General features: G+C 37.4%; 2 protein-coding genes across 9 annotated transcripts in view; both read right to left on the bottom strand.

Annotated features, from left to right (window-relative positions):
- Positions 1-3,259: 3,259 nt before the first annotated feature.
- On the bottom strand, positions 3,260-47,072 carry LOC127413329 (interferon regulatory factor 2-like). Of its 4 annotated transcripts, none has more exons than XM_051650381.1 (9): positions 46,850-47,072; positions 45,598-45,690; positions 45,257-45,356; positions 40,592-40,765; positions 39,981-40,018; positions 39,745-39,850; positions 34,477-34,629; positions 28,566-28,612; positions 3,260-7,333 (listed from the first exon to the last, which is right to left on the bottom strand). In XM_051650381.1, exons 2-9 carry the CDS (start codon positions 45,682-45,684, stop codon positions 7,028-7,030), a joined length of 1,011 nt encoding a protein of 336 aa, XP_051506341.1. In that variant the 5' UTR covers positions 45,685-45,690; positions 46,850-47,072; the 3' UTR covers positions 3,260-7,027. The 4 variants fall into 4 exon arrangements, with proteins under 4 accessions (XP_051506341.1, XP_051506339.1, XP_051506338.1 ...); XM_051650379.1 differs by lacking the exon at positions 46,850-47,072 and adding an exon at positions 46,591-46,836 and having other exon boundaries at positions 28,566-28,609; XM_051650378.1 differs by lacking the exon at positions 46,850-47,072 and adding an exon at positions 46,591-46,836.
- Positions 47,073-66,566: 19,494 nt separating this feature from the next.
- LOC127413339 (caspase-7-like) overlaps positions 66,567-72,089 on the bottom strand; it is an 18,165-nt gene continuing 12,642 nt past the window's right edge. For 2 of the 5 annotated variants that reach the window (XM_051650404.1, XM_051650405.1), the window contains exons 4-7: positions 70,738-70,866; positions 70,462-70,637; positions 69,294-69,411; positions 66,567-67,048 (exon numbers count right to left, since the gene is read on the bottom strand). In XM_051650404.1, coding sequence (XP_051506364.1) covers positions 66,843-67,048; positions 69,294-69,411; positions 70,462-70,637; positions 70,738-70,866 — 629 coding nt within the window. In that variant the 3' untranslated portion in view covers positions 66,567-66,842. Of the gene's footprint in view, positions 67,049-67,119; positions 67,563-69,293; positions 69,412-70,461; positions 70,638-70,737; positions 70,867-72,089 lie in introns of those variants that run through there. The other 3 variants (XR_007892569.1, XM_051650407.1, XM_051650406.1) reach the window with 3 other exon arrangements.

Consider the following 72,089-nt stretch of genomic DNA (forward strand, 5'->3'; position numbering starts at 1 on the left):
GGACCCCCTCTAGATTGCACAGGCTTGGTCTTAAAGACACATCCACCTGCTGGCGATGTCAATCAGAAGATGGAGACATAATCCATGTCTTTTGGGGATGTATTAAGATTCAAAAGTTTTGGTTGAGGATTCAGAGTTTTATGTGCAAGGTTTTGGCCTCTCAAATGTTATTTTGCCCCAGACTCTGTGTCTTCGGAGATGGGGCAGTCATTAATTTGGAGAATAAGCATGTGAAAAACTGGGTCCTAACTAGTATTATGATTGCCAGACAGATCATTTTAAGGAGTTAGAAGTCAGCTGGAGTGCCCCCATTTCAGGAGTGGTGTGGCAGCTCTTGAGGAGGGGGTATCCAGAAGACTGGGGAGGCTAGACCTGTTTGTGAAGAAGTGGGGAAGATATCTGTCTTTTTTGGAGGGCTCTCAGGGAGGGACAGTGGAGAGAGAGGTGTAGGGGATGTGTGTGATTAGTTTATTATTTATTTTATTTTTTAATTTAATTTATTTATATATTTTTGTTGTGTGTCTATAATTATGTGACCACTGGGGTGTTGTCAGCCCATCTGGCACCAACAATCATCCATGCAATTATCTAATCAGCCAATCATGTGGCAGCAGTGCATAAAATCATGCAGATACAGGTCAGGAGCTTCAGTTCAGGATGTTCACATCAACCATCAGAATGGGGAAAAAATATGATCTCAGTGATTTGGACCATGTTATGATTGTTGGTGCCAGACAGGCTAGTTTTTTTTATTTTTTCTCCCCAATTTGGAATGCCCAATGCCCACTACTTAGTAGGTCCTCGTGGTGGCACGGTTACTCACCTCAATCCGGGTGGCGGAGGACAAGTCTCAGTTGCTTCCGCTTCTGAGACAGTCAATCCGTGCATCTTATCACGTGGCTCATTGTGCATGACACCGCGGAGACTCCCAGCATGTGAAGACACATACTACTCTCTGTGATCCACGCACAACTTACCACGCACCCCATTGAGAGCGAGAACCATGAGGAGGTTACCCCATGTGACTCTACCCTCCCTAGCAAACGGGCCAATTGGGTTACTTAGGAGACCTGGCTAGAGTCACTTAGCACTTCCTGGATTCGAACTCGTGACTCCAGGGGTGTTAGTCAGCATCAATACTCGCTGAGCTACCACGGCCCCCCAAATGGGCAGGTTTGAGTATTTCTGTAACTGCTGATCTTCTGGGATTTTCACATACAACAGTAGAGACTGTTTTTTACTCCGAATGGTGCCAAAAACAAAAAAACATTCAGTGAGGGCCAGTTCTGTGGATGGAAATGCCTTGTTGATGAGAGAGGTCAACAAAGAATGGCCAGATTGGTTCGAACTGACAAAGTCTACGGGAACTCAGATAACCACACTGTACAATTGTAGTGAGAAGAATATCATGTCAGAATGCTATTCTGAGATGCGGCTTGGTGCTGTTTTGGCAGCACGAGGGGGACCTACACAATATTAGGAAGGTGGTTTTAATGTTGTGGCTGATCAGTGTATTTGTTGTAAATATCACTCCAAGTTGCGATAATTTGCTATCATTATAGGGCCTAATTGAATTTTTACATGGATCAAACATAGTGCTTTTGTGACTAAGGTTTTTTATTATTTTTTACAACACTACCATTAGAATGTTTTAAAAAAGAAACATGCATTGATTTTATTTATTCATTATTCTAAATTTTATTCTGTATGATGTGAGAATATTGATCTGATTTTCATTTTAAATAAAACATTACAGTTTTGTTTGTTTCTCTTTCTACCGTCAATGATGATTCTAGAAAGTGCAACCGCAGCCTATTGTTGCCATAGTAACGAACGCAACTTCCATGTGTGTCTGATTGACAGGTAAGACGCGCTTACTCATTAAAGTTAATTTTGTGGTTATTTTTAATTATTTCAGCAGACAGCATGTTTCATACATCAACAGTATTAAGATTAAGAGGGTAAACTTTATCATTCAACTGAACAAGGACAGATTACGACCTGAGAGGCCCATAGGCCGGTACACCGTGGAGGTCCCCCATGACGTGTCACATGTCTATGTTCACTTTTATGCACTACAGGATGCTTGAGTAGTATACTTTGGTTTGCTTTATATATATATATATATATATATATATATATATATATATATATATATATATATATATATATTTGGCCGCCATACACACACTGGCGGCCAAAAGTTTGGAATAATATACAGATTTTGCTCTTAAGGGAAGAAATTGGTACTTTTATTCACCAAAGTGGCATTCAGCTGATCACAATGTATAGTCAGGACATTAATAACATGAAAAATTACTATTACAATTTGAAAAAAAAAAAAAAAAAACTACTTCAGAGTTCTCATCAACAAATCCTCCACATGCAGCAATGAGTTTTGCAGATCTTTGGCATTCTAGCTGTCAGTTTGTCCAGATACTCAGGTGACATTTCACCCCACACTTCCTGTAGCACTTGCCATAGATGTGACTGTCTTGTCGGGCACTTCTCACACACCTTACAGTCTAGCTGATCCCACAAAAGCTCAATGAGGTTAAGATCCATAACACTCTTTCCCAGTTATCTGTTGTCCAATGTCTGTGTTTCTTTGCCTACTCTAACCTTTTCTTTTTCTTTTTCTGTTTCAAAAGTGTCTTTTTCTTTGCAATTCTTCTCATAAGGCCTGCACTCCTGAGTCTTCTCTTTACTGTTGTACATGAAACTGGTGTTGAGCGAGTAGAATTCAATGAAGCTGTCAGCTGAGGACATGTGAGGCGTCTATTTCTCAAACTAGAGACTCTGATGTACTATTCTCGTTTAGTAAAAAATTCTTATTGAGTGCTCTGCAGTTGGAATTCTTACTACTAGAAAATCGATTGTAGTGCTCTCTAATTCTAAATATTACTAGTAAAAAATGCAATTACAATGAGTAACGCTGGGATCATTAAAAGCTAAATCAGCTTGCCATAGCTAGATGAAATATAAATGCTTAGAGGGAGGTAGACAGGGAGAGAAGATGGAAGGGAGGATAATATGACAAATTCAAATGTTTTCAAACTTCTAAACGGACCATAAGCAAATGACTCCCCTGAAAATGTGTAAAACAGCCACAGAAAATGACTTACTTTGACCTAGAAGTTAAATCTGCTCTCTGATAAAAAAAAACAAAACAAAAAAAAAACAAAAAACAAACATCCAATATATAGGATTTATTCTCCAATTTTGAGAGGACTGATAACACAGTAATGACACAAATGTGACTTAAGCAGTTTGTGATTTATTCTTATGGTCACATGATTTTTATACACCACAATCTTGAGGAAATCTGTCTTAAACTGCCATGTTCAGTGATCCACAGGATTAAAAGAAGTCCTTGTATGTGTATAAAGATCATATCGACACACACACACATATATCTGGGATTTGCATATACAGTCATAGACACAGACAAGCAAAACATACATGTTCACATATACAGTAGAAAGAGACACATTTTCTAACCTATGTTTATATATATATTCATAAAAAGAAGTGCGTTGTTTTTTTGTAAAAACCACAAACTAACACAAATTCACACCAGATTTTGTACATCATAGGGCCAATAATGTAAAATAGCGGATATTTCATATATTATCCATTGCATAAAGATCCCTAAGGTATAAAAATATATCGGCTCGCGATAAAGGTCCTAAGATAAGTTAAGATGATGCCATTAAGTGCATTTTTTTCTGGTTTCGTTGGAGTCACGTATAGGCTCATATAACTATTCTCCTCGATCGTGAGCAACAAAAGTCACTGATTATCACAGCCAGTGCTTAACCATAAGGTGCTCGAGGGGCTAAAAGGCAATTGGGCAATAATCCCTTTATATACACATTTACAACAGCTTGCAATCTAGACACCCCTCACTATGGCAATTTATGGATATACAGTGGACCCATAAAGTATTTGGAAACTTAAGCCACACTTACACACCATATTTCAAATCAGTGGCATCTGCAAACAAATGATGCTACAGATTTTCTCAGAACTAACTTAAAGGAATGATACAGATTAAGTACAAGCTGAAGTGTGTAACAATTTCATTGTTAAAATACTTTCTGCTACCCCAGCTTAATATGCAGAGACAACAATAAGTAAGCCATTTTCTTGAAAACTGTGAACACTGTGTCTCATGGTGCTATAAAAATTCCTATGTTTGTTTTGAGTGGCCTGGCCAGCACGACACAACAACATTGACTTAACAAATGGCATGAGTTGGGGGTGGGACTATCTGTTTGTTCGATCAACAGAAGACGGGAGTGTATTCTGAACTAGAGGTAGACTGATATATTGGTTTTACAGTCACTAGCAAAAATCTATGCCGATATTTGCTTCTTTTTTTTATTCCTACATGTTTCTCTGTGTCGGCGCTACAGAGTTCTACACTAAGAACGACCTCTAGAGGTGAAATAAAAACAATCACTGACACCTCGTGGGGATTTGCTGTATCTAAATCTTTCATTATTGACAATATTCGTCCATATTTTTATCTGCACTTCAATGCATATTTTGTTATTTTGATAGATAAATCAGGTGTTTCTAAACTGAAGCATGGGCTTGCAAAGATAAATGCGACTCTACAGAAACGTGCCACCAGCACATACATCTTGTCTCCAACTTTCTTGTGAATAATAATAAAAAACCTCATCTGGTGATGTATAAAATCCCTATAAAATCTACATTTGGTAAATACTTAAATATAGAACACTGTAACTGAGCCAAGTCTCTGTGATTTCAAAATAAGAGTCACGAAATAAGTATCTGTATTTGGAGCTTGTTTATAGTTAAAAGTCCCACATTATGCAACATATATTTTATATCTTGTTATTATTGGGAATAGACTGCATTTAGAATTTTGTTCATCTTGTAGCCTCTATAGTCTTGTTAACACATACAGCTTTTTCCAGAAAATTACCTACAATTTCCTGCTTAGAGGTCATGTGTGAACACAACCCTTTTGAAAATACTGGTAAATTTTGCTCTGGCAGTTTTCCTTATGCGAAGTTGTATCATTACCTATAAATTTCCTTATTGATGGTATGTGTGAACAGAGCCAGAATACCGGTTTCGGTTTGTACAAGGTATGGTGCGCTGATGTAAGAACGTTGTGACGGAGATGACGCAATTATGCTGCGCTCTTTTCTTACCAGTGAAAAATATCAACAAACTGGTCAGATAGTGAAACTAGAGCGCTTCTCTTCATCCTAGCAGATGAATACATTTCCCGACAGCTGAAAGTTACTGGCTCAGTTACTGGAACAGTTAGCGATTTCCCATGTTTCTGATCAACCCACGTTCTTCACGCAGACCTCTGTGTAGCAAAATACGTACAGAGTACAGAGCTTTACAGCCTCAGAGAGCATCTCTGCATTCTGATGCTAGCGACAGCATTTTGCTCTCTGATGTTCAACACTCTCATTTGAAGTCATTGCATATGGTATCGTTGAGTCTCGAGCAAGTGCATAAATGAAAACATTTACCAAAAAACTAAAAAACTAAAATAAAATAAAAAAACACCAACTTTACCAATCGCATACATTCAGCTCCAAAATCAAAATCAAAATTAAAAGCCCACATTTCCGGCACAGCCGTGTTGAGGTCATTCCTGGCAAACAACGTCACATAGTTTAACGGCATTTGGTGCTGATGTGTGAATGTTATCAAAACGGAAAAAAGACAGAAAAAAGTTTCATGTGTGAACAGCACATTTGGTACATTTACCAGTAAAGGCAACCTAACGATTTTCCTGTAATTTACCTGATTGCATGTGTGAATAGGGCTTATGTCTTTGCCTGTCATAGTAAGCAAAGACTAAGATTTTTTTTTTTTTACATTCTATTAATCGTTTTGAAAAACTATCGGCCGATTAATCGGTTATCGGCCTATTCCACCACCTTAGTTATCTGTATTGGCAAAATCCACTATCGGTCGACCTCTATTCTGAACGCTGTTTGAAAACAATGTTTATTATTACAATTCCTTTGGTGATGCTAGTGGCACAGAAATTATGCCAGTTAAGATTAAAATAACAACACTTGTGGCATAATGTTGATTACCACAAAACAAAACAAAAACAAAAAAAATTCAAGTAGCCCATTGTTTATATATCTAAAAAAGGTTACAGTAAGGCACTTAAAAGAAGTTAATGGGGCTAGTCCACAAAGGCTAAAATACGCACTGTTTTAAAAGTATAGCCAGAAGATGTAAACATTATACATGTAAACATGATTTTATTGTGATAAAACTGCTTACTAACCTTATCTATGGAAAATTTAGTTTTAATGACAATTAAGTTGTAATATTGAATATAACTTTACACTGATAAAGTTAGTAAGCGATTTTATCACACTAAAATCATGTTAACACATAAAATGTCTTTGCTTCAATGCAATAATGTTTTTTTTGTTTTTTTTTTGTGGAAATTAACATAAAGCCACAAATGCTGTTAATTAATCTTATCTTGTATTGACCCCGGATCATTCCTTTAACTTTTCCAAACAAATTTTTTAAAGTCAGTTTCCCTCAAGCTCACACAGGTTTCCTAGCAGAGTAAGCACAGGTGTATTTCATCACATTCACTATGAACCGAATGCTATTTGTCTTCATTTTGAACAATGAATCTATTTTTTTGAATATAACAAGCACAAGTGAACATGTGCTATCATAAATGTTGCTTGATTTGTTAATTTGTTATCTAATTCAATGATATTTATACATTTCTAAGCGTGGCTTAAGTGTCCAAACACCTTTTGGGGCCTCTGCACGTCACTGTGCTCAAAATCTCCCTGAATTTAAGCTCCTGGATCACTTCCCATCTGGGACTATGTTTAACCTCCACTTTGGTAGGATGCTTTACTCGTCCAGAAAGCTGTCCTTTAAGGCAACGTTGTCCAGTGAGCTCTTAGGTCCTTTACCAAAGGCAACAATAGTGTTCTCCATGTCTTGGTCAAGTCCAGCTAGACATTGTGTCACAATGCAGATATCATCAGCAGCTCTTAACGGAGGATTTGGACACATCTGAGGTCTTCATGATCACACTGGCTCGTTTCTCATGGACGGGGGGCTGATCTGAAGGTCCTGGGGTGTGAGACGGGGGGAAAGATGAGTTTAGGATGTTCCATGGAGTCCCAACTGTGAAAGGGGAGTGTAAGGATGAAGGCACTTGGTCTTGGACAGTGGTTATCTTGAAGTTGGGTTTTTCAGAAGAGATGAAAGAAGACATGCTGGGCAGAGACATCCTCATAACTGGCGGCTTCATATCTTCATGTCCAAACAGTAAGGTCTGAACATGCTAAAAAAGACAGAACAGAGCCACATGTTAGTTCAGTGATCATCACAACAGAACACTGGTGGTGACAAGAAACTAATATAAGATGTCACCACATATTACGAAATCATAATTTAGATAAAACAATTTTATCTAAAGAGATTTTGTTTCAATCAAGAGTACAATGATGAACCTACAACTATTCAGTTTCTAACCTCGCTCATTAAAGTCAACGTAAATGTACTTTTGCAACTCATTTTACGTAAGTATTGTAATGCATTTGTGAGTGAAACAGGATTTTCAGTTAGAAAACACATCTGTGGCACATTATTTTATCCATCAAGAATTGATTGGATAGTGAAAATTGGCATACCAGTTACATACCAGAAAGGAGGCCGATCTGGATGTAAGCTAAAACAATGCTTAAAAATCTATTTGCCTATTGGTTAACATGGCCTAAAAGATGTCGTTATCCCTTTAAGCTTGGATGGGTCCGCCGACTCAAAAATTACAGTCTTCTTGACCAACACAAAATAGGCATCGTTTGAAACCTTAGAAGCTCTACTTTCCAATGCATTTAAGCATTTAAGACCAAAACTGAACAAGTGCTTTGAAATTTGCAGACAAATCAGAAGTGTTCCGTTTTGATAATTTATATAAAAAAAAACTGCAATGTACATATTATTGCAATCAGTAAAAACATCAAACTGATCAAATAGCCATGTGCCATATGTTGTTGGAAAGCTCTCAAAGAGTAGAATACAACAAGCATATTTATATTACTCACAGACAATAAAAATAGCTATGTATATGTCTTTGACAATTATGTTAGTATTGCGTTTTCACGTATAACTTCACGAAAAATAAACAGAACATAAAATATCACATACCATTACTCAAACAAGCCCATACACAAGGTAATTGGATGCATAGATCATTATATAATCCATACGAAGCACAATGTTACATATGACCACCAGGTGATGGCGCCAAGTTCATGACACAGACTCAATGATGACTCAAATGAAACTCATTCTGTGATATCTCATTACTAAAATCATGTCTACATGCTATGCAAAACTTTAGTCATTGTTGTGTTTGCATGTGTAATTAGTTCTTATGTACAATTGTGTTTTATTTGTTTGGAGAGGTTTTTGGACACTATGATAAATAATTTTTGTAATGCTATAACTCTGGATTGCTTTGTCGTATCAACACAACATTTTTCTCTGATACAGTTGACATGATTGGGAACAAAACAGAAGTTTATCGGAGCCACCTTATTTCCACCCAGAGATATATAATGTCAAATTAAGAAAGTAAAATTTTTTTGTGTGTGTGATTTTTCAGCAGTTTCTTAGGCTGAGAGTCTCAGAATGTATCATAATCTATATCATTAAAAATGTGAAAAGTTTTCTTTACAAACATACCAAACACGATTTTTTTTTGTCGAGTTATCAGTGGCGTCAATTCACCAAAAGCCAAGGTATGGCAAGTTCCGATGACGTCATCCAATCTTATGTGACAGCATCAAATCAAGTCCCAAATATTTGAATTAATTCCTGAAAATATCAATACGTGCTGCAGCAGCCATCCTCAAATATCACATTGAAGCACCTATTTACACACTAAACACTCATTGAAAAGCAGCTTCATATGACTTATTCAAATACATAGGCTATTTGTACTGGACATACTGAAGCCAAATAAAGCACAGGTAGAACGATAGTGGAGAGAAAAACAACAAAAATGTTAACAGCACCAGCCTTAAAATATGATGCACATGACGCATCTAAAGATAAATCACTTAGCTTTGTTCAAAACCCAGCCAATTAGAAAGAATGAGCAAAAATATAACAATAAAGCCAAGTTTTACCTTATGATGATCTTAACTTCTTTTAGTTTGAAAAGCAATCTATTAATCAATTTATTTAAATTTATTGGGTTCCTTTATTTAAAATATTTTAATATTGATGTAAATTTTCATGTGTTTCTCCAAAACATTGCTTCAAGTTTTTAAAGTAATTTTTCAAAAGCCAGTAATAAAGCAGAGTAATAAAATAAAGAACAGAGTAAACAGTGCTTTAAGTTGATCAGTAACAGCAGCAATTATATATTAAAAATGTCATCTAATCTTAAAATATTGACAATCTTTACTGTGTGATTATTAGATTTACATTAATATAGAACCATTGCATTAACAGTTTCACTGATTAGCAGACCTGTCATTAAAATGTATTAGGCTTAATACTATAAAGTTATCCAGCCAAGGACAGTGATTGATTTTCTCTTTTTCTTGTCTATATTGTTGCTTGATTAATTTTAACAATAGGCTTATAACAGCTGCAGCAGATCTATAAGGCACAGATACTGTATTTTGAAATATAAGATTTTTGCCCTGTCTGCATCACGTAATACATTAACGGCTGTATTTATATTAATATTGTGTCAAGACGGTGGAGATTTTTGTCCCGTCTGTTTACGCTCTCATAATACATTAACAGCTGCGTCTTTATATAATTTTGCGTCAAGTGGGGCATTTTAAATCACATTTAAATGTTCACACACGCAGCTCACCATGAGATAGGAGCGCTCTGTAGAGTACGCACACACTTACGCATTTATAACCACGGCTGTAGTCAAACAAACAGTCATTTAAGTCAGTCAGAATTTACTTGAGACACAAAATAATTGAAAACTATGTTAATCCTGTAATTAAAATATATTCCTTTGTATTGACTAGGCAGCCAATGTATGGCAGCTGCCATACCCTGCCATACGCAATTGACGCCCCTGCGAGTTATAAGCCTTTAAATTTGGTTATGCCACTGAAACAGTAAATCTTTAAAAATACCTTCAGAGGGGGGCCTGGGTAGCTCAGTGAGTATTGACTCTGACTACCACCCCTGGAGTCGTGAGCTCGAATCCAGGGCATGCTCAGTGACTCCAGCTAGGTCTCCTAAGCAACCAAATTGGCCCGGTTGCTAGGGAGGGTAGAGTCACATGTGGTAACCTCCTCGTGGTCGCTATAATGTGGTTCTTGCTCTCGGTGGGGTGTGTGGTGAGTTGTGCGTGGATGCCGCGGAGAATAGCGTGAGCCTCCACACGCGCTATGTCTCTGCGGTAACGCGCTCAACAAGCCACGTAAAAAGATGTGCAGATTGACGGTCTCAATGTAGAGGCAACTGAGATTCGTCCTCCGCCACCTGGATTGAGGTAAGTCACTACGCCACCACAAGGACTTAGAGCACATTGGGAATTGGGCATTCCAAAATTGGGGAGAAAAAAATAAATATCTTCAGAGCTTAAAGGGTTAATTGATTAATCAGGCAAAAAGACATTTTTTTTTTTTTTTTACAAAAATCAATTTATTGAAAAGATTTTTATAAAAAAAATATTGTATGCTATACATTGTGTACAAAAGGTTTAAAAGTAATGTTACAATATACAACCCCAATTCCGAAAAAGTTTGGACAGTATGAAAAATGCTAATAAAAACAAAAGGAGTGATTTGTAAAATATATTCACCCTTTGCTATATTGAATGCACCACAACTACATATAATATAATTTTTTCCTTGTGAATTTCATTGTTTTGTTTTTTTCAAATCAGATGATCGCAACACACTCCAAAAAAGTTGAGACGGGCAATTTAAAGACTAATAAAAATTTGACAAGTTAAAATAACAAGGCGAAGTGAAACAGGAGATGTTAAACATGAGGCACTTGTGTCATTGTATAGTCCTTCAAGAGCAAGGATCATTCAAGACTTGTGAATTTACCAACAAATGCTTCAGCAAATAATCCAGCACTTTGAGAACAATGTTCCCCAAAGACAAATTGGAAGGATTTTGGGCATTTCACCCTCTACAGTGCACAATATGGTAAAAAGATTAATATGGTCAAATCTCGGTGCGTAAAGGGCAAGATGAAAACCCCTTCTGAATGCGTGTGATCTGATCCCTCAGATGTCACTATCTTAAAAAACATAATTCATCTATAATGGATATCATGAACATGGGCTTGGGATAACTTTAGTATACCTTTGTTAGTCAACACCACTCGCTGCTGCATCCTCTGATGCAAGTTAAGACTTTACTATGTAGAGTTGGGGGTACTCGAGTTCGGACTCGGACTTGAGTCCGAGTCATGAGTCCAATTGTAATGGACTTGGACTTGTCACGGACTCGGATAAATTTTACTCAGACTTGACTCGGACTCAGCCTTTGGGACTCGGGATTGTTTTCCGACTCCAGCCGAGTTCATGGCATTTGATTTGTGATGCAATGAACAAAATAAATAACTAAATAAAAATAACGAAACAGAAATAAATGGACACTCTGTCTGCAAGCAGCTGTAGCACCCCCTGATGTCGTAGACGTAGACAGAGTTTGTTTCACCGTATTGAGCAAACACACCTGCAGAGCAGAACACTCAGTCAACCAATACGCACAAATGTTACTATGGAGACTGCTGTATAACATTCGATTACCGAGGTGGCTGGACATAAAGACAGGTATGTTGCCAATGTACTAGAAACTAAGCAAGGCAGTTTCGCACGGAACCTGACAACTGGTAAAATCACCAAGACGGCGCTCGCATCGCGGATTCATCGTGATTAAGAACTTCATTAAATCAAGTCATGCACATCATGTCTCTCACAGTTTACTAAAACAATATATACAAATATAAATTCAGAAAAATATGATTAATATTGGGCTATTAAGTCTTTTTAGGCGTAATGTATCCACACATGTAGGCATCTGTAGTCTCTTGTGGTCCATGCAGTGTTGTCAACTTAAACTGGTCCTTGATGAATTAACTGGAACTTTTTAAATAGTCGGGGAAACAAATAGCTATTGCTAAAGCAGGGACTCATAAACAGTCATTAATCATAGTGAAATCAACACACCATATTAAAGGGTTTGCTCTCGTGCCAGTAGCTCTAAAGTTTGCATGCAGTCTGTCTCATGAACACGTACAGGAGATCAACGGTCGGTGAAGAGTTTCACTTAATAATACATCAGATTTTAGTTTGTTTCTCACCAAACCTTATCGTATTCCTTCACAAGACACGAGTCACATACAATAATTTGTTAGACTTCTGAATTATTACTTTTGTGTTCTCTTGAAGAAGTGGTCACCATAAACTGCCATTGTGTGACAACACTTGAGCACTTTTTTTTTTTTTTTTCACAATTTCTCAAAAGAATGAAAATCATATGGAGTTATAAAAACATGGGTGAGTAAACAATGACTGAATTTTAACTAATCCTCTGAGAACCAAGGGAATGTAAACTTTAGAATTGGATCATTTGTTTAAATTCAGTTCCTATTTTTGTCTTGTGGAATATATGAGAGTATCTGTTTTTTAAATGATAACACACAGACACATCAGGGTTTTAGGTGCACAAGCAGTGTGTAGAACTGCCCCATGTTCTCCATGAATTAACAATCATGTCCGTGTTAATGGCACTAATATTAGCAGTGGGTTTTTCCAGTGTTTTCAGATGCAGCATTTGCAGTCAAGTCGTGAGATGTAACTTCTCAGCGAGTGCTAATTACTAGTGTTGACTCATTATTTTCCCAAACCAGACAAAAAATAAATCTCAGTATATATTATTTCTTTAGATTGAGATCATTTTAGATAAAAGTAAACTAAATTGAAAATGAAGTAGAAATAAAAAACAAAATTAAAATGGAAACAATAATGACTCTGGTTGTAATGACTAACGCAGCTTTCACTTTCTTTAGTCTATGTTTGAGTGGAGGGGAAAATGTCAACAGAACACAATAAGAATTGTGTTGAAGGACACTTTTGTCTTCATACACCTAAAACATATGCTTTCATTCTGAAAACACTTCAAAGTTTGTTCAGCAGGAAACTAATCATTAAATATAGAGGTGTTTTTGTTCAATTTATATTGACAATTGTGTTTTCTTAGTTGTGAAAGTTTAAAATAAGCTTAAAATATTGATGTTGAGTTTACGGTTACAATTTGAATTCAGATTCATGAACAGATTCATTCAGACTCGGCCTGTTATGACTCTGTCTTGAGTCCGACTTGGCCCCTTTTGGACTCGGACTCGATTGTTTAAAGACTCAGACTTGACTTGGACTCGACTAAGGTGGTCTCGAACCCAACACTATTACTATGCAAAGCAAAAGCCCTACATCAACACTGTCCAGAAGAGCTGTGACTTCTCTGGGCTCGGTCTCATCTTAGATGGAAAGTAGAACAGTGGAACTGTGTTTTTAGGTCCACATTTCAAAAAATCTTTTGAAAAATACAGCCATCGTGTTATCCAGGCCAAAAATGAAAAGCACCATCCAAGCTGTTATTAGTGTCAGGTCCAAAAGCCATTGTCTGTATGGGCCAAGAGTGTGTCAGTGCCCATGGCATGGGTAACTCGCACATCTGTGAGAACACCATGAATGCAGACAGATATGTAAACATTTTGGAGCAACATATACTGCCATCTAGCACCGTCTTTTCCAGGGACGTTCCTGTGTTTTCCAGCAGGACAACTTCAAACCACATACTGCCCGGATTACAAGTGCATGGCTGCGTAAGCAGCAGAGCATGTGAGCGAAGCAGAGCGGTGTGACACTCCTCTCAATAACCCGCTCCATGCATGTGCGCTCCGCTCAACCACTCACAGCCCAAGCGAACGTTCCGCTCAAGTACCGCTCACACTCACCGGTAAAAAAACATTCGCTCAAATCACGCATTACATTTCTCGGTAGTATACTTGGTTCCAAGCACGTACACAGGGGGGTGGCTACATTGGCCCGAGCAACTGCCCCTTTGCCCACATGGGCTGAGGAGCCCCTCTGGGTGAAATATAGACTATAGGCCGACATTTATCAAATTATCAAATGATTAGTAATGTACACATCTTAAATTATGTGATTGTATTGTTGTGTTTTTGTATATAAAATCTCGCTGTTTATTTTGGATTGGTTTACAACTGCTGTTAGATAATCGGGTCAACCAGACCTCCGTTATCATTTGTTATCAGTCAAATATTTCTCTGTTAGCACATATGTCATTAACATCTTAAAATAATGCCTTAACTTTTTTTTCAGTTCTAATTACCTTTATTTACTTGAAACAAATCATCAAACATATGTGCGTTGGCGCGGAAACCCGCATACGCGCAAATTTGCACTTTTCAGTTTAAACTGGACCCGAGTGATACAACCGACCCAGAAAAACACAATCTTTTCAAATTTAAAGTTTGTTTGAGTCATTTATGGCAATAATGAAATCATGGACTGGTAGCAGCAGGTAAAAGTGAAATTCATAATTGTTATTCAGTTGTCTCCACGGAATGATTATACTGTAGATTTGATACATTAATAGGTTTCTGATTTAATGCTATCCGACTTGAGGTCTGTAAATTAAAATGAGCAATTTCTCATCCTAATTTTGTGTTCAGTTTTAAAGGGTGTATTAATTTATCCAGAATGAATGAATGTTTTTCTCTTTTTCAGTGCTGTTGCTTTATTAATATTCCCTACAATTTTATATGTATGAATTGTATGCAATATAAAGGACTGTGGTTAATTATATAATAATTATTATATTAGTAGGTATCATGTGACCCCTTTGTTTTTTCTTGATATTTTTAAAGCAGCATGAAGTGAATCTGGACTTTATATGCATCAAACGATCATGTGTTGTGCATGCGCTCTTTATATGTACAGCAGGGTTTAACCATGGATTTAACAAATAAAAAAATATTTGTCCTGCATAAAGTGAGATTTTGACCATTATTTATACAGGTGCATCTCAATAAATTAGAATGTCGTGGAAAAGTTCATTTATTTCAGTAATTCAACTCAAATTGTGAAACTCGTGTATTAAATAAATTCAATGCACACAGACTGAAGTAGTTTAAGTCTTTGGTTCTTTTAATTGTGATGATTTTGGCTCACATTTAACAAAAACCCACCAATTCACTATCTCAACAAATTAGAATATGGTGACATGCCAATCAGCTAATCAACTCAAAACACCTGCAAAGGTTTCCTGAGCCTTCAAAATGGTCTCTCAGTTTGGTTCACTAGGCTACACAATCATGGGGAAGACTGCTGATCTGACAGTTGTCCAGAAGACAATCATTGACACCCTTCACAAGGAGGGTAAGCCACAAACATTCATTGCCAAAGAAGCTGGCTGTTCACAGAGTGCTGTATCCAAGCGTGTTAACAGAAAGTTGAGTGGAAGGAAAAAGTGTGGAAGAAAAAGATGCACAACCAACCGAGAGAACCGCAGCCTTACGATTGTCAAGCAAAATCGATTCAAGAATTTGGGTGAACTTCACAAGGAATGGACTGAGGCTGGGGTCAAGGCATCAAGAGCCACCACACACAGACGTGTCAAGGAATTTGGCTACAGTTGTCGTATTCCTCTTGTTAAGCCACTCCTGAACCACAGACAACGTCAGAGGCGTCTTACCTGGGCTAAGGAGAAGAAGAACTGGACTGTTGCCCAGTGGTCCAAAGTCCTCTTTTCAGATGAGAGCAAGTTTTGTATTTCATTTGGAAACCAAGGTCCTAGAGTCTGGAGGAAGGGTGGAGAAGCTCGTAGCCCAAGTTGCTTGAAGTCCAGTGTTAAGTTTCCACAGTCTGTGATGATCTGGGGTGCAATGTCATCTGCTGGTGTTGGTCCATTGTGTTTTTTGAAAACCAAAGTCACTGCACCCGTTTACCAAGAAATTTTGGAGCACTTCATGCTTCCTTCTGCTGACCAGCTTTTTAAAGATGCTGATTTCATTTTCCAGCAGGATTTGGCACCTGCCCACACTGCCAAAAGCACCAAAAGTTGGTTAAATGACCATGGTGTTGGTGTGCTTGACTGGCCAGTAAACTCACCAGACCTGAACCCCATAGAGAATCTATGGGGTATTGTCAAGAGGAAAATGAGAAACAAGAGACCAAAAAATGCAGATGAGCTGAAGGCCACTGTCAAAGAAACCTGGGCTTCCATACCACCTCAGCAGTGCCACAAACTGATCACCTCCATGCCACGCCGAATTGAGGCAGTAATTAAAGCAAAAGGAGCCCCTACCAAGTATTGAGTACATATACAGTAAATGAACATACTTTCCAGAAGGCCAACAATTCACTAAAAATGTTTTTTTTATTGGTCTTATGATGTATTCTAATTTGTTGAGATAGTGAATTGGTGGGTTTTTGTTAAATGTGAGCCAAAATCATCACAATTAAAAGAACCAAAGACTTAAACTACTTCAGTCTGTGTGCATTGAATTTATTTAATACACGAGTTTCACAATTTGAGTTGAATTACTGAAATAAATGAACTTTTCCACAACATTCTAATTTATTGAGATGCACCTGTATATATATATATATTCGATGAAATAATGTTTAATGATCCCAAAACAAATACAAATGATTTAATTCACAAATTACACTGCCTTCATTTAAGAAAAGTTTTTTTTCTTCTAATGTACAATCATTTAAAGCGTTTTTCTCTGCGTATGAATGCAGCAAGCGACATCGGGAGATGTTATCTGCAACCACTAACCTAGAGTCAGTTTTTTTACGTTCACTTCTCGTTAAGGTGTGGCTTTGGCTTTGCGAAACTGACCAGCAGTTGTGTGCCACTATCCAGAAATCAAAAGCAACAGGCCATCGATTAAGTGAGAGAATTCCGCTATGAAATTCTCTATGTGAGAGCGTAAATCTTTACCAATCAAATGTTCAATTGTACAATAGAGGCATGAAAGCAGAGTGCTCTGCCTGCAAATTAGGACACTGCAAGATCATACATGTTTATTGGTTCTGATGCAGGGATTTTTTGTTTGTGTTCACCGAGATTCAAGGAAAAATGCTTTGCCAATATACAGTATTATTAAGCTTACATATTCAATTGAGGATGCTCTTTCTCTTTCTGCAACCCTGCAGAACCGGGCCTGCATCTAGCTGGCAGCTGCACTGGCATGATGGCAAAACAACAAGATAACTTACTTATCTATTAATTTATTATCGAATAGTAGTGTAGTCTACTAGCTCACCTTCTGCTGCACTACCATGTTTGCATAGCACATATTCGTGCTCTCTGGCAATGTGACACATATGATTCCAAAAGTAATATTTGCTAATTCTCACGGTCTCCCCACACTCCCTTTCGATTTCCTCATTCTTAACTTTGCAACCACTAAAACAATGTTAGTGCTCCATAACATCAGGCCTATTGCATATTTCGCAGATTCCCAAACCAGCATATCACTTCTGGGTTGAGCGAGCGGCACTGAGCGGCCTGTGCAAGCGGAGTGGAATCTTCAAAAAGGCACTCTCCGCTCAGGTTAAATTAACACTGCTCCAATCAACGCTCCGCTCACATTCTCTGGTAAGCAGAGAGTGCAGGTGCTAGATTGGCCTGCCTGCAGTCCTGACCATCTCCAATTGAGAATGTGTGGTGCATTATGAAGCACATTAGATGGCAATGAAGACCCCATACAATTGTGCAGCTAAAGACCTACATAATGGATGAATGAGGGAAAATTCCACTTTCTAAACTTAACAAACTTGTGTCTTCAGTGCCCAAATACTTAATAAGTGTTATTAGAAGAAATGGTGATGTTTCACAGTGGTAAACACTCGACTGTCCCAACTTTTTTGGAGCGTGTTGCAATCATCTGATTTGAAAATATTGTACATTTAAAAAAACAAAACAATGAAATTCACAGGGTAAAACATCATATAATGTTTAGTTGTAGTGATTTCAATATAGCAAAAGGTGAATTTAATTTACAAATCATTTTTGTTTTTATTAGCATTTTTCATACTGTCCCAACTTTTTCGGAATTGGGGTTGTAAGTGGAATATAGTTATTTTTAAAAACTGTTTGGGAGGAGCAGGACAATGTAAATTATAAATGATAATAAAGAAAAACTAAATCACAATCTAAGTGTTAACTGGTAAGAGGTACAGTGGTCTGCAGGAACACACACATTCCCACTGAACATATAACACGTTACTGTGATGTATTTATTCTATAAAAGGGTCTCAAGCGCATCAAACACCACAAGCACTCTGTCAACAAACCTTTCGCTGCAACGGGCCCATATTTACCTGTATGCTTATGATCTTTAAAGTGTTTAACAAAGTGCTCCTACTGGACAACTTGGGTCGTGTTTTTTCCACTTCATCTGGTTTCAGCCATTTTTCAAACAAGTTTTATCATGCAAACTACGGATGCAAATTTTGGCAAATTCTTTTAATTGGTTAACCGCCAGCAGTAACCGATCATTAACCAGTTAACGATAAGCCATAAATCAAGCAAGTGACCAAACAGGCATGACAAAGGTCTATACTAGCTGAACCAAAACAGGCTCGCATGACAGATGTGCATATTTAGCAATAGTTATTACATCAACATTTGAATGAACAACCATACATTTCCTAATATTTCGTAACAAACACATTTAGAATGGATCGCTTGCACGCCAAATTAACCTACAAGGTGATAACTTTTGGCAGTTTAACAATGGAAGAATAAAAACAGCCAGCCTACCCACAAATTGAGCTGCTGGGCAAACCTAATCATTTTTGTTTAGAAGATTTAACATACATGGGCAGGGGTCAGTATGGTACACAGCCGGTTGCTGCTTTGGTACCACACTGAACTCGTGCTACTACTAAACTTTAAAGGTGCACTCAGCAATTTTTTCCTCTTTAAAAAAGTTTAACTCCTAAAGACATGAGTTGTAATTTTGCAATATATGTATGAAATCATGAGCACTCACATTAAAATGAAGACTCCAGTCATATCAGTAACCTTATAAAAGCTGTTTTATTCTACATGGAGAGGGTCCACACATGGGGGCTGACATTTTAGAATCACATGACCAGCTGAATACTTCTCACTTAATCTCAGTAACCGTCCTGTTATTTGACACTTTACTCACTGATTAAAGTAATCATGACTGACTGTGAATACTACATTTCTACAATGGCATCTGAAACTGAAAACTATTGATTTTAAATGATGCTGCATCCAAGCCGCAAGGTGTCAGTGTAAGTCCAAGATGACACAAAGACAAAAGTTACTAAGTGCACCATTAAAGTCCAATTTTACAATTTGCATTTAAACATGCAGTCTTCATGGATTAAAGGGTCCCACAGTGCATGCTTCGTATTTCCTTGTCATTCAGACTGAGGAAGACAGTTGTTTACGCATTGTACAGTTGTACAGCACCCTCGTATGTACATAACATGCCTTACATGTTAACCCCATCAAATAACCTTTCTGTTGTTTCTTTAATTAACATTTTGGGTAATTTTTAACTGCTAGTATTAGTCGAACAGATTTTTAATGCCGGTTAATCAGTTAACCGTCTATATCCCTAATGCAAACACATTTTCACTACTGTAAAAAGACATCACTGACGGAGCTGCTCCGTGCACATATGCGACTAAAACCCAGATGTACTTCATAGGAAATCAAAGAACGAATGGGTATGACATCATTTAGAATGAAATCGGGCCAAAAAGAAGGTGTTTTTGCGTTCATTTCGGTGGTTCGTAACAGTTTGCCCGGACAAACCTTTAGGAAAGCTTCTAACCGGCTGCTAAACACCTTACTGCCACTGGTCTACGTCATCGGTAGGTTATCTGAAGCTCCAGTATTCAACTGAACATACCGGCATACAAGACCATGTTTAGAACTTTTTATTCCTGAACGAAGAACTTCTCTGGAAGTACAGTATATCGGGGATCATGAAATTCGTTGTTAATTATTTTCATTATCAATTTTATTGATTAGTTGTTGCAGCGCTAATGCTAATCAAATTCCTGTACAGCATGTTATACTATTAAGTAATTCTATGGCACTCCAATTTTATGTCACATGTGTGCAACCTGTCATCGAACACCAAATGATAAATAGTGCTAAAACTGTTGCATGTATTGGTTTGTAGTATAATATAGGCTAGGGACCCTATTTTATGAGCGCTAGTGCTAAGCGTTGCAGTATGCAATACGTCATATGTGCAAAGCCAATGGACATGGCCAGGAAGTTTTAATATTTTCGTGCAAGCATGCACTAAGTCTAGGCGCAAGTGGGTGGATGAAATGGCTTGTGCAAGGCGCAAATGGGCTGGATCAAGTGCAATTTAATTCTGAGGTTTTTCTCTGGTTATTGCACCATCTGTGACCTATTATATATTCCATTCCCTCTCAAGCAATGTCAATATAAATGAAGACAGCCTATTCACAAGAATTTGGTAGTGTAAATGGGCTGTATGTAATGCATTAGAAGATTAGAACCATGCACCATTTGTAGTTGCTTTTTGGAACTATTGGTTATAGGCAAAAATCTATGCCAATAGTTGCGATAGTTTAAAAAAAAAAATTTTCCTCCATGTTCCCCTGTAGCCGGCACTATTTTGATTAGATAATCAAGTAATCTAAATCGAAGTGAGGGCATGCAAAGAAAAATGCAACTATATGGGATCTTCATTTCTTGTGAATAATACTAAACTTTATTCCTAATTAAACCTCATCTTGTGAAATATACAAACAAACACTTCATCTGGCTAATATATTGGCTCTAAAAAGCTTAATTTGGTAAATTCTTAAATATAGAGCATTGTAACAGAGCCAAGTCGCCGTCATTTCAAATTAAGAGCCCCTTGTGTGTTTTGGGATTGTTTATAGCTGTAAAAGTCCCACATTATCCACCAAATCGTAATTTTTTTCTTGTTATTATTGGGATTTTGGTTGAACAATAAACTTCGGGATTTTATAAATTTTTGACTCTTGTAGACTTTATGTCTGTGTCCGTTACAGTAAGGAAATAATTGTTTTTAACATTTTTAAATCTAATTTAAAATCCAACGGCCAATTCATTGGTTATCGGCTTTTACCACTACCTTAGTTACTGGTATCTGCAAAATCCACAGTCGGTCGACCTCTAATTGATACTGACCTACTGATACACAAATCATGGTTTTAAAAATGATTGATAGCTCTTTAATATCATCTGCTGGTGGAATATCCAAACTGCAAATGCAGGAACTGAGTTTTGACTTTGCGTTGAAAACAGATGCGCTGGCACGAAAATTAGATAAGACGTTGCGCGTTGCACTGCGCCTTGTGTGGTCACAAAAACAGAGCCCTAGATCTTTTCGAAAATTTTATACTGATAGAATTTGGGCCAATATTACAGAAAAACACAATTCCTTCTGTTTAAATCATGGTCTGCTTTTCAGAAAAAGAAAAAAAAAAACACCTCAGTCTAAACCCCCACACACACATTTACATAACCACTTATACTCTCATACACAGACCAACAGGGGCCCCACCGCACAAGTGTGCAAATTCACCACGCTTGGTTGCATTTCCTCTCTGATGCTAAACTTCATGCCTCTTGTGATTGTTCTCTCCAGAAACTACTGGAGTAAAAAGCTTGCTTCACACCTCTGTACTGTGTTTAGACTGATAACTGCCACATAAACCTGTATGTCAAACAGCACTTAAAATCAACGAATATTTATAAGCTTCTATTGTATTTACTGACAGATTTATGGCAACAGTCAAGACTATCATCAAACTACAGGGTCTGCTGGCTTCCTGACATCACATGAGGACAAATTTATCACAACAATTATGTTCACTTCTTAGCTTCAAGAATACCATAATATTACCATGGTACCATGTCTAAACAAACCACCATGGTACTTCATGGTATTCTTTGAAGTACAGAAGAATATCATGCAAATACCATGGTACATGAACATGGCAATCATTCATATAATATAATATAAGAACTTAGGTATTATCATCTGATACCACCATTGCACCATGGCACTAAAAATGTAGTTCAGATCTTGGTTGAATCTCACAAAGAAATGTCCAGGTCATATTTCATCCCAAAATCAACTGAAAAATAAGAATTTTAGAATTATAGAACCATTAAGATTTGTTTTGCATTGTGACATTATCATTACAATTAAGCACATTTTCACTCAAACGTCTCATTACTGTAATGTGGAAAAGTCTCATTCTCTTTACAGAAATACAAATCATCCTGTCTGGTCTAAATATATAGGCCTATATGTTTTTAAATCAGAATAAATTAAATTTAGTACACTGAACACTACCATGACTATGTATACAATGTACTTTACAAGTATCTTTACAAGTAAGGTATTTTAGCTAATGTTTCTTTATTTTTTCATTTCAGTGAAGGAAATTCGATTTTTTTTTTCACATTGTGTTAATGATAATTGCAACTTAACACTGAATTGTGCTTTAAGTTGCAATTGTGCTTCTATATGTTACATGCAAAAATCTTAATGGTCCTACAATTAGCCTTTTCTTACATTTTTATTTTTATTTTTTTTATCAGTTTTTCTGAAATCCACCCAGTTATGTCTCATAATGCAATACCCTTTCAAGATTCTTCTGTGCACGTGTTAAAATCCAGTTTGTTTTTACTGATCTGGTGGACAAAAATTTCCCTCCCTCAAAGCAATAAACACCATTTTAATCAACCCACCAAAGCCAAGATGCAGCAATTCTACAGTTGAATCAGACATTCAGTCTTTACAGTTTTCTAACAACCAGCAGCACATTAGCCGGAATCAGCGAGATGGCTCACTTCACTGCGTATTCTTTCTCTTTTTTCCTCCCCGTCTTGTTTTGCATCAGAGCTGTGCTACAGGAACTGAAAACAGGGGGTTGAGAGTGTCTACGGTTTAAGATTTACCCAAACACACACTGGAACTCAAATGTGTAGGCAGAAATTGTGCAAACGGGAACTGGGAAAAACCACAAAATTACAAACATGTAACATTAAATCACAAGACATGTAGACATATATGCATATACTGTATGCTTTTCTGTGTAGAATTAAGTTTATTTTATGATTCACTTAGAATCAGTTATAATTTTCTTTATTTGAGCGGTGTATGATCTAAATTTGAGTCAATTCAATCAAAATTATTAAGTAGAAACCACAATATTTAAATAGCAAATCTAAGTTTAGTTTATTATTTGCATAGAGTTACCTTAACTTAAAAAGTTTAGTTCTTTCTATATGTTACCAAGTTAAGTGAACTTAATTACACAAGTTTTGGAGACGCCATTACTCAATTTAATGTAAAGTCAAGTTATTAGGATTTTCAGTGTAAGGCGTGGCCTGGCCATGATGAAGCATGCATCCTTATACTGATACAGTGGTGCCGAAACCCGGGAGGGAGCAGGGATACACTGTCGCGGAGTCCTCGCCGAGAAGGGGAGGAGCAGTTCCGTCTGCCAGGGGCCAGAGGACTCGCTGCCGTCTACCGGGGGAGGAGCGAGCTGGCGTCCACCAGAGGGCGGAGGAGCGGTTGAGGACCGGGAGACTGCGCATCCGGGAGCCGGCAAGCAAGTTTTCTCTCTCTCTCCTCTCTCTCTCTGTGTCTCCGCTCGCCCTTTCCCTCTTCCCACGCCTCCCCTCGTCTCCACCAGGTTCACAGGAGGCGGGGTGGACCACCAGCTGACAGAACGGGAGTTAGTCTGACCCGGTGGCACCCTGACCTGAATTGGGCAGGGGAGGAGTGTGACGAGGAGGAGGGCGTGGCCGGCCGGCGCTGAATCAGCGGAAGAGTGAGATAAGGGGCAGTCGGAGACGCAGGTATGAGAGAGAGAGAGAGACGCACATGGCCACATTGCATTTGTGTCTGTTTTTTGTTGTTTTAAGATAATTTTTCTCATTAAACATTTATGTTGACTGTTTAGCTGGTTCCCACCTCCTCCTTGCCCATCCTTATACCGTTACAATTAGAAATTTCATTATTAGGGAAATACAACCTGTTGGGAAAAGATAATAGTACGAAATTTCATTAAAGCTTAAATACCCTTACAAAAATTCATGAAAGAGTTCATGGCAAATTTGCAGCAAACTTGCCGTAAATTCGCACTGATAATTTTCACATGCAAATGAACTTTGCGGCAAACTTGCAGCAAATTGTATATTGTTGCCAAAGGTTTGCTGCAGGTTCACATCTACCGGCGAAGAGCTTCAAACTTCTGCCAAACATTTGCAGCAAATCAAAAGCTCTTTTGCTGCAAATCTGCATCAAGTTTTGTGGCTAGATTCGATTTTTTTGTAAGGGTAATGTGAGTGATGAAACATTGCGGTCTTTGTCCAAAACACATTGGGCATCATTCATGAAAATTTCGTAAATATCTCAGACTCGATTGTTTATAGACTCAGACTTGACTCGGACTCGACAATGGTGGACTCAACCCCAACACTATTATATATTATATAGTATTTCTATATCTATTTCTATATATATATATATATTAGGGGTGAAACGGTACATGTATTCGTCCCGAACCATCACGGTACTGATGTCATGGTTCGGTGCATGCAGTCAGACGAAGAACATCTGAATCAGTCACAGGCGATCCACACCCCAATCCAGAAGGGGGCACGCGCGGTAATGCAATGCTGTTTGCTAACCGCCACAACAGGAAAATGAGCAGAAGAAGAAGAGACCATCTATGCACCAACCCAAAACAAGAATGGCTTCTCCTAATGCACAAGTTTTGTTTTTCATTATTCTATTTATTTAGTACTTTTATAACACAAGAGATGCTTTTCAGTTTTGTAGCTGATTGTGACCAAATACCTTTGGTTTTTTATCAACCCTACAAAAGAATATGGCCTATGCAAGAGTGCATTCTGTTTACTGCTTAGTGCTTAATACACTAAAGGAGGCTGTCATTGTATATCATGGCACAGCATTTGGACATTACCATATAAATATGTTATTTCTAATAAAGTAAAAGAAATAATTTACAAAATTATTCATAGATGTTTTCATGTAAATGCAGCCATTAGTAGATATATTCATACTGTTTGTGATAAATGTACTTTTTGTAACACATCATTTGAAGATACTGAACATTTATTTTTTATTGCCCTTTCTCTATTTCTTTTTGGACTGACTTTAAAATAGATTTGACAAAAAAATTAAGCAAAACTCTTCATTTAGAACCTTATTTTACTTTGTTTTCAAAACCCATATTTTTCTGAAAAACAAAATTACATTATTAATCTTTTAATTATTTTGGCAAAGTTTTATATTCATAAGACAAATATAATTCAAAAGAAACCCTCATATATTACCTTTTGTAATACTGATCTCACAATATACTTTGAAACCTTTTCAAACATGAGATCACAAAACAAACAGCTTATAAAAACAATAAAAATGTTAAAGCTTTTCAAATTCATGTAACTGCCCTAATATTATATAGCACATTTTATCCCAGTATTTATTTATTTTTTTTATTATTTATTTTTTTACATATTTTTATGTTTATGTTTTAGTTGTTGTTGTTATTCTCTGTTTCACATACTCTGAACTGTACCACAATGCCTTATATTTGCCTTGTACTTTTTGCATTGTACTTGTCTGTAATTGAAAAACAAAAAAAAAATACTAAAGGAGGCTGTACTGTACCAACTACCTCAGGGGGTACTAAATGCCACTAGGTGGAACAAACTGTAATTTGCACTACTGTCTGTTCAAAATAAATGAAAAGAAACCTAGCATTTAGGATTTGTTGCTTTTTCCTGTTGTACCGAACTCGCATCAAAACGTGACCCCAAAACCGAGGTACGTACTGAACCGAGATTTCTGTGTACTGTTTCACCCCTAATATATATATATATATATTTCACAAGATGAGGTTCATTGATGAGGAATAAAAACAATAAAAAATGAATCGCAATTATCGGCAGACATAGTTCCAAAAAGAAACTACCAGCACCAGTTAATCGGTAAAACCGATATACTGTATCCAACAATTAGCCGAAACATTCAAACCACCTGCCTAATATTGTGTAGGCCCCCCTCGTGCCGCCAAAACAGTGCCAAACCGCATCTCAGAATAGCATTCAGAGATGATATTCTTTTTACCACAATTGTACAGAGCGGTTATCTGAGTTACCGTAGACAGCAGTTACAGAAATACTCAAACCAGCCCATCTGGCACCAACAATCATGCCATGGTCCAAATCACTGAGATCACATTTTTCCCCATTCTGATGGTTGACGTGAACATTAACTGAAGCTCCTGACCCGTATCTGAATTACTTTATGCACTGCACTTCTGCCACATGATTGGCTGATTAGATAATCACATGGATGATTGTTGGTGCCTGATTTAGAAATATCTTTGGTTTACGTTTTTCGTGTTTCAATAAATTAATTAAATTTATAATGCAAAATCGACAGGTGGAAGTGACGTTTGTGGAAAATATTCACAGATCCTTTGGCAGTGGGGGCAGGGGGGTCGACAATGTAATCAGATATCGCAATATTTGTTTTACAAAAATATCGTACAAATATTTCTTGCATATCACCCAGTCTTAGTGAAGAACTACACTACCCATAATCTAGCAGAGAAAGATCCACCAATCATAGAACTGCAACTAACAAATGAGTTCTCTCATTAAAGATGTTAAGTACACAGTCTTGTACCTTTATCATTCTGTCCTATTTTCAAATATTTATTTGACTTTTTTTGTTTCACCTTGGAGCTGGTTGGTTTGGTTCATGGCTTACAACGTCTTGTGAAGGATTAGATGAAATCCCTTTTGGAAAAAATGAATAGGAAATATACTGAAAAAGTAAGCAGGCAGTACCATAAGTACTGATTATTCAAAAAGCAAGAAGTGTGTTAAATTATCTGAAACATTCCAGCCTGTGACTGTATTTCTGCAATTGCATATGCTAACACTATAACAAGCACTGACAGCTTTTGATAAACTTGCCCCCCAGACAAGCAGAGAAAAAAAAAGCTTGCAAAAACTTGCTCTTCAAAATTGAAAAGGCACAGTAAAACTTTTACAGACTCTTTTCAAATTGTTGCTGTAAATACCTGCCATGACAGAAGTTGACCTGAGAGAAAACATTCATGCTAATGTCTGTACAGTGCATGCTGAGAAAGAATGTTTTGGATCAGTTCAGTTCAGTTGCTCTGACTCTAAGAACTTAAACACAAGTCTGAAGCATTGCAGTAAATGGACACAAACAAAAGAATTCTGCGTATTGCTTTGACACACCTGTTGAATGCACTGTTAAACCTGGTCTCATAGAGTCACGTTACTATACCTACATTTTTGCAAACTTACTTTTATGTGGTTCGTACCTATTGTGGCAGTTTCCTGGTGAAACACCTAACGCACTACAACAACGATGGCTTTTATTCACTTCATAAACACTTTCTTTTGGCCCTGTTCCTCACACAATGCTATCTAATGACATCTAAACACTTTTACTATTGCACATGACTCATAATATGATACATTTTAACATCTGTATTACATAACTACATGTCATTTACAAGCTTGTTTAAGTGCAACCAAATTGTGCAATAGCTCAACTGATAGAGTGTTGCAGTTTCGATACAAAGGGTACGAGTCCTGAAGAGCATGTGAGTTGACACGCGAGTCGACGCTGATGCTTTAGCAATTGTGTTTTTAATCTCACATTCGCTTTTTCAGAGATTATTGGTTAGGTTTATATTTAAGGTTAAGGGTAAGTTTTCCTGATTTAAAATTCAATAGAACATTAACCACAAAAAACCTTGTGTGCTTGGGAGAAAATTTTACTCACTTTTAGTGCCACACAGTGGACATTCCACCTCGAAACTGCCGTGATACGTGTAATGAACCATGTAATGTAATTTGGCAAAAATGATGCCACAGTCACATAACTTTCATCAAACTGGAGATCAAGCTGGTTTTATTTGTTCCTTTATGCCATAACATTACTACTGCATATCAATTTTAGTCTGCAATAATTTGCAAAGCAAGCATCCCTATTACTGTTGCCCATACTTACAATTTAGGGACTTGAATGAACAAACAACATTTGTGCTTTGGACATGAATATAACTTAAAAACGTGCAACTTGTTGAGGAGAGGTGTGCTATTAATCTTCTAAGCGGTTGTCCACCGGTGGACGATAAAGCAAGAGAAAAAAATCACAGAGGTCTAGAATATCATAGAGACTTGGTGTGGGCTCCTTTGACTTTAAATCAGTTAGAAACTAACCAGAACACTCCAGCAACCATCCAGAACACCCTACACATTTTAGAAACTTCATAGCAACAGCACAGGCAAGCACCACTCAACTCAAGTTTCAGAAAAGGTAAAACTCTGGTTTCTTTCTCAAGACTGCTTCTTTTTTCCACTTAGGATGAGTTTGACACATACCTCTTTGGAGTCTTCCTCACTTTGGACGCTGTCTGTATCGCTCTCTGCTGGAAGACAGACAGAAAGCAAAGTGATCAGACTGATTCATCAGGGATTTCCTGACAGACAGGTTACTGTTTATGGATGGATGAAACAGTGCTAGCGATCGAAAAAAATAAAACAGTTCAAACGATGGACTGTTAAAGGAATAGTTAACTCACTTAACATTTACTCACCCTCATGTTTTTCCAAACCCCATAGGAATCTCAGTCACCATTCACTTACATTAAATCTTTTTTCCATCCTGCCTAAAAAAAAATTCTTTGTGTGTTCCATGGAACAAAGAAAATCATATACTTTTTGGGTATTAACCTCTTTTTGGTGTTTGGGTTTGGTGTTGACTGACAGAGAATTTAGGTTCCCGGCCAAATATAAATGAAAAAACAAAAAAACTAGTAGCATTGTGTTTGTGATTGTCAAGAATAACTCGGCACTTGAGCATGACATTTCATGCCGTAAACCAAACATTTTCACCCCCAGGGATTTCTGGGAAAAAAGGGATTGTTGTTGAATGAAAAACATGGAACAGCAGGATGTGAGTCAACATTCCAGTCTGTATACAAACAGACTGACAATTGCTATATACCTTATCATATATCAGTTTGAATTCGATCCCATAAGACCTGTTTCTGTTCATAAGATTACATAACGTTACCAAAACGAGTTTTAAGAAGCCATGCCCCACAATTCAAAAATAAATGAATGCAGTGTTGAAAATAAAAGAGCAGTCTTTAAAGTAACTGATTATATGCTGTTTTTAAGCCACATGAAAATGTCATATGATTTTATCTCCAAGACTGCTTTACTGATGAAGTGCTCCACAAATTGCTCTATTAAACACATTTCTTCTACATCATGATTTTTTTCAGCATAAGTAAATTAGATGTTGTTAATAACTGATCAATGTTATCTCACATAGTTTTACAGAAAATTTCGAAATTATGAACGTTGCATAAGTGCACTAATGCATTTCCTCATTGGGAATTTTTGCATATTTTGGCATCAATTATATTATTGCATTTATTCCTTTTTTTCTGAAGTGTTAACCATAATATAATTGCATCTATGCCTAAATAACACAATTATCATTTGTTATCATTTTTAGAAGAATATTTCAGCTCTGTAGGTCCATGCAATGCAGGTGAATGGTGATCAGGCCTTTGAAGCTCCAAAAAGGAGATAAAGTCAGCATAAAAGTAATCCATACGACACCAGTAATTTAATCAATGACTTCTGAAGTGATCCAGTTGGTTTTGGTTGAGAACAGACCAAAATATAACTCCTTTTTCACTGTACACCTTGACAACAGTCTCCTTGGCGATCGTGATTTCAAGCTCGATTACACTTCCTAGTGCATGACGCATTTGCAGAGCGCTAGATGGCGCTATAAGAAGTGTTATCGGATCGTTTCAGAAGACACTGATTAAACCACTGGAGTCTGATGGATTACTTTTATGCTGATTTTATCTCCTTCATGGAGCTTTAAAGGTCTGATCACCATTCATTTGCATTGTAAGGATCTACAGAGCTGAGATATTCTTCTAAAAGTCTTCGTTTGTGTTCTGCAGAAGGAAGGAAGTCATACACATCTTAGATGGCATGAGGGTGAGTAAATGGTGGGAGGATTTTCATTTTTGGGTGAACTATCCCTTTAATGCATTATGAACTAACATTTACTATTAATGAACAATAGTGTATTTATCCAAAACTATTAAGCAAGACAATATAATAATGTTGTAAATGTTGTCAAATATATTGTTCATTGTTAGGTCATGATACCACATGCATTACCTACTGTTAAAGAATAGAACATTTCCAAGACATTTATTTGAATGAACATGAACTAATGGTCTGATAAGCAATATATAAGTTAATAATGTAAAAAATTTTAATGAAGTACTTTAGGGATGTTTAGGGATCTTGCAATATATTTAGATATTTATGGAGGTATGCAGTAACTTTTTAAAGTCGATAAAATGGGTGAAAAAAACCCCCACAGACTTAAATTGAAGGGACCCAAGCCAAATCTAGAGATATGAATCTCCAGAGATTTGGGGGTGGACTCTTTTGATATGGGCCAGTTAGCAACCACCTAGCAACCCTCCACAACACCCTAAAAACCACCTATTAATGCCCTAGCAATAACCAGAACAACCAAAACTTATAAAAACATTGGGGGGCCCCTGGTCTAAACTGAAAAGCCTCGCTCTAAGCAGAGAAGAATATCTATGTTAGTAAAGGATATCATTTTGTATTTTCCAACTTTTCAAGGAAGTCATTTGCATTCCCTGCTCATAACTCGCTCCCAGAGGGGACAGAGTACAACAGCAACACTAGTAAAAGCAATTGCCCCATCTGAAATATAATCTCAGATCTTGAAGTTTATAACTTCACGCTTTAACAGCGAGCCGGATGACTTCTTATTGGAGTCAAGCTTCACAGTGGGTCTGTGCCACAGACAGAAACAACTAATAAGCATAGCTTTTCATCCCACACTGTTTGTGCAACAGGCAAGAATGACAAATCGTAAAGCCTGTCAAATAGAAGAGAGCAATCAGACTTAGTGAGGGGAGGTGCGCAGTAACTTTTCTGAGCAATCAAATTTACAATTTTTCGCATGGGTGATAATGCAAGGGGTGAAATAAATCCCATAGGCTAACATTAAAAGAGGGACTCAAGCCATCTAGTTATGATATTTGTGGAGCAGTAACTAACAACAACCCAGAACACCTTAGCAACTGCATAGCAATGCACTAAAAACCAGACAGAACACTTTGGCAACTGCATAGCAACGCCTTGACAACAACCCAAAACATCCTAGTATCCTAGAGTTTAGAATTTTCTTCACAAAATGTTCAAATCTATTAACTCCAAATGAGAAATAACTCAAATTAGAAGCTATGCTTAAAGATTCACCCATTATACCATAAAATGGACAACTATGTCAGGCTTTCATAACAATATGAAGGCTCATTTTTACTTTATGAGGACAAATACATGCAGGTGAGAAAGTGAACTGTGTTTGCACCTCAACATTACATATTAACAGAGGTACAGCTGCCGTGACGCACACAGAGCATGTCCTTGAGATGCGTACAGCTGGATGGGCCGATCACTTATGGACATTGAACAAGTCAACGAACAAACGCTGTCTACACGGATCTCACTGTTTCAAGCATTCAGGATTTGAGATGAATGTGAAATTAGCAATTAGCTTGAAGATAAAAAAAGGGGAACAGCACTAAAAAATATATTTTTGATGATGTTCAGTTTAATTAAAATGAACTAAAGCAACACAATTCTCGAAAATTTTGTCACAACCTGATTTCATTGCATTCTATCCATTTCAATGTGTAAAATGGGAGTTTACTTAATTTGAGTCAGGACTACATGAATACTTTCTATGGTGTTAATGAAGCATTGATGAAACTGGGCAGGGGATTTCCATTTCCCAGCATGCTCTTTATGGGACTCGATAGGGAGAGAAAATGTTAAAATTTAGTGTTATTTTGTGTGTTTTTGTGCAAGATGAACATAAAAGGGATAGTTGTTAGAGTTTAATGTTTTGTTATTTTGAGATTAAGAAGAGTTTCTGTTAAATTGGAATTTTGGGGGTTACCATTTTGATCCAGTTGTTCCACTAAAAAGACATTATCTAGTTTACACCACAATATGCTTGTTTTGTTTGCACACACAGAGGATCAAATCTGCCACCAGTATTTACAAGTTTCCACTGGGCATTGAAAACCAAACAACATAGAGCTTTAAAGGGATAGTTCACCCAAAAATGAAAATTCTCTCATCATTTACTCACCCTCATGCCATCCCAGATGTGTATGACTTTCTTTCTTCTGCAGAACACAAATGAAGGTTTTTAGAAGAATATCTCTGCTCTGTAGGTCCATACAATGCAAGTGAATGGTGGCCAGAGATTTGAAGCTCCAAAAATCACATAAAGGCAGCATAAAAGTAATCCATATGACAGTGGTTAAATCTATGACTTTAGATGCGATATGATAGGTGTGTGGGTGTGAAAAAGATCAAGTTTCATATCAAATCAAAAAGATTAAGTCATACTTTACTATAAATCTCCACTTTCACTTCCACTTTGAAGTGAAAGTGAAAGTGGAGATTTATAGTAAAAAAATAAAAGCATATAAATGTTGATCTGTTTCTCAGCCAGTTTAAAAAAAATAATTTGTGTTCAGCAGAAGAAAGAAAGTCATACACATCTGGGATGGCATGAGGGTGAGAGTAAATGATTTTCATTTTCAATTTTGGGTGAACTATCCCTTTGAACCAATAAGCAAAAAGCCCAATTTTGTGTGTGTTTTAATTTTTTATTATTTGTGTTGCCAATTTATTAATAGCAAAAGAGATGTCAGGAATTGATGTGGAGCAATTCAAATCAAACCCATTTATTCTGCATAGGGCTGGGCAATAGGATAATGTAATCGGACAAGAATGATGACTGACATGTACCCCAATGCTGACTGAAAAAAAAAATAATAATAAATAAATGCAGAAATTCGTATATCTAAAAGTCTGTTCTCAAACAAACTAATTTGTGAAACTGAAAAATAACAAAATAAATTAATAAATTAATGGCAGTGTGATCTAACTGGCTGCATCGCTGTCAATCAACTCCTTTAGAAATGTCATCAGCGTGGTAAGCTGCCGGAAAGTGTCAGTGCGAGCATGGTAAAAAAAACGACAGCTTTGGGCTATTTTTAATAAATGACAATTGGACAAAAGAATAAGTCAAGTTGTCAATAGACATTGTCATGATGTGCGCAAAACAGGACAGCTCCCTTTGAGAGCACAGAGAAACTGATGAGGAACAAAAGGGAACTTAATGGACTATTCAAACTTATAGCAAGATCTAACCCCCGTTTTACAAATAGACTAAAGAAAACTCATAGAAATGCAGCTGAGCCCCGAAATACAGAGGAACTGCTTCTCGGCTGAGCTGCACGTATCCCTCTGTTAATCTCTCTGTTTTATCTGGAATGTGAACTTGCTTGAATTTGGACAGTGATGATCAATTGGTCAATTATGGTCAATTTTAATCCCCGACACCTTTGACTTATGACGTAGACCCCCTCGACCCAAGTAAAGATGTGTGAAAGGTATGCCAATGGTTATTAAGTTATTATTATTATTATTATTATTCAATATATACTGTATTCAATATTTGGAGCACTTGTTGGTTAGGCACCAGTGTGTGTCTTTGAAATATTCCATAAAAGTTTTATGTATCACAACCTTTCCTGCAAGCTGTAGCCCTTGCCACTTCTCTTTGTCTATTCGATCTTTGTATTTTTTGCAATCCGTTCAGTTTTATGCCTAATGGTTATGTAGGCCTATATCATTTTATGTCTAAAAGGAAGTTCTTTCTTTTGGAAAGCTTTCAAACAGTTCACATTCACAATGTGATTTTGTGCATATGATGCCTAGTGTTTTTTATTAAATATATATATATATATATATATATATATGTATAGAGTAGTGCTTTCCATGTGCTACAAAAAATGTGTCCAACCATTTTTATTGAGGCCCACCCAAAAGTCATTTTCTGGCTATGCCACTGTTTCTATGGTATCTGCAAACAGTGACTGATTGACGTAAATCAATTTAATGATGTCAGAGCCATTTTATAAATGGCTTACGAGGTGCATGTGATTGTTGATGTTACCAAGGGAGCCATTTCCTCCTTTAATAATACAATTTAGTGGCCATTATACAAAAACATTTGACCACTCAGTGCTGTGATTGATCAATCAGAATCAAGAATTCCAGGGAGCCATTTAGTAATGTTGTATAGCTCTTATAACTATGTGCTAAAGTTTGTCTGTGTGTGTGTCAAACCAACCTCCATACGAGGAGACAGGGGAGATCTGTAAGGGGTAAGGGTCGCTGGAGGTCACAGCCTGATCGTTTTCCGTCACCACCTCAATGGTCTGACACACATCGGGCAGATCGTTGATGATCAAGTGATCGTCTGCAGGGCTCTGCCCACCAAATTCTGAGGAACAGGAACAGGGAAGAGAGAGTAAATATGGAGAACATTGAAGTGGGAAGTGCCTGTGTTTCTTAAGTGGATGTGCCATTTTTCACTGTGGATGCAAGTTAATTTACTTTAATGGAATAGTTCACCCAAAAGTAAAAATTCTGTCATTATTTATATCTGCTCTCATGTCATTCCAAACCCGTATGATTGACTTTCTTCGGTAGAACACAAAAGGAGAAATTTTCAAGAATATACTGGTCACTCTTTAACCCAGCAGTTACACTGAATGGGCACTGGAGCTTTCAAACTAGAAGGATGCAAAAGCACCATAAAAGTGGTCCATATGACTATATACCAAGTGTTCTGAAGTCAGCTTTGTGTGATAATCTTCATCTTCAGATAGCTGTTAACTAGATAAACCGCTGCAAATGGATTAGCTCGTGAACAATTCATTCAGACCAGTTTTGTGAACCGGATCAATGATTCATTGAAAAGATTCAACTCAAAAGAAATTGGTTATGAATCGGACAACATTTCTCATGACTTGCGCCAAGGAGAGCTAGGGAAAACTTTTAAGGGAAAGTTCACCCTCATGCCATCCCAGTTGTGTGACTTTCTTTCTCCTGCAGAATTTAAACAAAGATATTTAGAAGAATATCTCAGCTCTGTTGGTCCATACATTGCAAGTGAATGGTGACCAGAAATCTGAAGGTTCAAAAAGCATATAAAAGCAGCATAAAAATTATCTATAAAACTCCAGTGGTTAAATTCATGTCTTCAGAAGCGATATGACAGGTGTGGGTGAGAAAAAGATCAATATTTAAGTCATTTTTTTACCATAAATCTCCATTTTCACTTTCAGATACTCTTTTGAACCTTCAGATTTCTGGCCAACATTCACTTACATTGAAAGGACCAGCAGAGCTGAGATATTCTTCTAAAAATCTGTGTTCTGCCGAAGAAAGTCTTCATCTGGGACGACATGAAGGTGAGTAAATGATGAGGTAATTTTCAATTTTGGGTGAACTATCCCTTTAATATTTTCAGTTAATAATGACTTATCGGTCTGACTTTAGAACATATTCGCATGGATTACATTTACGTTACTTTTATGTCCTTTATGAAGCTTGAAATCTCCAGTCCTCGTTCATTGTAATTAAATGGAAATGAGCAGCAGGTATATTCTTCATAATTTCTCCTTTTGTGTTACATGTAAGAAAGAAAGTAATGTTTGGAATTACTTGGAATGACAGATATTTGGGTGAATTAATCCTCTACCATGACTCCATAATAAAATGATGGAAACAAGTTTAAAAAAAAATTAACTAGCTGAAAGCCTTTTGTAAATGAATTACAGTGGCAATTTTTGTAGCTTTCTCAATTCAATGTGTATCACAACCCCATATCAATGCTGACAACTGACTAAACAAACACTAAGCTCACCTTTTACCCGAATCGAGTGCGTTACGAGTTTGAAAGGGGAAACAGAAAAAGGTGGACATGAATAAACACAGTAACAAGGAGATCTGGATAAACAGGTCCATGGCAGAAAGACAGAGAGCAGAGAATGATAGGTGCAGCATAATCATAAGCTATCCTCAAATATAAATGTGGGAATCTCATAAAACCTGTCTATATATATATATATATATATATATATATATATATATATACACACACACACACACACACACTGATGAGCCAAAACAGGTGAAGTGAATAACGCTGATCATCTCTTCACAAGGCCACATGTCAAGGTCTGGGTAGATTAGATGGTAAACGAACAATCAGTTCTTGTAGTCAATGTGTTGAATGCAGGAGAAATGGGCAGGAGTAAAAACCTGAGTGACTTTGATAAGGGCCAAATTATTATGGCCAGATGACTGGGTCAGAGCATCTCTGAGACGGCAAGGCTAGTCGGGTGCTCCCGGTCAGCATTTGTGAGTACATACCAACAGTGGAGTGACAAACCGCAACCCGGCGACAGGGTGTTGGGCACCCAAGGCTCATCGATGTGCGAGGGCAACGAAGGCTATCCTGTCTGGTCCAAACCGACAGAAGGTCTACTGTGGCACAAGTCAGAAACTTTTAATGATGGTTACGGGAGGAATGTGTCACAACACACAGTGCATCACACCCTGCTGCATATTGGGGCTGCGTAGCCGCAGACCGGTCAGAGTGCCCATGATGAACCCTGTTCAACATCGAACGCGCCTACAATGGGCACGCGAGCATCATAACTGGACCTTGGAACAGTGGAAGAAAATCGGCAGATACCATAAGACACTTTCAGGGGTCTCGTAGAGGCCATGCCTCGGTGGGTCGGTGATGTTTTGGTGGCACGCGGGGGACCAACAGCTTATTAGGTAGGTGGTTATAATGTTTTGGCTCATCGGTGTATATGTATATAATCAAGGTCAGAAAATAATGGAGGCTCAAATGCCACCGAAAGTGACAAAAGTACCCCCAAAATTTAAAGTGTGGGGGCAAAAAATTAATTTCTTGGTGTTTTATTTTGTGGCATCTGATATATTTCTTAATATTATGCTCTAGGCCTTATTTTATATTTATTGCATAAAATATAAGATACAATAACTCAGACTGATTTTAAGTTAATTAAATTGATGTACTTAACATTAAAGGTTGACAGTATTTTTTTATGATTAGAAAACCATTAGAAAATCCAATCCAGGGGGCAAATATTGCTCCTTAATGGAAAAGTTTGTTTCTGACACTGATTTCATGCTGATTTTATTAAAAAGAAAATAATCAGTGTGTCTGGTAAAAATTGCAATGGTCATTACAATAGGCTGCATTTCCTTTATGCGAAATATCATGTCTTATTTTTTTCTTTTGATTTTGGGTTAACTCTTCCACAATCAGCCAGTGACTTATTAACTATTTTTAACACCTTTTCTAGTTTAACTAACTGATCTTTTAATGAGGCATACATTCAGAATCATTTCTACAGGCAAATCAAAAGACTCTTTAATAATGCAAACAGAAGCTTTTGAGACAGGCTTTATACTGACTAGGAGTTATGATCACAGCTGCTCTCTTATTCTACAGGTCAGTTCGGTGCCATAAAGAGTTCAAGCGTTTATAAGAAGGCTTTTGAATTTGAGTTTTGCAAAAGCAAGTTCACCTCATTTTAATTTTGTGATATATGGCAACTACAGTGAGTCAAACAGCTGTGAAGCGATGTGTTTTAATACTGTATGTAAACTAGGATGGGGGAGGGGCAGCTGAAAAAAGAACTCAAATAAACAGGCCGTTGTCAGAGAAGCCTGAAGCAGTCTGGGTATTTGCAACAAGCGACTGAGGAACACAAAACAAAATGCTGTTGTTTTTTCATGGGCCCATTCATATTCTCTCAAACCAGAAGACAAGTCCCGTTTTATAAGGAAAAGCCTAAAATAATATTGAGATCTACTGTTACACTTTTGATCTATTTGTAGACAATAGTCTGTCAGAGACAGAGATCCACTGATATTGCATCTTTGTTTTGGGCTACGTTAAACTGTTGAGCTTAAAATTCTATGCGTAAGTAATCAAGCAAAATTAAAGGGTTAGTTCACCCAAAAAGGAACATTCTCTCATTGTTTACTCACCTTCATGCCATCCCAGATGTGTATGACTTTCTTTCCTCTGCAGAACACAAAATATGATTTTTAAAAGAATATTTCAGCTCTGTAGGTCCATACAATGCAAGTGAATGGTGGCTAGAACTTTAAAAACTCCAAAAAGCACATAAAAGTAATCCATATGACTCCAGTGGTTAAGGGGGAAATGGATCAATGAGTTTGAGAAACAGATCAATATTTAAGTCCTTATTTACGATCAATCCCCACTTTCACTTTCACATTCTTCTTCTTTTGTTTTTAACGATTCACATTCTTTGAGCATATCACCACCTACTGGGCTGTGAGGAGAATTTATAGTAAAAAAGGACTTAAATATTGATCTGTTTCTCATCCACACCTATCATATCACTTCTGAAGACATGGATTTAACCACTGGAGTCGTGTGAATTACTTTTATGCTGCCTTTATATGCTTTTTAGACCTTCAAAGTTCTGGCCACCATTCACTTGCATTGTAAGGACCAAAAGAGCTGAGATATTCTTCTAAAAATCTTAATTTGTGTTCTGGTGAAGAAAGAAAGTCAAATGGCATGAGGGTGAGTAAATGATGAGAGAATTTTATTTTTGGGTGAACTATTATGCAAACATTTTAAGTTAAAGCTGTTTTTTGGGTGCTATTCTTTAGAGACCGACCAAATGGTGCCAGTATAATAACTAATTAATTACAAAACTGTGAATATCAGTAACAAATACCAATGAAACCTATTGGGTGATGACTTGGTCCTGTTTTACTCCAAGATCAAAGGAATGGAAATATAGAAAAAGAAGCCTATTTTTTGGGACATTAAGATTTTTTACACTGCGACATTATTTTTATGACAGTTACGAACATTTTACCCCTCAATTATCATTCCCGTAATGCAAAAAAATTAAAATAATTACCCCAATGAGAAAAAAGTATTTATACGTCATATTAGTACACCCTTGATACTGCCTTTCATTTTTACCTAATTTTATAATAAAATTAATTGAACAAAAATAAATTCACACAAAAAAAAAATTGCTGTTTTTGTTTTCCCAAGTTTTCCCAAAATTATAATTGAAAACAATGGAAAAAGTAAAAGTAAAATGTCTACATGCTTTACCGTAAAGAGAAACAAAATGTGCTTAAGTGTCCTAAAACTTATGTTACAATAGAAAAAACCTTAATGGTCCTAAATGTAGGGTTCATTTTCTCTATGCAAAATAGAATTTGATATTTTGGGGGGTTGAATATGACCAGGACACTTTCTTGATACGTTTCATGACTAATAATTATTAGTCTATCCCATGTCTGAGAATTCAGTGTAATGTTACACCTGGACTGTGTCACATTGAGATGAGCGTGTTTGTACAGAATAGAAATCAACCCACAGACCAGATACTGGTTCAAATCTTAACTCCTTTCCAGCTATGTGAATTACTGTGCCTGCAAAGAACAGGTTCCACCTGAATTAACACACACGACTTGAGCGCAGGTGTGCAGGGCGGAGTAGGAAGTTCAGTACCTGTACCAGAGCAATCTGCCTCCTCCTTGACTGTTACTGGGATTAAACAGGCTGAATAGCCATTACTGTTTTCCCAACCTGAGGGCGCAGGGCACGGTCCCACAGCCTGGAATTGATACACAAACACACTGCAGCTCAGTTACATTCAGCTGTTGTTCTGTATCATTTAATCTGCTTTAATCTATAATTTACAGTATATTTAAGTGTGAGAGTACTTAAACTTTCGTCTCAATTACCTTTATCTTATCTTCTTTTTCAAAAGCCCTCTTTTTCCCTTTGAGAAAGACACACACATCTAGATAAATGCATGCTTTAGTTTAAATAAACAAATAAAGACCAAAAGGGTGAATCTCATTAAACCTGTCAAGAACATGTCCGGGTCATATTTCATATGACAAAAAATAATAATTATGGCACTTAGGCACATCCCCGCTCAGATTTATTTTTGTAATTCACCATTATTCTCCATCATTGTTTTCATGAGATTTTCATTACTGTAATTCAATGATTTTTTTATGCTTATGTTTATTTTATTTATTGATTTTTTATGTATTTATTTTTACCTAAAAGAATGAGATTTTTCTCATTGAATATAATTTCTTATTTGTTTCTTTCGATTTAGGGGTGACAAATAGCCAAATATGTTTTTGACAGGTTTCATTAGATTCATCCCCCAAACTAACCATATATTTGTATGTATTTAGACACAGTGATGTAGACATGTACAGTGATTTTTAATGTTTCATTTCAAAAACTCTGTATCATAATGCCCAGACATGTCAGAATGAAAATGAAGGCCCCTCGTTGTGATGTCATGAAAGATAATGTTGACGTGTATTTGACTGACCTCTCTTAGAATGCCTTTCAGACGCTGACAGCATCTTGTACACCCTGAAAGCGTTTGTTCCCTTTTTGATGCTTTTGTCTTTCACCTCCTCAATGTCAGGCAGAGAGTTCATGGCACAGCGGAAGTTCGCCTTCCATGTTTTGGGGTCCGGTTTGTCACCTGGTTGGTATTTCCCTAAAATTTGGGAGTGGAAATCCAAAAACACTTTAACACTTAAACTTTTTAAACTGCATTGCCATTATTACTATTGCTCACATTTAAAGTTAGGGAAAATGTCACATAACTGTGTTACAGACATGAAATGATAGCTCAAATCGTGCAGCTTGTTGAGGAGAGGTGTGTAATTACTATTCAAAGCAGATGTTTTCACAGCTGGCTCATTTGGAGCATTTGTTTCTGAACCTTCAGCATTTTCTCATTTAGTTCGGTTCGTTTAGGCATATATGAACACAGCAATCACACTCGGATCGGCACCAAAACAACTGGTCCAAGACCACCTAGATGAAGTAGGTCCAATTCCAAACAAACTCTGTTCACTTGCGGTGAGAACGCAATTTGACCCAACTGACCAATGAAGCAACCAATATCCATATGATAACCATGAACATACCTGATGGATCTTTGGAGGAGAAATCTGTAGATCAGCATGTCACTTTTATTCATAATCAACTTGGATTTAGCCTTACATTAAATACTGGAAAACTCTTTGGTAACTATATAAGATACTTGCACATTTAATACAGGTGTTATTTAATAAGATGTGCAAAATTCAACAAATCCTTCCGAGTGGCAAATAATGTTTATTTTTAGCACAACCTCTGATTGGAATGCATGATCAATCAGGATGAAAACAAGATTGAACATAGCAATCAGGAAGTACTCATTGGTCCAAATCCAAGAATGGACTGTCTAGTATACATGCATAATACCTTTGTTTGAAGTGAGTCAAACGCTTGATGAGAACGTAAGAGCGTCTCTACATGTCTGCAGCTCGGCACGGAAGCAGATTTAAAATCTGGGAGCTTGTAATTTCGCTGTCAATTTCAAAGACACAAATATGTGACACTACGTTGCTGGACACTTTATTAATGTGTGATGCTACGTATGAAGCTGTTAACATCACCTAATGTGCTGATATAGGTAGAGGTAGCGAGCTAACGCTAATTATATTGCAGTTCCATAATATAGATCGCTAATGTTGCCTTTCTCACACAGCAGCCCAATATTATCAGTGATAGCTAATTTACATTACATTATATCTACATTATAGATACATAATCTCGAAAGCAGAAATCTGAAGTTTACCTCGATATGTTTCTTCAAATTAGAGGTTGAATTCTTGAATGCCGATATCTCATCTGGTTTTGACAAAGCTGACATGACACAATCATGCAATTGCAAATATAATAAATTAGGGGTGCGAAAGTTAACATTTTCTCATGGTTTGGTTTTAATTTATCAAAGAGCCACTTTCTACCAAATTCAATGGAATGCAGAAAACAGGCATGATATATTTTTATGTTTTCACTGTCAAAGACACTGTCAACTAATAAACACCTTGAGTGTTCAGTATCACACACACAGATACCTTCAAAAACAAGAACTGCTCCAGAGACAAATCACTAGTATTTGTTCACCCTCTTTAATGAAGCTCACTAATAAGCATTTGTGTGAACACGTCTCAACATTGTTATTGCAGGATAGCAATAACTGACCGCCGCTCCATAGCATCAGCTATACTCAAGATACTCGTAGGTGTTTAACTGATTCGTTACATCCTTTAGCAGTTTATTGTCCTCTCTAACTGTACTGCATTTCAGCGATACAGAGAATTACTGTAATTACTCCTGAAAATGGAAAACTCACAATTCACACACATTTGATATTGATAAATACTGTCTTTTTTGATAATGACAACAAAATGCAAGTTGAGTAGCCTGGTACATCCTGTAGCAGAAATGATAGAACACGGCACTAACACCTAGGGCTGAGAATTACCACAGACCTCCCGATTCGATATTCCAATGATATTTCCTAGCCGATTCTATATGTATTGCGATACTGCGATTCTGTAAGTATTGCGATTTGATGTTTTGATATAAAAACTTCATCAAAAGAAAGAAAGAAAATATTGAAGAACAGTTGTGTCTGAAATGACAGTTGTTTCACTCTGTATAATATCATTTGCAGGTAAAAGGTAGGGATGTGCAGAACTACCAATCAACCAGTCAGTGCATTGTCTGAGCTAAGCGACTTAGTTAGTGCAAAGGACCCATATATAAGGCTACATTATGTCCATTGGTATTCAAAAAAATAAATATATGCAATACATCATTTTAACTTATAAAACTAATTTTGTTATTTTAGAATATAAAATATAACATTAATTACCACAGGCTAATACTATTATCATAATGATAAGTTTGCAACATACAAATGGAGACTAAAGAGTAAACTTGTTCAAGAACCATTTCTGGGGCTGTACTGAATTATGACACACATGACATTTCACCTGTAGTCCCAATGTCGTTGCATGATATTTGCATATGCATCCTGAGATAGTCTAAGATCCTATACAGCGTTCTCATAAACAACACTATTCTTACAAACTGCTCCCAGATGAATGACATAGGTAAAAATTGTCAAAAACAATTTGCGCATGTTCCACGAGACACGACAGCGCTGTGCACATTGATGCCAAAGCTTAAATAAACTTCTGAACAAAAAAAACAAATCAGACACGCCCATCGCCGGCATTTCTTTAATCTGTTCTTCAAAATATAATCAGTTGTGTTTCTTCAAGCACGCGTCTTTGTGTCTTGTGGTATTTCTTGTCAACAGTGGCATATAAATGTGCGAAATTTCCCGCCACTGTGCATAATTACCCTGGCTGTTAGATTATAAATATTGCACGAAAACATGTAGTTTACGGCATCCAACAGTTTTTACAGCTAAACTATGTAACAAAGCAGTGTCAGACAGAATCTGTAGAATGACTTCTGACAAATACTCTCCACAACACCTCTCAAATAAACTTTTGGATTCTGCATAATAACAGGAACATTGATCACAGCAGAGGATTTTGACATCCGACAGTGAACAAATGGCGTTTGATGGCGGTAGCAGCGGTGCATTAAAGGACTAAACATAAAAACTTAAAAAGACAAAACTTCTCAGAGAGGAAACCTGTTAATATGGAACTCTGCACAAATAGCACAAATATCTTCCTATATTTATCTATAAATCATTGTAGCATTAAGATAAATATAGACATTTTTTTTATTAATTAAAAAATAGATTTTTCATCAGGGAGATGATTTGAAAATAGTTTGGCTCAAAATATTTTTTTTTTCCCAGCCCTACTAACAAAGCGTCATGGGTTTGATTTCCAGAGAACATACAAACTGATAAATGTCTTGAATGCAAGTTCAGTCATGAAACCTTTCGGAAAGATTTAGCATGTTAATATGGGTATGACATATAGATAGGCTATTGGTCTTGGCGGACTAGATCTGCTACGTTCCTGCTGCTGCTGCTGCTGCTGCTACTGCAGTACAGTAACTACGAAGACTTGCTACTGCTAGAACATACATATAGACATACTGAGTTAAGAATGTGGACATGCTGCTGCACAATTAGAAAAACACAAGACATGCTGCATCCAGCATGTACTGTATGACATGCTGCCACACAATCAGACATAAATACAATCCTCCAACAAAGCTGCACAAACACATAAGGAAAAGAAAACAACCCCCAAACAAGCAAATCTACCACCAAGACTTGTGTACTGCTGCTGCTCTGTAAACCATGTGCACAGAGTGTATGCTAGCTAAGTGTGCCTTGGCCTGCTTGGCCGAATGGCATAACGCTATTGAACTTAATCTCTATGTGTGCCTGGGCCTGCTTTGCCGAAAGGCTAAACAGCTTGTGAACTGACTCAAAATGTGTATATGGACCAGGAAAGCCCAGAGTTCATTTAACTAGTGACTTAGCCTAGAAATGTGTGGATTTATTTAAACTAATGACCTAAGATAGCGATATGCCATTGCCTATGCCTGATTTAGCTATGGTTTACCCTGCTGAAGACACGCTTCTATGTGTCATAGCCAAAAAAAACGTAACATATAAGCTGATAAAGAAAAGGCCCCAGCAACCTCTTAAGTTAATAGCATTTTCAGAGAAAACTCTCGCAGCACACTGCAGTGAAACCGGCTTACTAGCAAACTGAGCAAATTTAAATGTTAGGCAAAGAAAGAGTACGCATGTTTATTGGCTATCTGATTTCACGTAAAAGGACCTCTCAGCTTACACCATGTAAGCCGACTGGCTTGACATATCGCAAATGAGCGAGCAGATTGGCTAACAGATAACAAGTTAAAAGAACCTTGCACCATTCAGAGTTTCATGCCTGAACTTAGTCATTTGCTGTGGATACAAGCATCTGCCAAGTGAATAAATGTAAAGCTGACAGTCTCAAGAAAGTCTTGAACTGTTGAGCATTCATCTAGTCCATCACATCTCCCTAACATCCCAGTTACTTGGTTTTGAGTGTTGCACGGGCAAGCGCCACTCGCATTTTCTTTAGAAAATCTAGCCTGAATGTGTACAATCATATCTCTTTTATCTCAAGAATTGTCAGTTTGAGTGTGTATATGACTGCACCTGTATGTATGGCCCAGTTTCGAAAGAGAGGAGCATCTTTCTCCACGTCCCATCCATGCCGCGCAGCATGCATCCATGGAATCTGGAATATTCTCTTCTCCTGCAAGCAAATAACATGCAAAACATGTCACTAGTTTTGACACACCCAAAACGCACCGTGTGTGAGCACTGTGCACACAGTCACATTTACATGAGGGAGGTCACAAATTTTTTTTGATCATAACAATCATGATTAACAATGCAATCCTGTACAAAGACACGTTTTGATCTGCCATAGCCACATGTACAGTCACGGCAGTCAGCCAGACAGAAATCGCCTCTGTTAGCAACAATTTATGTACCTTGTTGACCCATCTGAGCCCCGGAATTTGACACGAGTTTATCTGCTCTTCCAACCACGGTCTCATACGCATTCTCTCCACCGGCATGCTGGCCTAGAGAGAGAGAGAGAGACAGAAAGAGACAAACACATCTGGAATGTGTCACATTTTTACAGCTACTTTTCCTCTTTGAACAGGTTGTACATTCCTCCATGATTGTGCGGGAAACATGTTGACCACCTTTAACCTATCTATAAAAACTAACCAGGGGAAACCAAGCGAATCACAATTCACTGAAAATGACTACATTTTAAAGAAAGAAAAAAAAATATGAGTTATCATGGTATACACTTTTCATGATTAAAACAACATAAATGGAGGATGTTAAAGTGTGTGTGTGCATGTGTGGAGAGAAAGAGTTTATCTAAGAGAGTGCATGTGGTCCAACCTGAAATATCTATCATTTATGATGACAAAAATGAAAAGTACTCGCTGTTTGTTGATCCTTTTTGTATGTAATTAAATCACAAGTTACTAATTAACCAATTCAGGCTCATAAAAAAGGTTTATAGTTAATCATAATGAAAACCCACGCTTTAAAATCACCCGTTTGTCGCTTTGACCGTTGAACTTTTATGGTCCAGAAATAAGAGTGAACACAGCAATCACAATACACACCAGCAATATAACACACACTATACACACACACATCAACAATAATACTCCATACAAAAACAACCAGACTAACAAACAAACATAAGCACAGACAGGCACAATATGCTACATTAGGAAACCATTTGAAATATAACAAAACCACACAACAAGACATCCATGCATTATGGTTCATTGTGGATCCAAATACATTAGCCATTCATTATAGTGCCCTTATTACACAGATTACATGTTCATATAGGCCTAAGTTACAACAACAGCAGCAACACTGTCCATATGTCCTTCCAAACAACATAACTCATTTTTTAACATGTTATTCATTAGCTACTACTCAGTACTTACTGCGTGATGACACTGCACTGGCCAGTGCGTCCCAATCATTTCTACAGTAAACTAAATCAGATGAGTTCAGCCTCCTCAAATAAGTGCGTAAGTGTGGTCAATTCAAACGTGAAAATAAACATTCCTTGATTCCTATTGGATCCAAACAGCCCATGACTTTCGCTTTTAAACTCACTCCAGCAACTATGTGGCCTACAGCATAAACATCCACTTATATGTACATGAGCCCATAAATAAATGCGGAAATGCGCTGTATTACCTGCAGTGCGTGCAAATCACTTTGGGAATTACACAGCAAATGAGTCTTTGAAGTTGCTTGACAATCTGTGGCTCTCGATATCAAAAGGAAAAGTCAAATGGGTTTGATTTCGCTCTTCGGATCGAAAGCAAAACAAGTGAAAGAAACAAGCGCTTGGGTGGAAATCCCCAGCTGGACTGTGCAAGAGTGTTTGCGCGATCTAGAGGGCGTGTATGTGCGCTCACTTTGCGTGCTTACAAATCCTACTACGATGAAGGCAAGGCTAATTAATATTAAAGAGGTGCCGAGACGTTCGCGCACTGATTGGCTGGTATAGAGAAGCACGAGCGATTGAACGAATCATATCGATGGCAAAGCTTATGAATATTAATTAGGTTGTCAGACGGGACCAGGAGGTTAGAAAGTGGCTGGTTAGCAGGTCCCTGTTAGCACCTGCTGGTAAGATGCTGGAACTACACCACCCGATGGCAAAAAGCACATTGCTCCATAGACAGCCATTCAAGAGTAGCCGTGTTTTATGACGAAATAATTTTTTTTCCAAAAACCATTTAGATTTAAATTATTTCATTACATTATAGCACAACGTCATCCGGCGACGGATTGCTTTTGATGGGCTCTTTAAAGCGTGAAATCGAATTATATTTTCCCCTATCTATTCCCATTGACGTGTGATCAGTCACGTGACACCCGATCCCGGAACTGAGCGCCCATGAGCAAAGATGTCAGCCTCCAGCTCGCTTTCTGGGACGCCTGCGCTAACTGAGCACAGTCATAGAGATGAATGGGGATGCTAACGGATAGCTCTCTCCAGGTATTTTATTGCTCCATGGACTGGACGCTCCAGAGAGGTTAGTCAAGACACGCCCACGGACCGCCCACAATCCGTGTCTGGCTACGCGAGACCATAGATAGGCTAACCAACTGACGTCAGCCTTTACCATAGTAGTATGAGCTGCTCTGCTCATTGGCTGCAGGCTGAAACACGAAAGTAAATTTCATTTTCACTTCCTCGTTGTTTCGCTATTGCTTGTTAAAGGCAAAGCAGGCAGAAAGAAAACTTAAGCTGCAACATAGAGATATGATATATATATATATATATATATATATATATATATATATATATATATATATATGTGTGTGTGTGTGTGTGTGTGTGTGTGTGTGTGTATGTATGTATGTATATATATATATATATATATATATATATATATATATATATATATATATATATATATATATATATATATCACACACACACAGTATATCACTTTACTACTGGCTGTATACCTGAATAGGAAATGACTATCAAAAAGGCAAAAATTGCATATTTCTCAGCTCGTTTTTAGCTGGATCACATAAAATATGTGATGGATATGATATGCTGTATTACATAGTTATAAAACAGCCTTAACGCATTCTTGAGCATCTGTTACATGTGAAATTTACTTAGTTACAGCCTCTGTCAGTAACACAAGACTTAACAACACTTTAATTAATGCAAACAGAAAAAGAATGCATGACATAAGTTTATATGTGTATATAATAATACTTTTCTATGTGTTTTTTTTATTGTGAAGTGCACCACTGATTTGTATATTAATTCAGTGCGGCTATGACTGGAGTTGTAATATGCCATTTTCAAAATTATCATGCTCTTGTGAGATGAGACACGAAATGCAAGTTGTTAAATGTATTAAGCTGTGCAGTCTTACCCTTGTTTTGTCTGTTCTCTCTCTCTCTCTCTCTCTCTCTCTCTCTCTCTCTCTCTCTCTCTCTCTCTCAATTCAGTTCAGTTCAAATGAGCTTTATTGGCATGACTTGTGCAGTATTGCCAAAGCACTGGCCATTACATGAGCAATGAACAAAATAATGATTATATAGTACATAAAGAAAATATGAATGAATCAATCAATCAATCAATCAATAAATACACAAATACATTTTTTTATAAACAAGAAAATGATTGAAAAAAATAAATAAAACAAAAAAACTGTACATACATTCAGACATGTTAAGATGTAAGAATATTTCTGACTTTATTTTTGTCCGCTGGCTGACTCTTAGTTTGTGGCAAGCTGCTACATATTTTGCTGCTGTTGTGATCAAGCTGGAGTTTTCTCCCAAAATATGTCTTCATTTTTCAGTATTTGGAAATGCCATAAAATTTGGTGCTATTTGTTGGAATTTTGTAAAGTAGGCAGATGTTGTGATAGTGATCACAGTACAGCAGGAAGTGTTCTTCTGTCATCACCTCTCTCTGAGAGCACAGAAACACAGTCTCTGCTCTCGCGTCTGTGCCGTCCTCTCTCTATAGCCAGACAGTGATCACTCAGTCTGTATTTGCTTAGTGTCTTTCTCACTTTATGCTCTTTCACACAGCTCAGGTATTCTGCTGGTTTGTAATCACTTTTCAGGTGTAAATAGAGTTCCATCTTCTTTTGTAATTTAGTGGCATCTCTCCAATAGGCAATGTAATTTTGTTTTTGTAATTTTATAATTTGGTTGGGCCAGATTATGCTGTGCTTCAGCACCAGCTGTGAAAGGGCACTCCTGTGCAGGTTCTGTTCCTGGCAATGCAGGGCTTCAGCCTAGCATGAGCTCAGCTCACTGCATTTTAGGTGCTTATAGAATTTCAGAGCTCTTTTTTGGATACTGATTATTAAGGGGTATTGTCCTAATTCAGCTCTGCACCAGTTGTTTGGTGTCGCTCTGTTTACTTTTAGGATGCTTTTACAAATTTGGGTATGCAGAGTTGCGATTTCTTCTTTTTCCCATTTAGAAAAATCTTTTTAGGGTTTTTAGGGGTCCCTATATCTCGCTGCCATACAGAGCAATTGGTTTGATTATTGCTTTAAGGATTTTTAGCCAGGTTTTAATTGGAATTTCATATTGAATTGTATTTTTAATCGTGTAATCAAGACCCTCATTGCTTTTGCTTTCAGTTCATTCACAGCCAGATTGAAGTTTCCTGTTGAACTTAGTTTTAGTCCCAGGTTTTCTGCTCTGAAGGTGTATTTATTTTCCCTACACCTGCATCTATTTTGAAAAATCATTATTTTTGTTTTTGCTAGGTTAATTTTAAGAGCCCACATTTGACTGAATGTCTCTGTGATGTCAAGGAGCTGTTGTAGTCCCTCTTTTGTTTTTGACAGAATGACTAAATCAAAGAGGAGACATTTAATTTCTGATTCAGTCAGGGTCGGGCCGGGGGCAGTAGAATTATTTAATGCTTTGGCTAATTAGTTTATATAAATGTTAAATAGAGTGAGGCTCAATGGGCAACCTTGTCTGACTCCTCATTGTTGAGAGAAAAATTCCATTCATTTGTTCCCTATTTTTACAGCACATGTATTGTTTTTATACATGGTGCTAATTAAATCAAATGTTTTCCCTCCAATCCCATTTTCCAGTAGTTTTAGGAAGAGTCCTTCGTGCCAGATTGAATCAAAAGCCTTCTCAAAGTCAAAAAAGTAAGCAAAGATATCATGTGGTCAGTGGCGAATGATCAGACTCCGGTCGCTGCCATCTCACTTGATGCCGAAAAGGCGTTTGAAATGGTAGAATGGGATTATCTTATTAAGATTTTGGAAATGTACAGGTTCGGGAGTACATTTATTAGTTGGATTAAGTTACTTATAGACACCCTGTAGCAGCAGTACAAACAAATGGATTAGTTTCAGATTATTTTACTCTGAATAGGGGAACCCGGCAAGGTTGCCCTCTTTCCCCATTATTGTTCTGTCTTGCCCTGGAACCATTAGCAGCTGCAATAAGAAAGGAGGATGATTTTCCAGGGGTGGTGGCGGGAGGCGTGGCGCATAAGCTTCTGCTTTATGCAGATGATATTTTATTATTCGTCTCTGACCCTACTAAAGCTATACCTTGCCTCCACAGAACTATTAATTCCTTTTCCAAATTCTCAGGATACAAAGTCTAAATCCGAAGCTTTGGCTCTGACAGCGTACTGTCCAGTAACAGCCTTCCAGTGGCCCAAACAGGGCATTAAGTATTTGGGTATTTTATTCCTAACAAATTTGTGTGATTTAGTCAGAGTTAATTTTGACCCCCTAATAAAAAGGATTTCGAGCAATGTGAGCAGATGGGCTTCATTACATTTATCGATGATTGGGAAGATTAATGTTATTAAAATGAACTGTATTCCAAAATTCAACTACCTGCTACAGTCTCTCCCGGTAGATGTCCCCCTCTCTTATTTCAAGCAATTTGAGAGCATATTGAAGTCTTTCATTTGGAATGGTAAGCATCCCAGATTACATTTCAGTAAGCTGCATAGGCCGATTGACAAAGGTGGGCTAGGCCTACCCAAGATTTTGTTTTATTATTATGCGTTCGGTCTCAGATATTTGGCTTATTGGTCGCTTCCACCTGAAAGAGCCTCTCCCTGGTTCTGCATTGAACAAGAAGTTCTTGCCCTTATTTTGCCATTGCAAAGCCTTTCTGTCAATCTAACCAGAGAAGTTAAATTACATCCCATTATATCGCATTTGCACTCAGTATGGACAAAAGTGTCCAGTGTGTTTAATTCGGACATTTATCTAAATGTTGCCTCAAGCCTATGGCTAAATCCCAAACTATGCATTAATAAGTCCCCTTTTTGTTGGTCAGAGTGGATTGCGAGGGGGGTTAATACACTCGGTGATCTTTATGAGAGTGGTGTGATGAGATCCTTTGAAAATTAGGTTCAATATTTTGGGATCCCCAGATCTCAGTTTTTTAGGTATCTACAGCTGTGCCACTTGCTCTGTATTGTTTTTGGGAGTAGCATAAACCTCCCTAAAGCAGCAGATACTCTAGGAGAGGTGATTTCTGCTTTTGGAAAAGGTCATGAGGCATCAGTGTATTACTCCCTGTTAATTCAGTGTCTGGGGGACGGAGTCTCAACCGTTCTCAAGAGATTATGGGAGAAAGATTTAAACTTGGAATTGGAGGAGGGAGAATGAGTTAGGATTTTAAAAAACATAAAAAATGCATCTAGAGATGCAAGGGTGTGCCTTATACAATTCAAGATTTTACATCGGTTCTATTGGACCCCCTCTAAATGGCTTGGTCTTAAAGGCACACCCACCTGCTGGCGATGCCAATCAGAGGACGGAGATATAACCCATGTCTTTTAGGGGTGTGTTGAAATACAAAAGTTTTGGTTAAAGGTGCAGAGTCTGGTGTGTGATGTGTTAAGCATTCAGGTATCATTCTGCCCCAGACTCTGTATCTTGGGTGATGGGGCGGTCATTGACATTGAAAGTAGACGCATAAAGAGCAGTGTCATGATCACCAGGCAGATCATTTTGAGGGGCTGGAGTTTGGCTGGAGCGCCCTCTTTTCAGGAGTGGTGCTTGGAGATGGGGAGGGTGACAGCCTTTGAGGAAGTTACATTCAGAGGAACGGGGAGGTATAAAGTGTTCGTGGAGAAATGGGGCGGGTATTTGTCATTTGTGGATGTGTGATTATTGTTGTTGTGTTTTTTATTTGTTTATTTTTTAATTTTTTTGTGCATGTGTGTGTCTATGTCATTTGGGACCACTGTTATGTTGTTGGGGTTAGGGTGGGATTGGGAGGGGTAATAGTTGGGGTTAAGTTTGATTTTATGTACAGTATATATGTTTTGTCTTATGAGGTACATAGATGTGAATCAATAAAAATTGTTAATCGAAAAAAAAAGCAAGCAAAGACTTTGGTTTTGTTTTGGTGTACATGTTTATCAGTAATCGTGTGGAGGGTGTAAATGTGGTCAGATGTTCTGTGTTTGGGTAGAAATCCAATTGGACTTTTCTCCAGGATTGTGTGGGTTTTAAGAAAGTTCTGCAATCTTTTATTAATAATTGAACAGAATATTTTCCCCAGGTTGCTATTGACACATATGACTCTGTAATTGTTTGGCTCAAATATGTCTCCTTGTTTAAAGATGGGTGTAATTAGGCCTTGATTCCAGGTGTCAGGAAAATACCCTACACTCAAAACAATGTTGAATAATTTGATTATTGCGGTTTTGAATTTGTCATTGGTGTATTTGATCATTTCGTTTAATATTCCATCAATGCCACATGCCTTGTTGGGTTTTAATGCATGTAGTCTCTCTGTTAGCTCATTTGCTGTGATTGGGAAATCCAGGGGGTTCTGATTGTCTTTAATTTTTTCTTTCAGGATTTCTAATTTGGTTTTTATTTCATTTCGAGCAGGATTTGTTTCAGTTGTTTTGTACAGATTTTCAAAGTGTGTCCTCCATATGTTCCCGTTTTGAATGGCCAATTCTTCCTGTTGTGGTCTATAGAGAGTGTTCCAATTGTTTCAAAAGTTACTGGTATTTATTGACTCCTCCATTGCTTGAAATAATTGTTCTGTATGCTCTTCCTTTTTTGCTCTTAGAGTTTGTTTGTACACTTTAAGAGCTTCATGATATTGATGGCGGAGTTCTTGATGGTCAAGATCTCTGTGTTTTTTATTAGAAAGATTTCATACTGTTGTTCTAATACTTTTACACTCACTGTCAAACCACTTTTCGTTGGTGTTTTTTGGTTTCCTTTTTGATGATTTTTCAAATTGAATAATGGATGCTGATTGGTGGAATATATTGGTAATGTCACTTATTGCCAGATTTATGCCTACTTTATTTTGTGGATATGTGTTCATTATAAATTTGTCCAATAATAATTTTATAGTTTGACTTTCTATTGCACTTTGATAATTTTCTTTGCTGTTTTTTGTCCACTTGTAGGATTGTTGCAGCCTTAGTAAATGAGAGGGCTATCTGCGTGATTCATTGGTTTGAGTTCGTTTTAGATATAGTGTAATTTTACAATGGTCTGACAGAGGTGTTTGAGGACTGACTGTCTCTCTCTCTCTCTCTCTCTCTCTCTCTCTCTCTCTCTCTCTCTCACTTTTTCTCTCTCTCCCTCTCTCTCTCTCTCTCCCTCTCTCTCTCTCTCAAATTCAAATTCAAATAACTTGTTGGCATGACCGTTACAAGTTACAGCAGGAGCTGATTTTTGCTGCCAACTGCCATCGGAACTCTCTCACACGCTCTCTCTCTCAATTTAATTTAAAGGTATTTATTAGCATGATTGTGTTTACATGCAATATTGCCAAAGCATTAATACACAAAACAGATAATGACAAGACAAATAATAATAAAACAGTAACAAATAACAATAAAATAAGGTGCCAGGAAATGAATAAAATAAAATAAAAACTATAAGAACAATATACACTATACAATATAAAATAAAATAAGCATTTAACAAGACATTATGAACATAAAACAATACTGTGACTGAAGTGCATTAAGGCAGTGACTGGTTTCTGAGGGTGTGCAGCTCAAAAATGAATTTTGCTGCAACTGATGCATGATTGTCCTCCCACAGTTACACCTGCATCTGATCTGTTTCTGCTGAACTGGAAAAATGTTTGTCAAAGTATTTCTCTCTCACCTCTGTAAATTTCTCACAGTGAAGGAGAAAGTGTGTCTCTGTCTCGACCTCACCAGTGTCACAGTGAGCACAGACTCGTTCATGTCTGTCTGTGTCTGCCTTTTTCTATGGCCAGACTGTGATCGCTGAGTCTGTATTTGGTGAGGATCCATCTCTGTTTTGGATCTCTTACAGTGTGGAGATATTCTGATAGGTTATACTTTCTGTTTAGGACCCGATAACATTCTAATTTGGTTTTTACTTTCATTTTCCCAATGGTCCAAATATGAATTTTTGCTTTCTTTTATAAAAATGGTTCCACTCCGCAGTAAAAATGAAGGTGTTCATGACCCAGATTTTGATGTGTCATTTAGAGTGTGGCACGAAGGAAAGCCATACATGATTTATGCTAGCTCGGGAAACATGAAGTGTTTTGAGTGTGGGGATGTTGGACACAAGAGGCTAGAATGCCCACATAAGGCTGGGGCAAGTGGGGAGGATGCCAGTCCGATTATTGCAGCCGTGGTTGTGAATGAGTCAGAGGAAGCGATCCCTCCAGTTATGGAGGAGCATGATGCTCAAAGTATTGAACAGGCTGACAGCGTTAGTGACAGTAATGATCGAAATGAGAAAACTGTTGTTGAATTGGAATCAAATGAAAATTGTGTAATAAATTGTGTAATCAAATGTGAATGACCAGGCTTATGGTGAAGCAGCAAGTGCTAAGGCTGACACATCAAAGGGTGAAGTAAACGGTGATACAGAGATGAGAGATGATGATACGCTTTCTGAAATCTCGGATATGGGGTCACAGGCAGTGGAAGGTGTGTACACCTTACAAGAGATGAATGGTAAAACGTTTGATGTGAGAAACTTTTTCCAGAAGCAGAGAAATTTATAATGTCAGCTTTGTTGCTGCAAAGAACAGTCAGCTTTGAGGCTTTAGATAAGAAGAAGAGATTTCATCTGAAAAAGTTGATTTGAAAACTATGAAAGGATAAACTTGTTCCACAAAAACATAAAAATGACTAAATTTCACATGGTGTCTTTCACACTTTGCTGTTTTTTTCTGTCTCTATCCACTGTATACTTCTATTTTCTCATGGATGTTTTAAGGGTGGCTTTTCTAAATATTAATGGGGGAAGGGACAGAGGCAAATTAGCAGTGGTATCAGAATTTCTTAGAATTAAAAAGATAAATGTTTCTTTTTTACAAGAAACACATACTAATAAGGATAATGAAATTGAATGGGGTATGTGGTGGGAAGGTAAATTTGTTTTGAGCCATGGGACATATAATTGTGTTGGGGTAGCTATATTATTTTCTGCAAATATGAATGTCAGTATTTTACATGTAGAAGAGATTGTTGAATGAAGATTATTATTAACAATCTTTTGGGGGGGGGGGGGAGATAGTCAATCAGGCATCACATTATTAAACATTCTGCATGAATATCAACTAGCAGATGTATGTGCACATACACACATATACATACACATACACCTATAATAAACATACAACTCTAAACTATACCTCTCTCTCCACAGACCCACTGCGAGAGCCCCCCAAAAACGTCAAATATCTACCCCATTTCCCAATAAAATAATCCCATATCCCCAGCCTTCTACATGATACCTCCTCGAAGGCTGCCACCCTTCCCATCTCTCCGCACCACTCCCGAATTGAGGGTGCTCCCACCGACTTCCAACCCCTTAAAACAATCTACCTGCCTATCATCGCACTAGTGAGGATCCAATTGTTTATGTATTTATCACCTACGTCGATGACCGCCCCATCACCCAAAACACAGAGTCTGGGACAAAACGAAATCCGAATGCCCAACACATCACACAGAACACTCTGTACCTTCAACCAAAATTCCTGAATCTCAGCGCACCACCAAAAAACATGGGCCATGTCTCCTTCCTCTGATTGACATCGCCAGCAGGTGGGTGTATCTTTAAGACCAAGCCTATGCAATTTAGAGGGGGTCCAATAGAACCGCTGTAAAATCTTAAATTGTATAAGGCGCACCCTTGCATCTCTCAATGCAGTTTTTATGTTTTTTAAAATCCTAGCCCATTCTCTCTCCTCCAGTTCCAGGTTTAATTCTTTCTCCCATAATCTCTTGAGAGTGGTTGAGACTCCGTCCCCCAGACTCTGAATTAATAAGGAGTAATACACTGATGCCTCATGGCCCTTTCCAAAAGCAGAAATCACCACTCCTAGTGTATCTGCTGCTTTAGGGGGGTGTATGCTACTCCCAAAAATAGTACAGAGCAAATGGCGTAACTGAAGATACCTAAAAAACTGAGATCTGGGGATCCCAAAATATTGAACCAGATTTTCAAAAGATCTCATCACACCGCTCTCGTAAAGATCACCGAGTGAATTAACCCCCCTCGCAATCCACTCTGACCAACAAAAAGGGGACTTACTAATGCATAGTTTGGGGTTTAGCCATAGGCTCGTGGCAATAATTAGATAAATATCTGAATTAAACACTCTGGACACTTTTGTTCATACTGAGTGTTAATGTGAAATAATGGGGTGTGATTTAACTTCTCTATTTAGTTTGATGGAAAGGCTGTTCAGTGGCAAAATAGGGGCAAGGAGTTCTTGTTCAATGCAGAACCAGGGAGGGGCTCTTTCAGGTGGAAGCGACCAATGAGCCAAATGTCTGAGACCGAATGCATAATAATAAAACAAAATCTTGGGTAGGCCTAGCCCACCTTTGTGAATTGGCCTATGTAATTTATTGAAATGTAGTCTGGGGGCACTTACCACTCCAAATGAAAGACTTCGCTATGCTATCAAATTGCTTGAAATAAGAGAGGGGGATATCTACAGGGAGAGACTGTAGCAAGTAGTTACATTTTGGAATACAATTCATTTTAATAACCTTAACCTTCCCAATCATCGATAAATGTAATGATGCCCACCTGTCTACATCGCTCGAAAACCGTTTTATTAAAGGGTCAAAATGAACTTTGTTGGGAATAAAATGCCCAAATACTTAATGCCCTGTTTGGGCCACTGGAAGGCGCCTGGCTGGAAGGCCGTTACTGGACAGTATGCTGTCAAAGCCAAAGCTTCGGATTTAGACCAATTGACTTTGTATCCTGAGAACTGGGAAAAGGAATTAATAATTCTGTGGAGGCAAGGCATAGATCTAGTGGGGTCGGAGACGAATAATAAAATATCATCTGCATAAAGCAGAAGCTTATGCGCCACACCTCCCGCCATCACCCCTGGAAAATCATCATCTTTTCTTATCGTGGCTGCTAATGGTTCCAGGGCAAGACAGAACAATAATGGGGAAAGAGGGCAACCCTGACGGGTGCCCCTATCCAGAGTAAAATAATCTGAAATTAATCCATTTGTTTGTACCGCTGCTACAGGGTGTTTATAAAGTAACTTATTCCAACCAATAAACGTACTCCCGAACCCATATATTTCCAAAAACTTAAAAAGATAATCCCATTCTACCATATCAAACGCCTTTTCGGCGTCAAGTGAGATGGCAGCGACCGGAGTCTGATCATTCGCCTCTGACCACATGATGTTGATGAGACGCCTAATGTTGTCAGAAGAGCTGCGGCCCCGAATAAACCCCACCTGATCTATATGTATAAGAGATGTCATAACCTTACTTAATCGGTTAGCCAAAATTTTTGCCAGAATTTTCACATCTAGCTGGATCAGAGAAATCGGATGGTAACTTTTACACTCACTTGGAGCTTTGTCCTTTTTAAGAATCAGACTGATCCGGGCTTGTGTCATGGTTGGTGGAAGCTTTCCATTCTTTAATGATTCAGTATAAACTTCTAACAAAAGTGGAGCCAGTTCTGTAGCATAAGATCTAAAAAAATTCAGCGGCAAAACCATCTGGCCCCGGAGCCTTACCAGTAGGTAGGGACTTGACTACCTCGTCAAGTTCCTCCAAGGTTATCTCAGAATCAAGAGAGTTTTTTTGCTCATTCGTCAGTTTAGGGAGTTCTAATGGTTCCACAAAGTTCCTAATATCCTCATCAGTAGACGAAGACGTGGAACTATAGAGATCAAGATAGAATTCTTTAAAAGCATTATTAATATCAATGGCTGAGGTAAAAATTTCACCACCAGCAGATTTCACTGAGGGAATAGTAGAAAAAGACTCTCTCTGCTTAATATATCTAGCCAAAAGCTTCCCTGCTTTGTCCCCTGACTCAAAGTATGACTGTCTTGCCCTGAACAACCAAAACTCCACTTTCTGCTACAGAATAGTATTATACCTGTATTTTCGGGTCAGTTCTCTGAGGCCATCAGATGACATACGGCTCCTCAGCTCTGCCTCGGCACTTTTAATATTTCCTTCCAACTCCACAAGTTCTCATGCTTTGAATTTTTTGATAAATGAGGCATACTGTATGATTCGACCCCTAAGAACCGCCTTAAGTGCCTCCCAAGCCACGCCCACAGAGGATACTGAGGACCAGTTGGTCTCCATATAGACACTGATTTCAGTCTTTAACATTTGTTGAAAATCAGGATTTGCAAAAGGGATGCATTAAAGCGCCAATTTTATGATTTCCTTTTCTCTGTATGTGGCAATATCTCTAAACTCAACAGGGCGTGATCTGAGACTAAGATATTTCCAACTGAGCAATCAACAACAGATGAAATGAGGGAAAAAAAAATCTATTCTAGAGTAAATCTTATGAACTGATGAAAACAATTTATAATCCCTACCAGATGGGTTCAAAAGTCGCCAGATATCTACAAGACCAAGATTTTTACAGATCTTGTGAAGTGTCAATGTAGCTCTAGGGGGTTTACACACTTTTGCTTCACTGTGATCAAGGACTGAGTCCATCACAAGATTAAAGTCTCCTCCCAATATTATATCATGAGGGGTGCCAACAGCTTGCAACATCCCTTCAAGATCTATAAAAAGCCCTGATCATCAGCGTTAGGTGCGTAAATATTAGCCAAAATCAACCTTTGCTCCTGAATTTCTCTTAACACAACAATGACTCTTCTTAATTTATCTTTAATCTGTTTGAGACATTTGAATTGTAGATGTTTATTAATCAATACAATGACTCCCCTGCTCTTACTTGAGCCAGCACTAAAGAAAACATGTCCACCCCATATCTTCCCAAATGTTTCAGCTTCTTGCGGGGAAAGATGCGTTTCTTGAAGAAACACTATATCATATTTCTTGCGCTTAAGAACATAAATAACCTTCCTTCTTTTTATGGGGTGCCACAACCCATTTACATTCCATGTGGAGAGAGATAACCCATTCACATTAACATTTGACATATTGATATAATAAAAAATACAAAAAATGAGTGTGTCAAAAACAAAATTATACAGACCACATTCCCCATTAATGCAACAATCAAACCCCGAACTTCCCCCGGAACAAAACAAATAGAAAAAAGAAAAACATGTGCATTAACCCCATGCACGAGAGCACCAACCGGCGTCAATCCCTGTAAACTCAAAGAGTCCATGTACGCCTACGAGAGCCCCCCGACAACTTTGCCATCGGAATGCTCGAGTCCGGTGCTTCTGCACAAATTTTGTGAGGCACAATTACAATAACAGAAAATACTTTGTAAAACATACCCCAGCCAACAGGCAGAATAACAGAAAAAACATGTAGATTCATTCACAGAACTGTCTTGAAGGTGTGTTCCTCCTCAAAATAAACTCCAGCTGATATAAAACCATTCAGTTTCCTCGGACAGAAAAACAATTGTTCAGTGAACTGGCTGTTATGAGTGCAGCAGATGAGGTAATCATTCTACTAGGAGGCATAAGCACAAAGAACAAACAGATTTAACCACAACTGTCCCGAAGTAGTGTAATTCCACAAAACAAGCTCCAGCCGTTAGGCAGAGCCAGCGCGAAAAACAAAACCGGCATCCCAGTTCCTCGGATGATCAAGAGCCAAACTAACTCGGAGGCCGCAAAAAAAAAACAACAAAAAAAAAACACCATAACTTACTCAGCCCGTCAACTTTATAAAAGACGTCCTTTATGTGAGCATATAGATATTTTGTGGTCATCCAAAGTGTCCATTCTCGATCTGGCCGGAAACTTTAGTGTAGAAAAGATCTTCTAAAGTTTCTTGGAGTCATGCCATAAAACAAACTCCAACCGCTAGGCGGAGTCAACACAAAAAGAAACAAAAATGGCACCCAGCTTCCTCAGATAATAGAGTTACTGAACAGCGAGTCAGTCCACTAATATAAGAAACATCAAATGGCTTACTCCAATGTATTTATAAAGGAGAGTGCCTGTTTTGGACAAGTAAATACTTTGCGGCCATTCTTCGTTTCTATTCTCAGTTTGGCCGGGAACATCAGAGCAAACGAGATCTTTTTCTGATGTAAGAGTTTCTTGCATTCCTTGAACCGATCGTGTTTCTCTCTTGTGGAATTCGCGAAGTCCGGGAACAAGAAAATATTATGGTTCTTCCAAGAAAGCTTCCCTTTGCTCCTCGCCTGGCGCAACACGAGATCTTTATTTATCGGATGATTTCAGAAATTTGGCCAGAATGCATCGAGGCCTTTCTCCCTCAGCAGATCTGTGAGCTGGCACTCTGTGAGCTCGCTCGATTTCCAGTTTATGGCCTGTTATGTCGAGCAGACTCGGGAAAAACTCGTCCAGGAATTTCACCATATCTCTGCCCTCTTCATGCTCAGGAATTCCAACAATTCGTATGTTATTCCTTCGGCTCATATTTTCGAAATATTCCAGTTTTTCCTAAATTAATTCCAAATCTGTTTCAGACCCGGGCGGATTAGTAGTTAATTCCCTTTCTGATGACTCAAGATAATCGATTCGTTTTTCAACTTCTGTCACTCTTGTAAACAACTCAGAGAATTTTGTTTCCATAGCCGTAATCGATCTACGTATTACAGTGAGATCCTCCAAGTCAGCAAGAACCTTCATCAGCATCACCGACATGTTGGACAACTGATGCTGAATATCTTCTCCCGACATGCCGTCCAAATCGAGTCCCCGTCTTGCAGTCCCGTCAGAGGCCTCGGCTTGAACACGTAAGTGTCTTTTAATGTCTCCAGAGTCTGAGAATTTTGACTTCTTTGCCATATTTACCTCAAAGAGCAAGTATGTAATTGGGTATATTGAATCTCACCGGATCACAACATGAAAATAATTTTAAAAACTAGCAAAGTTCGCAGAGCTCGTCATTCACACGTCTGTCTCTCAAATTGCGTCATGTGACTCCCCATGAATATCTTTTTAATGTTTTAAAGCATTTTGGGTTTGGTGACAACTTTATGTCTTATATTAATTTGATATACTCTAATGTTTCGGTTATGGTCAAAGCAGGTGGTGGATTAGGTGCACCAATACCTGTGTCGAGAGGTATTAGGCAATGTTGTCCGCTTTCTGGGCAATTATACAGCTTGATTATTGAACCTTTATTGTGTAGGTTAAGGAAGAACCTCAAAGGAATTATAATTCCTTATTCAAATGACAACTTTAAATTGTTTTTATCAGCCTATGCAAATGATATTACTGTCTTTATTACAAGTCAAGAGGATATTACAGCCTTAATTCAAACTATTGGAATATATGCAAAAGCCTCTTAGAAAAAGCCTTTAAGAGTTAATTGGGCAAAAAGTGAAGGTTTTATCATTGGCAAGTGGGAGGGTTTTGGGTTTCCGCAACTTTTGGGTGGATTGCAGTGGCGACAGTTGGGAGGGTCTGCTGGAAAAGGTGTCCGCCAGATTGTCGAAATGGAAATGGCTATTGCCACAGTTATAGCAGGAAGAGTTCTGGTTGTGAATAATCTGGCTGCATAAATGTTGTGGCACAGGACTATTGTTACGGAGCCACCTGTGGAACTTATCTATATTATACAAAGGACACTTGTCAATTTCTTCTCGAATGGACAGCACTGCATTCATGTGGCTGCACTTTATTTACCAGTCCATGAGGGTGGTCAAAGCTTGGTGGATGTGAGGAGTCGTATCCAGACTTTTAGGATACAACCTGTACAGAGACTACTTTACAACGAAGATGTGGCATGGGCACCTAAGGCTGCAAGTGTATTTATGAAGCAGATAGGTGTATTTGGACCAGGTAGACACATATTTTTTAATGAAATTAGAAGAGATGAGCTTATCAGGGCTTACACCTTTTTATGAGTCTATGTTACAAACATGGAGAACTGTTTTTAAAGTAGAACGAGATGTGGATGACCCAGGAAATTGGATTCCAGAGGAACTGCTGTTTTTCAACCCAATGATCCAGACTAGATTATTGTCCTCTGTAAATGAGCGGAGATGCTTATTGAGGAATGGCATTCAAAAACTGGGACATCTTCTAGATGAGAAGGGTTATGCGGTTGGAAACGCACTGAGGCACTTCAAGAGATGTCGGGGTTGAAGTCTTTATGCCTTGCAAAGAAATTTGCAATGCTTTACCAAGTGCATACAGGATTTATATAGAGCAGAGACATTCACAGGATATAAGACATTGTCAAGATTTTCCAGAAATAAAGATTTTACCTATCATAAATGTGGAAAATGAAAGTGATGCTGTGGATTCAATTTTATCTTTCAAGACCCCTCAATTGGATTATTTTAAACATGCATCATAGAAAGCAGTATATTGCACTTTAGTAAAAGTCACAAAAAACTTCTAGATGGCCAAAACGTTTATGTCCAGGCTTCTTTGTGTGGGACAGGTGGCAGACCCTGTATAAACCCCTGTGGAGAAGCACACTGCTGATTTACAGTGGAGGATTATTCACGGGGCCATAGCTACAGACGGACATGTGGCACACCTGAATCCAGCAGTGGGAGGGAAATGTCGATTTTGTGGGAAAAAGGAAGATCTGGAACATTTGTTTTTAAATAGCTTAAAACCTGGTTTAGAAGATTTGATGACGAATTTTCTGAGGAAGTATTTATTGGGGGAATCAAATATAATTTTTCAATGAGGAGAAAAAAGTGTTACTAAATTATTTGATTGGAACAGCAAAATTGGCAGTATGGATAACCAGGAAGAATAAAGGTTTACAACTTGCAACAGTAGATCCCGAAATAATGTTTAAACGTTTGGTAGAAGCAAGACTAAAAATCGAATTTGCTTATTATAAGTTTACAAATAACATGTTTTGTTTTTGTGATGTATGGTGTGTTAATGAGGTATTGTGTACAGTTTATGGTGATCGGTTTGTTCTGAATTTGTAAAAGTTAATTATTATGTTTAATTTTTAAGAAACATTAATACATTTGCCAGTAATGTAAAGTGATGTATGTATGAAAAATAATAAAGTGTGTGTTAAACCTCTCTCCCTCTTTTTCTCAGAGAGTCTCATATCTTATCTACAGTATACTGCCAAGTCTAACTAGTGTATGATGCAACACAGAGACTTTTTTTGTTTTTTGTTTTTACCCTTAAAATATTTAAATTATTAAAATTAAACGAAAAGGAAACAGCTTGACGGTTGGTAAAAGAAGCGAGACTGAAATAGAATTAAGGTTTCAGGGAGATGTTCTGCTTTCTGTTCCATTTCTCTGGAACACACCTTGTTTTCAAGCACACAACTGAGATCTTAGACAACAGCAACAGCAGCAGAACTTGCAGAAATGTACAAAACTCACCAGTTCAACAAACAGTGTTGCATTTATTCTAATTACAAGGTAATTAATTGCTGTAATATAATTACTTTTTTTTGTAACTAACACTGTTAACAAATACAAGAAATATGCAGTAAAAATACTGAGCTGTGTCTTAAGTATTTGGACAGTTAGGCCACATTTACAATCAGATAACAAAATATCAAACCAAGTGGCTTTTATTTAAAAGAAATATAGCACAAGCACACTTTTAAAGCAAAATATTTCACAACAAAGAAGTTTGTTAAAGGGAGCTGCTGACTCAGTTCTACTCAGCAGTCATTGAGTCTGTCCTGTGTACATCTACAACCAGGGTTGGGAGGGTTACTTTTGAAATGTATTCCACTACAGATTACAGAATACATGCTGTAAAATGTCATTTATAATGTATTCCGTTAGATTACTCAAGGTCAGTAACGTATTCTAAATATTTTGGATTACTTCTTCAGCACTGGTAGATTTTTTCACTTGTTTTGACTATAAAAACTCTGCCAGTACAGTAAGACAAAATACACGTTAAAAATACATTCTCTGAAAAACCTAAATATCTTATGCAGTGTTGTTTCTAAAACAAGATTAATCAACTTGATCTTGTTTTAAGGATTTTTAGATATTTTTACAGAAAAGCAGAAAAAAAATTCTGCCCTAATATCAAAGTTATTAGTAGAGAAAGAAAACTTTGTGATCTAATGTGAATTTTCTTGATAAAAAAATATGATCATGCATGTAAAATGGCTAGAAATAGCATTTAAGCTTAGCGTAAACCTGACAATTTACACAAGGTTTATTTCTATTTCTTCTGCTCCAAACTTACTTCAAACTTACTTCTCTGTCTGCTCGTATGAATGTAACACATCATAAGAAAGTGTTTCACCGCTGTTCAAATGCACTTTGAATCACATCATTTATATGTATAAATGTTTTCCATCTGAAAGGACTAAATATTAAATGAAACAAATGACAATAAAATGCAAAGTAATCTCTTCAGTAATCTAAATACTTTTTGAATGTAACTGTATTCTAATTACCAATGATTTCAACTGTAACTGTAGTGGAATACAGTTACTTATATTTTGTATTTTAAATATGTAATCCCGTTACATGTATTCCGTTACTACCCAACACTGTCTATAACTGTCTGGTTGGTTCAGCCACCGAAGGAAACTACAACAGACAGTCAGGACTGCTGAGAGGATTATTGGTGGCCCCTTGCCCACCCTCCAAGACCTGTACATCTCCAGAGTGAGGAAACATGCAGGTAGAATCACTCTGGACCCCACACACCCTGCCCACTCCCTTTTTGAACTGTTGCCATCTGGCCGGTGATACAGCACACTGAGCACCAGGACATCCAAGCACAAGAATAGTTTTTACCCCTTAGGCCATTTACCACATGAACAATTAAACTGCCTTCAGGACTCAATAATGTATAATTATGTAATGTACATATGTAAATTCACTCATATTTAATTAAAATAATATATATATTGTCACTTGCACATGTACATAGGCCATTCTGTTATATGTCCTATTTGTTTATGTCTATTTATACTCTTACCTTGTTTTATATTCTGTCTCACTGTAATGTTCTGTGTGCACTTGTTTCTCCTATCACCAAAAACAATTAACTGTGCACATGAGAACACTTGGCAATAAAACTCATTCTGGTTTTATGTGTATGATATTCTTTCTTCTGCTGAACACAAATGAAGATTTTTAGAAGAATATCTCAGCTCTGTATGTCCATACAATGCAATGCTACTTGCATTGTATGGACCTACAGAGCTGAGATATTCATCTAAAAATCTTCATTTGTGTTCAGCAGAAGAAAGTCATACACATTTGGGCTGGCATGAGGGTGAGTGAATGATGAGAGAACTTTATTTTTTTGGGTGAACGATCCCTTTCATTTTTAAATGATAAAACAAAACATACTGATAAAAACTAAGACAAAATGTATTTGAACACATTCTGATTGTCAAATGGTAGTGGAACATAGTTCCAATGCAAAGAATTACACCTAAAGTTACACTGCAAGGACACCTGTGTGAACTTAAAGGGAACCGACTTCATACATCCACTAAATGAACCTTGGTATCAGTTAAAATTAGGGCTAAACAATGAATCGAAATAAAATCGAAACATTACCTTTTAATTATTTAACCACAAAGGTCTGCAATTAAAGTGAAGAAAGTTTTGAAAAAAAATCTACACCCAGATTCCTAAGATTCTTTGCAGATAGAACTTGGTTTGATATTTTATACTCTTAATCTGGTCCAATAAAATTCATACATATTTTTGGGTTACTGTATTTGATGTTTCCAAGTTATATAAAAAACAAAGGACAGATAATTTTCCTTTGCATTTTAATCTTTGCCCAGGGGCAGAATCTAATAGCAAAGTAAAAAGTTAATTTAGCATGATAAAAATCTTGCACCCCTTATAAAATAATATTTCATGTATCATGATTAACCAGTCAGTCTAAATAAAAGTTCACCTTAGTTCACCCAAATGACACATTCCTGTTTCTTTAACACTTCTTTTTGGTCATACTGAAAACACAAGGTCTGAGTGCATGTAAAAGGGGATGCAAACAATACAGGAAAAAATATTCAAATGATGACAACATTTCACAGCTTGAATGTGAATATACATGTAAAATATAATCTGTCAAGTCCAGCATTGTAAACATATCACTCACACCATAAGAAATGAATTTTTTAAAAGACTACAGATACAAATACACAAGATCATATAATAGTACATGAAAATCCAGCGTGTCCCTTTGAATCATTTCTACCAGACAGCTTTTCATACTTTAGTTTTGGCTATACTCTTTTTGCTACATAACATGATTTTATAATAATTCAAAAAGTGTTCTTAATCCATTTCTACTTAATCCTTAAAACAGACATTAATCATTTAGGGAAATAGAGTTCTTTGGTCAACATAGAAACAATGCATGGTATCTGTTTCTTGCCGCTGAATCCGGGCAGATTGGAGGAGGATTCGAAATCCAGCGCCACCTTGTGGTTGACACGCGTCATGATCTGCATGATCTCCAGTTGCCTTCCGTATTTTGACAGCACATCACACAGAGAGGAGATGAACCAGGAGCAATAACCTAAAAGTAGAAACAAAATCAGTGAACTTTTCGGATTTGGATCTGTGGGTAAAAATGTGGAATTTAGTGGAATGGATTTAAACATCTTTATATTTTGATTACCACTTGTTACGACTTGTTCTTTGTATTTAATAATCACTGTTTTTTTTTTTTTTTTAATCTAACAGTCTGAAAAACAAGATGCACTCTGCACTCCTTTTTTATAATTTATAATATATTTTCTTATATTTTATTTATATCTCAAAGTACATGAGAACAGACGTTTCGGCCTCACGGCCTTCTTCAGTGTGTAATTTTGTTATACAACTGCACAGAGTTTTTTTTTTTTTTATTAAGTCTGATGGTTTCCCTGGTGTGGGCATTAACTTCTAATCACAGGTAATTGGAACACTCAAACATGATTCTCTCATTAATTACTTAACAATCTCGTTAATTAGACCGGACATCTTAGTGCATGTGTGAAGTGATCCAATACGTCAAGCAACTAGTGACTTTCACAGGTCTATATCACAACCTAGAATCACATAAAGAGTTCAGCAGATAGGACTAAGTACACATTAATACAATCATATAAGATGTAAACATACAATCCATTTTATCATAGTATATGAGCCACAATATATTCATAAATCAATATCACCACCTATAGTCAAGTGAAAAAATGAATCAATGGCAAAGTGAAATACACAATAACTACAACAATGATTTATATTCTACAGAGTATTGGTGAGAGACTATTTGTGGGTGCTTAGAGGTAACAGGAGAGATTGAAATCCTCATTAAGGACCAATGGACACATGGACTTCAAACAATGCATCCAATAAGCTTCCTGTTGTAGTTGTTGTTTCTCCACATTCCCACCTCTTCTGGAACTTTCTACCTTTTCAATTCCTACACAGGTTAACTGATTTATTTCATGATTACAATCGAGGTAACGTCATGTCTTCTAATAGCTGATTTATGTTCACTTATACGTATTTTTAAAGATCTTGACATCTCCCCAACATAGATTAGTTGACAGGAGCATTTTAACATATAGATCACATGTGTTGTGGAACATGTGATCAATGAGTTAATATAAAAGATTTTTCCCGTATGTAAGTCTGTGAATTGATTGGTACTTATTATAGAGGAGCAAGCTGCACAGTTCCTGCGGACTGTTCTTCAAACTTCTCTGAATCACGTATCTTGTTTTAACGAGAGAGGGTGATAACTGTCAACAAGTTTCTGTCCGTAGACTTCCAAAAAAACATAGTATTTAAGGTGTTATTCTGCTTTAAAACTAATATATCAATTAAATGAATCATATTCTGATCTCTTTCCATAGAAAATTAAATAGATTCCAGTCTTGAATTTAAGAAATCTATGAATTCAAATAGTGTCTTCTCTGTCCCTGTCCAAATTAGGAAGCAATCATCAATGTAACTCATCCATCATTTCATATTTTCTATGAAGGGATTATTGTTGTGAATATAATTTAGTTCAACAGCAACAAATCAATGACGCTGAAGTATGCTGTGAAAAATACTTGCATTCAAGCTGCATATCCTGTACATAAAGATACCTTGATGACACATTACATCTGTAAAAGTATTAGTACTCCTTTAAAATTTCCACTTCAGTAAAATAACAAAAGGTACTTGCTTTTGAATTTACACAGAAGTTAAAAGGTTCTGTATCTATAAGGACTATAGTAATTAGTTAACAAATAGTAGTGCTAATTAAAGTTAATTAAAGTACAGTACCAAAGTATAAACACTTTTGTCGAACAACAGTAAGAGACCCTGTTTTTTTTGGGAGTTTCTCCCCCTTTTTCTCCCAATTTGGAATGCCCAATTCCCAATGTGCTTTTTAAGTCCTCGTGGTTGCGTAGTGATTCGCCTCAGTCTGGGTGGTGGAGGATGAATCCCAGCTGTCTCCGTGTCTGAGATAGTCAACCCGCGCATCTTATCACGTGGCTTGTTGAGCACATTGCTATGGAGACATAGCGTGTGTGGAGGCTTCACGCCATCCACCGCGGCATCCACACTCAACTCACCACGTGCCCCACCAAGAACGAACCACATTATAGCGATCATGAGGAGGTTACCCCATGTGACTCTACCCTCCCTAGCAACCGGGCCAATCTGGCTGCTTTGGAGACCTGGCTGGAGTCACTCAGCACGCCCTGGGATTCGAACTAGCGAACTCCAGGGGTGGTAGCCAGCGCCTTTCCACTGAGCTACCCCATGTTTTGGTACAGCACCTGGGGCAGTGGAGTATGCATACAAGAAATCTGCCTGGACAGGAATTCTTTGTGTTCTCTCCGAGTCACTTCCACTGTCAGACTCAATGCCAGCATCCAGATCTGAGCCTCGACAAGCCTAGAGACACAAAGAAAAGAAAAAAAGAAAAAACACAGCACAAACATCTCTGTACTAAAAGCAATTAAGCACGAGGCTAGACCTGAAGATCTTTAAAAACACAGAAATAATGGAGAACCTTACAGCTTCAAGCATTTCATGAAATAAAAAACAGGAGTTTTGTGGGTTTAAGTCCTTGTCTGCTAGCTTTGATGCAATCTATATGCTATTTTACACTGTAAATTTAGTCTTTCTTTTCTGGTAAAATCATAGTTTATTGGCTGCGACGTGAATCGAACTCTATTTTTTAGAATGTGTAAAGGTAATTCTGTTTTTTTTACTATTTTTACACTGCAAGTCCTAAAGCACAGATTCATACTAGATTATTTTGTATTATTTATTTATTTTTATCAGTCCTGTTCAGATTCACTTAAGACATAACCAACTGTGTTTACATTTATATCTCAGCAAGAAATGCATTTGACGTGCGCAGCATTACCAGGAGGTGTCAATATGTGTGAACAGCATTTGAAAAAGAATTTGAAAGCAGTAGTTTTTGTATTCTAGTATTGACCTGTTTCCTAAAATGGCTGCCATGATGTTGGTGGTTGAGGAGACCAAAACGTGTCAAAACTGAGATGAAACGTTCATTGAGTTTCATCCCAGTCTAAAATAACATTCAAACTGAGTTTATGTATTTATCACAGGCAAATTCTAGTTTTGTGCGCCCACTAGTGTAGTAACTCCAAAATGGTCTGAGTCAAAGTTACAATCAGCATCCAATCAAATAACACTTGTGGTTAAAAAAATACACCTACTTATGCATTGTGCATTATGCAAATTTCGCCAGCACATTGCTTGGAGGCATAGCTATGTGACTGCTAGTACAAAGTATACAACAAAAGTATATAATGTATGAAGGCTACTATATATTGTATACTTTGTCCATGATTATTTTTATTTTTTTTAATCGCAGTGTGAAACGTAATTTGTATGTCAGGTGTCAGTCACACCAGAGCAGATCCCATCCATCCATCCATCCATCCATCAATCGATTATCATATAGCTCACCTGTATGAAGAAAAGCTTGGGTTTCCCCACCAGTGTAGAGCAGCGGTCCCCTCTAAAGACTTCAATGAGTTCTTTAAGATCAATATGACCATCTGTACCATATATCTTACTATCCTCTCCATGACTCAACAACACACACACAAACATGGCTGAATGACTGTGATCCTCCTGAGACACTGAGGGTGGAAGAGAAGTTAACGAATGATTCAATTAATACATTACTGTAACAATTACTGTTCAGCTTTGATAAGCAGCTCAGCACTGTGCAAGACGAACCTTTAGTTAACAAATCTCTCATTTGTGAGACAGTTTGGTCATTGTTAAATCTGATTTTGAAACCCAGCTTTGAGAAAACCTCCATCACATTCTTTGCATCCACATCTGTCCCGTTACGAACTCCCAATCCTGTATCACAAAAACATTAGAATAAATGTTAAGGGTTACTCCAAACTAAACTGTTTAACCTGTCTGAGTTTTCCCCAACTTTATTCTCAAGGGGGTCAGTGTTTTGATGGTTAGCTACAACAGTTTCATTTTAAATTTGAAAAGTTATCAAAAATAAGGTTTTTGCTTTGTCATTATGGGGTATGGAGCGTAGATTGATGTGAAAACAATTATTAAAAGCATTGTAGCATAAGGCTGCAACATAACAAAATGTGAAAAAAATGAAGGGGTCTGAATACTTTCTGAATGCATTGTATATACAGTTGTGCTCAGAAGTTTGCATACCCTGGCAGAAATTGTGAAATTTTGGCTTTGATTTTGAAAATATGACTGATCATTATTTAAGGATAGCGAATACATGAAGACATTTATCATCACATAGTTGTTTGGCTCCTTTTTAAATCATAATGATAACAGAAATCACCCAAATGGCCCTGATCAAAAGTTTACATACCAAACATTCAATTTGGCCTTGTTACAAACACACGAGGTGACACACACAGGTTTAAATGGCAATTAAAGGTTAATTTCCCACACCTATGGCTTTTTAAATTGCAATTAGTGTCTGTGTATAAATAGTCAATGAGTTTGTTAGCTCTCACATGGATGCACTGAGCAGGCTAGATACTGAGCCATGGGGAGCAGAAAAGAACTGACAAAAGACCTGCGTAACAAGGTAATGGAAATTTATAAAGATGGAAAAGGATATAAAAATATATCCAAAGCCTTGAAAATGCCAGTCAGTGCTGTTCAATCACTTATTAAGAAGTGGAAAATTCGGGGATCTCTTGATCTCTTGAAGCCAAGGTCAGGTAGTCCAAGAAAGATTTCAGCCACAACTGCCAGAAGAATTGTTCAGGATACAAAGAAAAACCCACAGGTAACCTCAGGAGAAATACAGGCTGCTCTGGAAAAAGACGGTGTGGTTGTTTCATGGAGCAAATTACAACGATACTTGAACAAAAATGAGCTGCATGGACGAGTTGCCAGAAAGAAGCCTTTACTGCGCTAATGCCACAAAAAAACCCAGTTACAATATGCCTGACAACACCTTGACACACCTCACAGCTTCTGGCACACTGTAATTTGGAGTGACAAGACCAAAATAGAGCTTTATGGTCACAACCATAAGCGCTATGTTTGGAGAGGAGTCAACAAGGCCTATAGTGAAAAGAATACCATCC

Source organism: Myxocyprinus asiaticus, chromosome 22 (genome assembly GCF_019703515.2).
Source record: "Myxocyprinus asiaticus isolate MX2 ecotype Aquarium Trade chromosome 22, UBuf_Myxa_2, whole genome shotgun sequence".
In the NCBI taxonomy this organism is placed as follows: Eukaryota; Metazoa; Chordata; class Actinopteri; order Cypriniformes; family Catostomidae; genus Myxocyprinus; species Myxocyprinus asiaticus.

Coding starts and splice junctions, on each gene's coding strand:
- LOC127413329 (XM_051650378.1), bottom strand. CDS start 46,629: ATGATTGGGACGCACTGGCCAGTGCAGTGTCATCACGCA. Junction 45,357..45,597: donor GGCTCAGATGGGTCAACAAG/GTACATAAATTG, acceptor ATTTGCTTGCAG/GAGAAGAGAATATTCCAGAT. Junction 28,613..34,476: donor CCCTGTCTCCTCGTATGGAG/GTTGGTTTGACA, acceptor TCTGTCTTCCAG/CAGAGAGCGATACAGACAGC.